We start from the raw sequence: 60,948 nt of genomic DNA on the forward strand, positions 1-60,948 counted from the left end.
ATTGGAGTATAAAACAAATATGCTATTTGTGTCAAATTTAGAATTTTCTATATTCCTTGTGGTATATGTTATCTCATTTTTTTTTGCGTGATAATTTTTAAATAGCGAGCTAATTCAGTGAGAATTAAACTATCGGTAGAGTAAAATGAAAGAGTATGATGTCATAATCAAATGTTTTTGTCTAACATATTTCGACATAACCAAAGATATTTGCCAAGGCCAAACGAAAAGAGATTCTTCAGTTACAGATTTTGTCTAGACTGGTTTTTTTTATTAGATAACTATTGATTGAAGTAACTCATGTTTAACATTGGTACAGTTACATGTTTTATCTAATTTACTACAGGGACATGCTTTTGTATTGAAATAGAAAGAGTGAACTCCAGAATTGAAAAACGTAATCCAAATTTGGGTAGTGTTTGTACTAGAAGAAATATATGTTTTTTTTTATTGGATAACTTTTGGTTGAAGTAACTCATGTTTTACTTTGGTCCAGTTACATGTTTTATTTATTTTACTACAGGGACATTTGTTGGACTTGAAATAGAAAGAGTGAACTCCAGAATTGTGAAACTCAATCCAAATTTTGGTGGCGTCTGTACCAGCAGAAATATAACTAATGTTGGAATAAGTCAATCTCGAATAGACAGAAGGTGCTGGAAAATCGATGATTTGAAACCTACACCTGCGAATTCTAAGGTTCCAACATTTTGCGAATACAAAAGTATGTAGTGAAACGAAACGAAACTTTTGATTCTATTTTGAAATGTAGCAGTATGTACTTTAGTGATTGTAAAAAAATGAAAATATTGAAAGCAAAACATGATAAATAGAATTTTAGAAATTAAAAAAATGTAGGTAAGCTTGATTTAGAGAAGCAAATTTTAAAAGCAGGTTGTCAGCATTCCCAATGGCACTTTGGTGCACCTCTCCTGGTGCATATTTTCTTGTTTTTATATGAATCTGAGTTCTGGCAGAGGTTGTAAAAGACAGGTAGGTGAAGGAAGCTAGATAATTAAATTTCACATGCGGGTACATGTATATTAGTGATGTTTTTACATTAACACTCAAATTTTTCTGATTCGGTCCCATTACTATATATATATAAAACATATAATAAATACATAGATATTTAAGACAGCAATGATATAGCTTGCTCTATATCATGCCTAAACATTTATCTTGAATTTGACCACAACGTTGAGAATGAAAACGAAACGATTTCAATTTTGAAATTAAATATATGTTTGCTCAACTTAGAAATTATACACCAACTTTAACCGCGTATGACGTATGCATTTTCAGCTAAAACGATATTCGAGAGATAGCAGCTGCTTCTCAGATTTGTTAAACGACATCGGTGTCTCGAAAAACAAAACAAAAAAGGACAGCGTTTGATTTGGTATTTATGCATCTCGTGTTTGCTGTTGGTGGGTCATGATGTGCGATTTAGACATAAGGGTTTTACCAGGTGTTTTATTTTGATTACCTTTGTATTTATATTTACTTGATTTTTACTCTACTGCGGAAATATATACTACACTATGTGCTATTAATGACTAACACATTACATTTTTTTTTGTTTATATCATGGTCATATTTACACTCTATTTGATGGCGTTTTTGTAAGATAAGTGTGTGTTTGCTTTTGGTTTGTTGTCAGTTGTGTTTTATGTCTGTAATAAAAGATTGAGAATTGTAATGGGGAAGAGACAACAACCTGACCATACAGCAGAAAAGAACCGAAGGACACCAATGGGTCTTCAGCACAACTAGGATATGTTTGTTTTCAAAACTTCCTAGTAAAAGGGGTACAGTTTTAGCGGTAAAAAGGAAATAGCATTGTCTATATTCACAGAAATCGTCATATAGGACCGTATACCAGTGTTTTATAGATGGTTTGTTTGAATTCATTTATCAGTCAGTCATATTAACCCGTCTCTGCATAATCTAAATTTAAATTTAAATAAGAAGAATGGCATATGTACAAGAGTCACAATCAATGTTTCAATTGTTATTGAATTTGATTATAAGTATACTAATGTAGATTGTGTAGAAGCTGGTACATGTGTGATTGATTCTATTCGTTGTTACATTTACTCACAACTGTGCGTGCATCCTTGTACTTAACTTAGTATTGACGAAACGGATAAATGACCAAATTGTCAAAAAAAAATTCAGACGCTTTGTAAATAATAGACCCTTTACATATATAATTAGCGGCTTAATGTTTTGGTTCGTTATATATACATGTAGAATTGGATGCTTTATGTCATATAATCGTAGAACTAATATAAATATTGTGCAACGTACACCTTTTTTTCACTGGTTTGCTTTTTCATTTGAGTTTCGGTCTCAGACAATTTTTCATTTTCTACTCGTGGTACTTATGGAATGAATACTGGTTTTGCAGATATGATTGCACTGGTAATAAACATAGTTGCTGACATGTCTTGTGAATGTTGCATACATTTAACTTCAAGATGGGTCTGGAAATTGTATTTTTTGAGAAGAGTCCCATTGTTTAGAAATGTGTTGTTAAATACAAGAACTTGTATATAGAGGATTGGAATCTCGCGGTATATCGACACTTCTCGCGTATTTTGTGATGTAATGGAATCGCCACTATAAATTAAATGACTCCAGTAAGTAAATATCCGGTTTAACTGGGATTGTATCAAAAAGACACCCACCCGAAAAAAGTGCAGACAAAAGCCAAAGGATAACAATCAATACAGCAGAAATCCCGTACCGGATGGGGGCTTCAACTGGCCCCTGAAACAAACATGTGTCTTAGATCAGTAAAAATTGACATCATACTAAACATAGATGAACTATAAATAACAAAAAGAACATAAAAACTAACAAAAGTCTTCAACAAATGAGAAAGTTTCAAGGATTATCGTCTAGTTAAACTGCAAAAGCATGAGTGAAATTTGGATTCATTGAACTCAAGGACTGACGGGAAATTAAACTGAGTTCATGATTTCAAAATTCTTGAGGTTTCTGTTTCTTTTTGTTATTCTTATGTCAGTCTTAGCTCACCGATATGAACTTATGCCATCACTTGGCATACATCGTCGTCCGTCTTCCGTCGTCTGTCGTCGTCTGTTGTCTTCTGTCGTCTGGCGTCGTCATCTGACGTCGTCGTCATCGTTGTCGTCGTAAACTATTTTCATTTCTAAAAGTACTGGACCCAATGCCTTCAAACTTTAACTGACTGTTCCTTAGGGTAACTAGTTTATAAGTTGTATCCGATGTTTTGATCCATCAACACATATAGCCGGCATGGCTAAGAATAGAAAATAGGGCTCAAATGCCATTTTGGCTTATATCTCAAAAACGAAAGCATTAAGAGCAAATCTGTCAAGAAGTAAACATATTCAAAAGATCAAAATCTTTTAGCCCTGGAAGTTCAGGACGAACCGAACAACCCCTTGTTGGGTTGCTGATGCTAAATTGGAAATTTTGAGGACATTTTGTAGTTTTTGGCTATTACAGCAACACTGTTCAGCAATGTCAGATCTAAAAATAAGTTTTATTTGACAAAAATTGTCAATCGTCCCCCTAAGGAGTTAATGGCCTTTAAAGACAATTTTAGAAAGTGTGTTCACAATGCTTATAAACATTTAAAAATCGTCATCTATAAAACTTCTCGGTATAATACTTCTAAATTTTAACTGAATATTCCTTTATTTGTTATTTGATTTTTATTTGTATTCGAAGGTTTGATACATAAACAAACATGGCAGTCATGGAAAAAAATAGAACACAGGTAGCAAATGCAGTTTTGGGCTTATATCTCAAAAACTAAAGCACTTAGGGCAAATCTGATATGGGCAAAATGTGCAATAGGTCAAGATCTATTAGCTCTGAAATTTCAGATGCACCAAACAAGTCATTGTTGGGTTGATAAAAATGGGCACTAGGATTAGAATAATACCCCTTTTGTACAGGTTTATCTGAATGAACTGAAAATCTGAAGAAACTGAATAGTTCCTATATTTCTGAAATATCAGTTGTCGATCGTCTAAGTCTTTAAAGGATTTAAGTTTAAAATTGCTACACTGGTAATGCATGCATCGCTGTAAATGTTTTCGTTGTCCAAACACTTGATCTCCTTCCGTATGCTATTTGTAATTCCCCTGTTGCATCCAATACCTGTATTTGAAAAGTGAATTCGGTATCTTTCTTTTGCATACATTTAACAGATCTGTACCGAAATTGTCATTGAAATGGTCTAATAAAACATCATAAAAATTATGAGATTTATCACACGATTTGGTATACATTCCATATGCTTTTGATTTTTCATCAAGTCTATTTGTTTTAAAGTACTACATTAGTACTATAATAATTCATTACTTTAAATTTGAAGTACTACAAGAACGCTGGAGAAGCTATGTCAATTACATTTGAACTCAAGCTGTCGTGTTATTTGTAGAAAATAGTTTATTTCATTTTATTAAATTACTGTTACAAAAAAAAAAAAAGAAAAAAAAAAGAAAAACAGCAACGATGGAAATATATGCCTATGACGATATGATGTAGTAATTGTGATTTTTTTTTAAAAAGGTTAACAAATAAATGATCACAAGATGATATATAGCATCCGCATATAAACCACAAGATTGCTTACTTTGCTGATGTTCGTTTGCGTATATATAAAATTTAGTCCTGGTATCTATGATGAGTTTATTTGCTCTTCGCCAGTTTTTAAATATCTTTTTACATCCCTGTACTTAGAAATAAACTGTCTTTGTTGAACTTTGAGGTTTTAAGAAATTATATACACCAATATAAAGTGGATTAAGGAAAATAAAGTAACAGTTTTTGGAATTGACAGTTGGAAAGAAGAAGAACAATCAATCACAGTAACAGAAACAATTAGATAATAACGCTTTCGTTCATTTTGTTTATAAAACATATCTATTAACATGTATTGTTACCGTATTATCAACGAGGCAGTACTAGTCAGATCAGAGTTGTGAAAAATATTTCCTAGTATTCGATATTTTTCAACGTATTGCTCGCTAAAATAAAATAAAGAAACCATGTGAGCCAAAAAAAATGTGCACTATGTTGAAACAAATAAAATAGCCAAATGAAAAAAGGATTACCGTACGAAACAATCCACATTATAATACTATTTATTAGATATAAGACAAAGCAACACGAACACAACCAACACCTGGGAGGACATTCAGCTGATCCCGTAACAGTTCCTGGAAATCAGTGATAATTAAGTGGTATGATAATAGAAAAATAGAGGACGGGATTTGCAAAACATATCTGTGGTATTCTGTGAAAACATGTACCATAACAGTATCTTAACTAGATCTAAATTAACAAGCCTTAATTAAAAATTACATGTATAAATACAAATCTGGTGTTCTCAATATTTACGAAAAAATGAGCATTTAGCTTACTTATTAAAGCAAAATAATTACAATACCTGTATTCTGGATCATATTCGCAATTATATTTACTATAAAGTCTATTGGATTGAATTTTCAGACATTCATATTTTCCGGAAATAATCTGGACTTATCCGTATTTTCACTACCGTTTACTTTCTCTTCCTCGCCTGTCTATTGCAAATGGATGCCACGACAAAACTGCTCCTGTGGATATTGTGACAAATCACCGTCAAGTATGTTTCAAATCGATTATAAACTGTTAAATATATATTCCGTTAATTCCGTTAACTTGACAAACACGTTTATTCAACAAATAATTGAACTGAGAATTCTACTTTCGTTTTTGACTTAATATTTTTATTGCATTGAACATTCATATATTTCTTTCGTACATATTGTAAATATTGTATTTTTATTTCTTTCAGTTTACCAAACAATACACACCCTGTAAAAACTCCTGTACCAATTCTGGTGGAATTATAATCTACAATCTTCACACACAAGTTGTTATTCTTTATAATTTGCCGAGATTGCGATACAATCACATGGTTATACTAGCTGAGTCAGGCTCAGCACAGTAAATTGACGACAACCTGTCTTTACATATCCAGATAAGGAACGACAACATAGCAACGTACATACCTTTACACTGACAGTGGACTACATATCTTGTGTGTACTCGACAGCAACCCAACAACGTTGAGTCAACATGGATCCCAGTCATGTGGAACAACAAGAAGAGATTCAGCCCCCAGATGGAGATGTCCCTGAACTATTAGAAAATCCGTCTTATACAATACAGTCAGATGAAAATCCCGAGGCTAGGCGAGTACGTAACCTCACGGAAAAAGGAAAAGGAGCTTTCACTGAAAAACGTGACAAGTTCTGTCAGGAACAAGAGGCTCTCTGGACAGACATTGAATCCCAGTTATTGGAAGTCACAACGCCTCCTAACGAGCTCCAGCAACTCCTGACAGCCCAGGACAAACTTGTTAAAGCCTGTAATAATTATCGTAGGCTCACAGATGAATACCTAGACTTTCTGAAAAGGACCAGAACATTGGAGAGTCAAAAAGAAATTGATGCATGTAAACTCTCTTTGGATTTTCGCCTGTCCAAAGTGGAACTGGTTATGGAAAAACTACACGAGCATCGCCTCGCCCTAACAAAGGCCAAATCCACTAAAACAAAGACCTCAAAAGGTAAGAAAACCTCACGCAGCGGTAGCGCTAACGTGTCGGACATGTCAAGCCTAGCACGGAGAAAGCGTGCCAAGGCAGAGGCTGCCAAGTCTAAAATAGCCTTTGTAGAAAAACATGCCCTTATCCTACAACAAGAAGCAATGTTAGAGGAACAAGCCCTGTTCAGACAAATTGAAATGGGACAGGAAGCAGCACGCAAAAAGGCTGAAATGGAACAGGAAGCCACACTTAAAAAGGCTGAAATGGAACAGGAAGCCACACTTAAAAAGGCTGAAATGGAACAGGAAGCCACACGTAAAAAGGCAGAAATGGAACAGGAAGCTATACGTAAAAAGGCAGAAATGGAGCAAGAAGTCGCTCAACGTAAAGTTCAACTAGAACAAGAGGCCGCACAGAGAACAGTTCAGCTAGAACAGGAGGCTGCTCACAGAAAAGTGCAATTAGAACAAGAGGCTATGCGCAGGAAGGCCAGCAACAAATCAACCCAACATAGGAGATTACTAGATTTCTCTTGCGTAAGGACCTGCTTTTCTCCCGATTAACAAGCTTTAACGATCGGGCAGAATCCTTCCATGCATGGAAAGCAAGCTTTAAAAACGTGATAGACGAGTTACAAGTATCTGACTCGGAACATATTGATTTATTGATCAAGTGGCTCGGTCCTGAGTCTTCTAAACATGGCATAACCATAAGCATAAGAGCGTCGAACGCCAATAATCCTACAATAGGTATACAAAGATTATGGAAGAGGCTTGACGAACGGTATGGTGCTCCAGAAATGTTGGAAGCCTCTCTCAGGAGTAAACTTGACAAATTTCCAACCTTGACGAATAAGGACAACGCACGTCTTTATGAACTGTCTGACATTCTATCAGAAATAGAATACCACAAGGAAAATCCCAAGCTGGGATGTCTGCTAGCTTATTTTGATTCGCCGACCGGAATAAACCCTGTCATTGAAAAACTACCATATGGACTTCAGGAAAAGTGGATTACAAGGGCGTCTAGATACAAATCTCACCACGGCGCTGCCTTTCCTCCATTTACAGAGCTTTCTGCATTCATCAGTGAAATCAGTAGAATTAAAAACGATCCCGGATTCATCTTTGGGTCAAAAGTCTCACCAAATACAAAAGGTGCTGCGCCAAGGTTCACGTCTTACCCCAAGACTAAAGTTGGTACTCATAAAACAGCGGTTGAGCAGCAATCTGGAGACTGTCAGCAAACAAGGTCTTTGTATTCTGCACAATACAAAGCATTCTTTAAATGAATGTCGAGCGTTCCGAGCCAAATCAATAGAGGAACGCAAAGGTCTTTTGAAAGAGAACAATGTCTGTTACAAGTGTTGTGATTCTACCAAACACAGAAGCCGGGAATGCAATGCACGCATAAGTTGTAAAGAATGTGGAAGTAAACAACACACTACCGCTCTTCACATCACTAGACCACAGCAACCTGCAAGTCCTCAGTCTAGGCCGCCCAAGGAAGCCTACGGCGGGGAGCCAACAGAAACCGCTGAAACTAAATCAACCTCAGTGAACTCTACCTGTACTGAGATCTGCAAAGATACATATAGCGGGAAATCTTGTGCTAAAATACTTCCTGTGAATGTTTACCACAAAGATAACCAGGACAAAGTTATTCGCATGTACGCCATCATTGATGACCAAAGAAACCGGTCACTAGCATCGCCCGAATTCTTTAATCTTTTCGACGTCAAAGATAAACCGGAGAACTATACTTTATCAACATGCTCCGGCAAAGTAGTCACTTCCGGTAAAAGAGGAAGAAGTTTTGTCATGGAATCAATCAATGGTAATGACATGTTTGACCTTCCTGTACTGATTGAATAATAATAGGGACGAAATACCTACTCCTGAAGTAACAATGCATCACCCTCATTTGAAAGAACTTAGGGGTAGCATTCCACCAATAGAGGAAAATTGCCAAATTCTTCTCTTAATTGGCAGAGACCTTATAGAGGCACACCATGTCCTCGACCAGCGCATAGGACCACCTAGAACTCCATATGCACAACAATTGAAACTAGGTTGGGTAGTGATAGGAGAAACCTGCATTAACAAGCAGCATGTGCCTCTTGAGTTAAATGTTAAAATAACCAACATTTTACCTACAGGACAACCTTCAACCTTTCAACCATGCACAAGCAAGTTTGACATCCGGGAAAACTATACAGACCCTGTAACGAAAGATTTACAATCGCCACTCTTTGAAAAAACAAGGGACGATGACAAGCCTGGACAGTCATATGAGGACAAAATGTTCATGAAGCAGATGGACAGCGAATTTGTGAGAGACTCGGAAGGAAGTTGGGTAACACCGTTGCCGTTCCGAGTGCCGAGACAGCCATTGCCAAGCAACAGACAATAAGCTCTTCATCGTGCTAATATGTTAGACACCAGTCTGAATAGAAACCCAGTTAAGCGGGAACGCTTTCTTACATTTATGAGTAAGATCCTAGACAATAATCATGCAGAGCTCGCTCCACCATTGCATGAACATGAGAAGTGCTGGTATTTGCCATTGTTTGGTATTTATCATCCGAAGAAACCCGATCAGATAAGAGGTGTGTTTGATTCTTCCGCCAAATGTAACGGAGTTTCACTTAACAGCGTCCTGCTTACAGGTCCAGACTTGACCAATGATCTCTTGGGAGTACTGCTGCGTTTCAGGAAAGAAATGGTCGCAGTAACTACAGACGTTCAACATATGTCTCACTGCTTTGTTGTCAGAAAAGACCACCGAAATTACCTGAGATTTTTATGGCATAAAGACAATGACCTACAGGAGAATCTTGTCGAATACCGCATGAGAGTTGATGTTTTCGGAAATAGTCCGTCACCTGCCTTTGCTTCCTCTTAGACTCCGAAAAGCAGCTCAAGCATCGGAACTAGAGTTTGGCAGTCACGTGACTAGCTTTGTTACAAGAAACTTCTATGTCGACGACGGTCTAACGTCATGTCCTACTAAAGAGGAAGCTGTTAAGCTCATGAAGGACACACAGCAAGCATTAGCAAAATATGGAAACTTACGTCTTCACAAGTTTGCCTCTAATTGTGCGGAAGTTATGTGTGCATTTCATGCCAGTGATTTGGCTTCAAATCTTAAAGATCTAGACTTAAAATGCGACAGCAAACCCCTACAACGTAGTCTTGGTCTCAGCTGGAACGTAAACACTGATAACTTCTTATTTCAATTATCATCAGAAAACAAACCGATCACTCGGAGAGGAATTTTATCAACGATAAACAGTCTCTACGATCCTCTGGGAATTTTGGCTCCGGTGATTATACAAGGGAAACTCTTATTAAGGAAAATAGTATCAGAAACAGTCGACTGGGACCAACCTCTCATTGATGAGACAGCAGATGAGTGGAAATCTTGGAGAGATACGCTAATTGCTATCGAAACATTGCGCATTCCACGTACCTACGTGCCGTATCTCAGCAAAACCGTCACAAAAAATAAAGGAGTTACATGTATTCTCTGATGCATCAGAAAAAGCCATAGCAGCTGTTGCATATCTACGCACGACTGACAGTAGTGGTGAACCAAACATAGGTTTCATTCTTGGGAATGCTAAAGTTGCATCAACAAGTGGTCATATTATTCCCCGCCTTGAACTATCTGCTGCAGTATTAGCAGTCGAGATAACACAGACCATCATGGATAATTTAGATTTACATATAGACACCGTAAAATTCTACACAGACAGTAAAGTAGTCCTAGGCTACATCAGTAACGAGACAAGAAGGTTCTTTATCTATGTCGCCAATAGAGTAGAGAAAATAAGAAAATTTAGCTCTCCAAGTCAATGGAATTATGTACCAACTAACCGTAATCCCGCAGACTCGGGAACAAGTTCCGTACCAGCCCATGAAATTCACAGCAGTGAATGGTTATTGAGACCAAAACAACTTCTTTCCTCAGAACAGAATTCTGAGGACATATACCATCTAATAGACCCAGAAGAAGATGGAGAAATCCGTGCTACTGTTAATGTTGCAAAAACATTTTCCACACCAGAGCATAAAGGTATTGGAACTGATAGATTCAATCGATTCTCCAACTGGACATTACTTGTGCGAGCGATAGCCTTTTTAGGACGTTTCTCCCGTTTACACGGGTCAAAACAGGAATCATCAGTGACTTCTCTGGATAGTTTTTCGAACGCCGAAAATTTCATCTTAATATCTGCACAACATGAAATTTATGGAGATGAAATAGATTGTGTAAAACGTCAGACACAGATTAATAAGCGGAGCCCGATAGCTAACCTCAATCCGTTTTTGGACGAACAAGGACTATTACGAGTAGGAGGCCGTATTGCCAAATCTGACTTAGACCTCCGTGAAAAGAAACCATTGATCGTCCCTGGACGCCATCATATAGCGACATTATTAGTTCGACACTACCACAACAAGATAAAACATCAAGGTCGCCATTTCACAGATTGAGCGATTCGATCCGCAGGATTTTGGATCGTAGGAGCAAAACGCTTGATCTCATCTATTATTCACAAATGTGTGACATGCCGCAAACTCAGAGGAAAAAACGAGTATCAAATCATGTCTGATTTGCCAGAGGACCGTCTTGAACCTTCACCTCCGTTTACTAACGTTGGAATAGACACCTTTGGACCCTGGACAATTGTTTCACGTAAAACACGTGGTGGATACGCCAACTCAAAACGTTGGGCAATTTTATTCACATGCTTAGTGACAAGAGCTATTCACATTGAAATAATCGAGGAAATGAGTTCTTCAGCCTTCATAAACGCTGTCTATAAGAGGCCAAGTTAAGATTTTTCGATCTGACCGTGGAACGAACTTTATCGGCGCAATCGACGATTTAAAGATTGACTCAATCAACGTTGAAGATGGACCCTTCAAGAACTTTCTGTACAATTCTGGTACAACTTGGATCTTCAATCCGCCGCATTCGTCCCAAATGGGTGGAGCCTGGGAAAGAATGATTGGTATCACCAGGAGAATTCTTGATTCTATGCTTCGTAACGCAGCCGGAAGAAGCCTAACACATGATGTGCTCAACACACTAATGGCAGAAGTTTCAGCAATAGTGAACTCTAGACCTCTGGTACCGGTATCAACAGACCCAGAGAATCCGTTAATATTAACTCCGGCTATGTTATTGACACAGAAAACCGACTACATTTTCACTTCAGACCATCTTGGAGAATTCGACAAACGTGATCTCTATCTTGCCGAATGGAGACGAGTACAGGCTCTGGCCAGTGTTTTCTGGTCCCGTTGGAGGACGGAGTACCTGCCGTTACTACAACAACGACGAAAATGGACCGAAGATCGCCGTGATCTCATCGAAGGAGACGTCATTCTTCTAAAGGACAAAAACCTTTGCCGTACCCAATGGCCCGTTGGAATTATAGTGAACTCATTTAAAAGTTCAGACGAACATGTCCGAACAGCAGAAGTGCGAGTAATCGTTAATGGGAAAGCCACAACCTACACACGCCTTATCGTGGACCTGATTCTTCTCATAGAGAACAACTCTGTGTAATTATATGTATGTATTTTGGATTAATATAGTGACATTCATATGTGGAATTATACTTTCTGGAATAGTGATATCAGATAGATTTCAGACGGGGAGTATTCTAGATCATATTCGCAATTATATTTACTATAAAGTCTATTGGATTGAATTTTCATATTTTCCGGAAATAATCTGGACTTATCCGTATTTTAACTACCGTTTACTTTCTCTTCCTCGCCTGTCTATTGCAAATGGATGCCACGACAAAACTGCTCCTGTGGATATTGTGACAAATCACCGTCAAGTATGTTTCAAATCGATTATAAACTGTTAAATATATATTCCGTTAATTCCGTTAACTTGACAAACACGTTTATTCAACAAATATGAACGGTAATTGTTTATTACTTTGAATTGAACTGAGAATTCTACTTTCGTTTTTGACTTAATATTTTTATTGCATTGAACATTCATATATTTCTTTCGTACATATTGTAAATATTGTATTTTTATTTCTTTCAGTTTACCAAACAATACACACTCTGTAAAAACTCCTGTACCAATTCTGGTGGAATTATAATCTACAATCTTCACACACAAGTTGTTATTCTTTATAATTTGCCGAGATTGCGATACAATCACATGGTTATACTAGCTGAGTCAGGCTCAGCATAACCTGTAATATTTAATACGGATTATGATAAAGATCGTGTTGGTTCCTGTAAAAAGTTATTGTCGGGAAGTATTTTTCTTCACTTTACTCCGAACTTTATTTGGCAGTGTAATCTTGAATATTCCACTCTTTTGAAGTCATGATAAGTATTTTTGAAAACTTGTTGATTGAGTTCCACTTCAGATTTATTAAAATATTGACATCCCAGTACATCACTTAATGTTATGAATATATTATACTGCAAAGGGATCCCTTTTCTTCTATTCCTAAACTTTGAAAATCGTATACTTGGATATGCACTCTTTTCGAATCTTAGACATTTTCACATATGGGGTTAAATTTTTTAGTGCAACGTGAAATTAAGTTTTCCCTAATTTCACGTACCACGAAAATCCCTTTGTGATGCGGCTGCTTGGGGTTTAATATCCTTATTTGCACCCAGAAATTCGCAGTAATTCAGTTTTTTTATCTACATTTTATAACTCTATAGTATTAACACCTTTATTATGTGGTCCTCAGATCTTCGAGTCAATCCAAATGATTAAGCTTAGTTACTTGTTTAAAATTTCAAGTGTCCAATATCTCTGCACAGAGATTGTTTGTTTACATTTGATATTTGAGTTTTTCTTCATTTTGAGACGGATCAGGACAATTAGTCCATATTGAAATCCATAGTTTTGATTTTTCAAATATTTTAATGTGGTTATGGTGGAGGTTTTCGTCTCGAAGGTATCACTACATATAGCCCAGTAGTCAGCAATTGACTTGAGTTATCAATTATATGGTCATAATTAAAAACTAAACGTTTACAAAACTCTGATTTTTTCGAAATACTAAAGATTTTATACCCCTGGAATAGATTTACCTATCTGAATTTTGGGTTCGCAATTCTGTTCAAATTCCCTCTTTTTTGTTTTTTAACTTTATATTGGAGCGTTACTGATTAGTCTTTTGTAGACGAAACATTTGTCTTACATTAACAACTGTATGCCTGATTCAATGAATTATGTTGAGTATCTCTGGAATAAAAATGTCTGAACAAATCTCTGTAATTGAGACCATTTCAAGAACGAACTGACTATTTGAGAAAAAAAAAATCTAAAAAAAACACATTTATTTTGACATTTTGGTGAAGAGCAATCAGTAGATATACTAAAATAGTTATAACACTGTGTTTAATGTTGACACCGCCTTTTTCACCGAGAAAGGACCGTATCTTATGATTTGAAGCATTATAATACACAAAAAACATGCATTTCTTGAATCTCTTTTTGTCCGGTTATTCTAATGTTTAAGTGACCAGCTACTTATTAATGATCAGCTTATCGGGTTACACACATACATGTATGTATCAAATTCTTGTACGTCATGGGTTATTCAACATGTATAATCAACTGTTCCTGTATTGAATGATAATGACATGCAATATTTCTTCTATGTGTCATATTCACCAACATTATTTAACAATACAATGCTTTTTAGAAGTCGGGCTAGTTAGTCACTTACTTGAAGTCAATAATATGTGCTTTTCCATGTTAACACCAATTTGGTTGTGCCTTAAATAATTCTTCAAGTCCTGTGTTGTTTATACATTCCAAAAGCAAAACGTTTTGAAGATCTTTATAAATGAAGACATAATCTATTAATCAGTTTAATTGAGGTATGGAGATGGCATGTCAGTAACTGCTAGTACCTCTTTGTTCATTAATGTATCATTGTCATGTTGCTTAGTTTGTTATCTTTTCTGACACCGAAGACGGACGCCTTTTAAACTGACCGTATTGCTTTGCGTTTTTTTTTAAATTCTACGTTGGCTAGTGGTATCGAGTGAGGATTGAAAGCTCACAAAACATGTTTAACCCCGCCGCATGCTTGCGCCTGTCCCAAGTCTGTAGACTCTAGCCATTGTTATTCTGGAATGTTTTTTTTTTATATTTTAGTTCATTTTTATGTTTTGGTGTTTCGTGTGACGTCCATTTTCACTGAACTAATACAGAATTTCTTTTAGGGGCCAGCTGAGCACCACATCTGTGTACAGAATGTTCTCGTAGCGTTGAAGACCCATTGGTGGCCTTGGGGTGTTTTCTGCTATTTGGTCCGGTTGTTGTTTCTTTGACATATCCTCCGTGTCCATTCTCAATTCTATGTATACATAAGGCTGTCAATTTTCCCAAAAGGGTTTATATGCGCAAATCATTCAGGTAGGTGATTATGGTAGACTTGTTGTCAATTCTCGGTTCATATTGTAAACTTGAATATGTATGTTGGCTCATTTCGAAGGTGAGATATTTGAACTTTGGTGATACGAATATATATTCGGGATACAAAGTGAGATTCGTTTTCCTATAATTTGTTTATTACCCTAAATGATTTTGTGATGCGACTTTTACAAGTAAAACAATTTATATGTTCACACAAAATAAAGTTTAACGTCTCTTTTCTATAGATATAGGAAGATGTGGTGTGATTGCCAATGAGACAACTCACCATCAAAATAATAATTAATAAAAGTAAACCATTATAGGTCAATGTACGGCCTTCAACTCGGAGTCTTGGCTCACACCGAACAATTAAGCTATACATGGCCTCAAAATTACTAGTGTAAAACCATTCAAACGGAAAAACCAACGGTCTAATATGGTTATCTGCTCTCCAAATCATCCCAAATGTTTAGACCTAGTTACTTGTTTAAAATAGCAAGTATCCAATATCACAGATATTGTTTGTTTACATAAATATCATATTTCAGGACCTTTATGTGTGACGTATAAGGAATATTGACCATATAAGATTAGAATTTGACGGCTTATGTTAAAACATATTTCGAAAAAAGATAGAATTTCATTAGGGATTCTTATTTTTTTTCTAAACTTTTGTGACGTATCTGAATTTTATGTCAGATGCTCGTACTATGAACAACATGTCTTATATACCATCTACACATGTATGTCAAATAAGAAAGAAGAAGACAGCATATACATATGTCAGATAGTGAGGAATAAACAGACAATATTGGCTTTTAACAAACAATTACATGACACCAAACAGACTGGAAACAAGTGTGTCGAACATGTACGCAGCTCCCTCATGTCACCAAAAAATAAATCAGAAAATCAAAAATTTAACTGGTTAAAAAGAGATATTTAAGCGAAAGAATGAATGATTTTAAACGTATATGATAACTTTAAATTAAACTAAACATAAAGTTTATTCCGGGATTTTTAGACAGCGCCTCATTAATTAAGACACCGGTTTACATCCGAATTAGTTTATGACACATTAATTAACAAAATAAAGTACAATTTTCTCATTTTAATAGTTTTTGGGAATTGTTAACACATTTAATTCATTACATGTAACAAAATATTAAATCCGGGATCGTTTTCGTTTAAAAAAAAATCATGTAATAAAACTAGAATTATATTTATAAAAGTAACATTGTTAAAATATAAGTTGCTGATTATAAGATAATGCATGGAAGTATCAATATGCTTGTGACTAAAGGTTTCAGAGTATATTTTAACATATTGTACATGCTGCTTATGCTCGTTGATGAACATGGATTTTCACAGGTTAGTTTCTTTCGTTTGTTGTGTTGAAATTAAGCGTATTTGAATACATATATCTAATATGTATTAAACAAAAGAACAAAAGCTGTAATGTTGTACTTGTATTCCTTATATTTTGACTTTGTATTTCTCAAATTTTGAGTTGCAACTTTAGAACTTTACATTAATTTAATTCCGTGACCAAATGGCTGATAAAAATATGACTAAGTTTCTTTTGGGGTATATTCTTGGACAAAAGAAACGTTACCTTTATAAATACAAAAACAAATTTGTTGTTTTCATGCATTTTTTCATTACTTTCATGTAATCCCAATGTGCAGGTTACAATGAAGATTGTCTTTATCGGAATGCTTCAAAGATAGCGCTTTTATTATTAAACGGGAAACTCAGTTTCTTTTCTATGTAACGTTTTTTTTTGTCCAGTGCCTAAGCATATTTGAGTTGTTTTGTGTCGGAATTTTAGAGAATAAAAAACAACAGATACAGAATTATCTATATCTATTATCTATAATTTATTTCTTAATTAGAAAAAAAAGCTTTTCACTCGCAAAAAAAAGTGTAAATGAAAAGGATCGTGCACAACCAAGACTTGCAAATGCAAAAAAGCAATGATACCGTGTGGAAGTATATGTCACTCCAAGCCTACATGCAAGAATGTAATTAGCGAAGAAAACTAACTATGGCATCAATATTTATTTTTTACGTTGTAATTGACTTATAAAAATAACACATTGTCAGGTAACCATCATTGTTTTTTCGATAAAGTTTTTGTATTATTGAAACTTTTATAATGTAATTTAAAAAAAAACCTATATGGTCCAAATACTCATATGGCCCGGACCGTTAATAACCAAACGAGTATTATACTCATATGGTCCGACCATACGCGTATGGTCCAAATACTCATATGGTCCGGAACATACATACAGTTATATATGTCTAGACTATTAGAACGGTGGTGTTTTCTCATAGTTATATATTTATAAAGTGCTATCCGTAAAATCTGTCTGATATCTATTCATTGCTCTGTTTTAACTTTGTAAAATGTCTTTTTGTTATCTGTCATTTAAAATTGATGCGTTCATTTTGTTGATGTAGTAATAATTATAAATTTTAAAATGTTATGTTCCAAAATACAAGTCATAAAGTCATAAACATGATGATGTAAGCATTTTGCTAAGCCTTTAACGTTACGAACAGCCGATATATATAATTAATTTACGTTACTAATTTTCTCTATCGACAATGCTTTCGATTAAAAGTATTTGGGAAATATAAAATCTTACCGATACTGCCATCTGCCATAGTGGGCGGTCCGTAACAGAGGTTACAGACAGCCGCTTTCCCCCAGTGAAAGACGTCATGGCTAAACGTGACGTCATACAAATGAAAACGTACAAACTGAAAGTTATTACGTTACCTCTACGATTCAAATTCGGATAAAATCACAAGAAAACGGCTAATTCGAGGTAAGTGTTGTTTTATTTTCGATAAAATTGAAGTTATCGAATATTTGTTGATAGAATCAATTAAAAAAGGCTGGTCCCTCCTTAGTTACGCCTGGTCAACTGTGGATTTGACGGTAACTTTTAGCCAATGAAAAATATTGTTACATAAACATTGCATTAGAATCAACCTTTCTTTTTCAATTTTCTCAATTGACCATGTATCACTTTTCTATATGTCAATGTTTAAAAACGTCTAAGTCATGTAGAGAAACACCATTGTTCAGCTCGTTGTAAATATAACGGAATTTAATGCGACTGTCATACACGTGAGAGGTTTAGCGCTATAAAACTAGGCCCAATCCACCCTTTTTTAAATTTGAAAATGCCTGTACCAAGCCATGCATATGACAGTTATTGTCCATTCGATTGATGTGTTTTGTCATTTGATTTTGCCATTTGATAAGAACTTTCCGATTGAATTTTCCTCGGAGTTCAGTATTTTTGTGATTTTACATTTTTCAGAAGATAAGATTCCCTGACGAAGGCTACAATTTACGGAATGTTTGATTTTTCTACCGACCACCCTAACCCAAAACCGAATATCGAAATTTAACTGTGTTTTGTAACAATGATATTGTTTAACTTCTGGAAATATTTTATTACACATCTAAATATTAAATTCCTGAATATTTTCTGTATAAAATTATATAAGTCGTCTAGGTAACAGACTGGTGTTCCCATTTTACAAAATGAGTCATCTTCCCAGGGGTAAAAGAAGGCTATTTAAATAAAACTTGAAGAAGTATACTATGGAGCTCATCAATTCTCATTTTCTATGAAAGCTGATGGTAAAGTAAATTTTTGCTAAAAAACTGTATTCATATATTTTTCTTTAACCAAACGTTTCATTTCTGCAAAGGTGTTGGTTAGTTTAAGTAAACAATGACATCAAAAACACCTTATTTTTACAGGAAAGGGGTCCTTTTATATATGTTTTAATTGGAGTGGGTTAATTGGTGGTCTGAAACCTAAATACTAGATTCATGGAGATACAAAACAAACAATGGAATGTTTGATTTCATACAAAGCCCAACCTTTCGTCCATCAGGAATATCGAAATTTTACTGTTATTGTATCAATGAAATTGTTTAAATGTGATATACTGTGAGATCCGCTTGAATACACTCGATTTGCAGACAATTAGTAGTAAGCGAACCGCCAGACAATCATTACCTGCACTCAAAGCAGTTGAAAACGAAAGTTATATCACACTGTTAAGTCAAATCTTCAAATTTGAAGAATAAAATATGTACAATTTTAGTTTTATCAATGGTTACAAACATATCATGAAGTTTAGGATAACTAAAGATATTTGTATTTCTGCAGTCGTTATGAATAAATGTTTGTATTCATTCAGATGTTCCGAATAGATATAACTGTATGCTTCCTTTTTTGATAAATAATGGATGCAAACTATTTTCTCTATTTCTGTTGCAGGTATTAAAACCAGAGATAAAGTCGATCCATATTTCATCAGATATCTACTTCAGATTTGCTACAACAGTAGTGGAGACTAAAATTCTCAACGTAAATCAAGAAGCATCAGAAATAATGTTTGATATGACTCTACCAGATTCAGCTTTTATAACAGGCTTTACAATGTAAGACTATAATGATTTACTGTAATTATTGATTACTTTTGATCGAAATGTCATTGTTCTATTGTTACTTCTTTAATATCAATTTAGCCCCTAGAAAAGGTGAACAGTATATATATGCACCTATGTTTGTTCTATATATTATATAAAAAGCAATCAACCTTTTGATTATAAAATACATACTGTTTTTACTGTCCATCTGAGATTATTAGTGTAGTATACAATTAAAAATAAAATGAAACCAACACTTAAAAAACGTCATGCGTACAAAGCGTTTGTCTTGATTTGCATTACTCAGGAATGTTCAAAACCAAGTTTTGAAAACCAAGAATGTATAAGAACCGATACCTTTTGAGAGCTATATTGGCAAAAATGAGGAAAAACATAGCCAAATCAATTAAGTTCAACTTTACTTGAGGGAGTTTAAACCTTTGTTTCTTAATAATTCATAAATTCATAAACATACAATTAAAAAAGGTTTGTTATAAATCATTTCAGTACCAAATACTGACTACTGAGCTGAAAATACCCGGGGGACTGTTAGTCCACCAGCAGAGGTACCGACTGAAAATTATTAATGAATTTGTATTGAGCAATACGTCTGGTTGATCCAAATGATCAGCATGGACAAGTTTAATTTAGTCATAGGACAAATCAAAAACCTTTAGCTCGATGTAAGTTGAAAGTTGTATTTTCTTACATTAATACGTTGAATGACAATAACAATCAAAACCAATGAGTAAACAAAGACTCACAAAACCAAATTTACATCAACAGTTATAAATAAGAAATAAGAAACAACACGAACTCCTCTAAAACTGGGAGTGAAATCAGGTGCTCCGGCAGGGTAAGCATTTCCTGCACTGTATACGGCACCCGTCGTGTTATTTCATTGTTGAAATATTGAAACAGCAGATTAGATTTTCATATTAATATCTTGAAAAGATAATTTATCTAACGATGAGGCTATGGTGAAAAACTTACGATCATTATGAATCGCCATCTTAATTTGGTTGATATGGATGGAATGACTGTGTCAAAGACGATCATAAATACATTTTTTGTACATCCCATTAAACTAATCAACACGTTTCTGGTTTCCTTGTTGATAAAATCCATGATTGTGACTCATCACAAGATTTCAACTTGACATAAAAAGAATGATTGGGTCAACAATGAACAAATAATGTTCACTCTTTCTACGTAACTGAGTTGAACCTTTGGTAGGCTAAGCTTTATTCAAACTTAAGTGTTTGAGCAGTCTTTGCTTCAGTTAGTGTATATACGTATATGAATTAATTTCCTTGCTCCTTGGAAAAAAATATAAAACAATTGGTATATACATTAAGATTTTGATAAATTGGAATTCAAACCGTTGTGCTAATCTTCATTGCATATTTTAAAACTGAAAACTGAAATATATGTATCGTAGGGAAATAGGAGGCAAACGATATGCTGGTAATGTGAAAGAGAAGGATAAAGCAAAGAGACAGTTTGAGGAAGCGAAAAGTCGTGGAGAAAGTGCTGGTCATATTGCTGCATCGTAAGTTAAAAGCAATAAAATGTCATGTAGTAATGTCTTTAACAAAACATTCATTTAAGGGGAACAACATATGAGATATTAAAAAAATTATTGTGTTTGTTTCAATCAATAGTAGTAAAAGTGAAATAATGAAATTAAAATTTGCTTTCAGCAGAACATTTGATTCAATTTTGTCAAAATAAGCAAAGAAACATCGGTGATGAATTATTTACTTGCAAATCAATAACTCGATCTCATTGAATTTGTATTCATGTGACCTTCAATTTAACCCATTAGCTAGAAATAGTTTGCGCATGCATAAGTCGTAACTTTTTTTTATCAAACAGAAAACCTTCAACTTGTTAAAAAGATAATTAACTTATTTGTTAATCTTTAACATGAAAGCAAACAAACCTAGATATACGTTTTGATAGTATGTTATAAATCAAATATGATAATTTGTGTCAAATCGGTGAACACAAATTTGACAGCCAATGGTCCTTTAATTAACCAGAATTATTAAACAAAACAAATAATGACACTAATTTGCATATATGTTCCTCTGTTAATACAAAAAATACAGTGTAACCTGCCTTATCCGACAACGGAATATTCCAACATCCTGCTTTAAGGAGGCTCGAGGGTATAAAAATTTCAGAAAAAAATCAAACATTTGTTTTTCATTACAAATTTTATTTATTTCCTTTTGTAGTTGTTACTTTATCATATGGTACAAAAATCATTCAAAACAATCAATTCGTGTTGGCCCTAGATGACTTTCAAAATGTATACATCATTGAAAAAGTTCCAAATTATCTCCCTTTGGTGGAAAATGTCATTTTTTGGCTCTAAAATTGAAATATCTTTTTCAACTCATCGGTGACCTATCTTTTTTAATATAATTTCCATATAAGCTGTACTTAAACTAAATCATTGTAAAATTTTAGCGATTTCTGTAATAAATTTCTTTTTTTTTATTTCGATATTACCTTTATTTCTCCTATTACTTCAACAGAAAAAAAAAAACACCTTTACAAAAATGTATGCTTCTTTCGAAGGCAGATTGTGAGCGCAAATGAAGGGTGACCCCACTTTTTTATTTTATTTTTCTATTAACTATAAGATAAAGGTCATTTATAGAAAAATATAGAGAAATCCTATATAAATGATTTAGACCCGCGAACCCCCTTAACTGACATATTTTCATGATCCCAAAATATGCCTATCCTTGCAGAAAAAATCTGAGTATTCCGACACCCTGCTTAATCCGCTTAAAGTTTTTTCTGGTCCCCCAGTGTTTCGGAATACACAGGTGTACACTGTACTATCATGAACAGAAGTACTAGGATGTTAATTTAATAATGCGTTCTGTTTAATTAATTCAATGATATACAATCTTTTAACAGTCCAAGAACTTCGAACAAGTTTAACATACTGGTTAATGTTGAAAAGAATGCATTAGTGATATTCAAGCTGAAATATCAGGAAATGCTGAGACGAAGCCTTGGATCATATCAACACGTGATATATGTAGATCCTGGTCAAATAGTGGAAGACTTTGAAGTAAAGGTTCACATTAGTGAATCCAGAGAAATCATAGATTTAACGATGCCACCACTGGAAGGAAAAACAAAAATTGGTAAAACTGTTTGTATAAATGAAACAGAAAATCGAAAAAAAAGATCAGTCTATTGAATTGGCATTTACATCTTATATTAAGCCACCTCCTTCAAACTGCGGAGAACCAGAAATGAAAAGCTACATATTCTGTGCAGCGCTTTTCAGTATATACAATAGTCAGATGCTTTAATAAGGGTTAAACGTTTTGTCAACATAACTATAAGGGTCACTTATATGCCAGTCACACGTTTCAACGAGATTCTACAACCTTCTTTCTCAAGACATGGTTTACTATAGTATTCTACGAAGCATCAATACTTAAAAAGTCATAGTGGTAGTAATAAAAAAGGAGAATTACTTGTCTTCTTTTAAATTAATTTAAGGTGGTACCCAACACCTTGACTAAAATTAATTTGGCTCGTTTAATTTTCCTAAAAGTTTGACAAAAAATTTACTTTGATCCTTTGAAAATATATTATAATTTCAAAAAACTTGAACCAATCACTTTCCTCGAAAAAAAATTGGTTGGCTACATAGCAGTTTGACAAACACTAATTTAGATCATTGAGACGCTTAATGTCATCTTAACAATACAAAGTAATTAAAAAGTTTAGCTGATTTTACAGAGTTATATCCCTATAGTGTTAGGTATATAAACTCATCATAGATACCAGGACTAAATTTAGTATATACGCCAGACGCGCGTTTCGTCTACAAAAGACTCATCAGTGACGCTCGAATCCAAAAAAGTCAAAAAGGCCAAATAAAGCTAACACCTTAATCAATTATATCAATACTTTCGATAGCAAAAATAAATTTAAAACATTGATTGCATAAATGTTAGAAAAAATATAGAAAATGTGTGTAAATAATTTTAAGAGTTCATGATAATAAATGCATCGTTGTCACGTGTGTTGTTTTAAAACCAGTATCAAAGAATTATGACAATACGTATTGCAGTTGATTACTATTTGTTTATATCATAAATTCCTAAAATAGATCGACGTTGAAGGCTCTTAAGATATGAACTTTCTTCTGTTATAGATGTTGGTAAATCTGCCAATATTAAACACATTTCTCCATCGAGAATAGACATAACTTACGCTCCGAGTGTTCAAGACCAGAAAGTAATGTCAAAACAAGGTATCTCTGGACAGTTTACAGTGAAGTATGATGTAACTAGGGACAAAGATGCTGGAGATTTATTGGTATTGACTTTTTTTATTGAATTATAATTTATTTTCTACACATTTACTTCGAAATATACTTTTAAAATATAAGTGGTCAAGCAGTGTCACTTTTTGCTTTTATGTATTAACAAACTCTGGTCCTAACATGCATATTATAGCTTTGCAATGTCGATTTTAACAGTATTGATTTAGAGTTTGGGTGTTTAGCGCTAAAATTATACCATGAAAGACATTAGGAAATCAAAATATAGATAACAGAAAGAAAAGAAATATGTCAGTAAAATAGCATAAAAAACGAAAACTAGGTCTTTTTCGAGTAAAGTATATTGTTGAAATCGTTTTTCGTTTACATTTACGTCTCTTCCTTTTTTAATTTACTATTTATTATTATCAAGGTATAGCTTATTAAAACTAGAGGCTCTCAAGAGCCTGTATCGCTCACCTGATGGCTGATTCTACTTGGGTTTTTGAAATCATATAAAAAAATATAAAATTTGGCTAAAAGTAACAGCACTTGGCCAGCACCTCATAAGGAAAGGAACATTCATGCTATGTTTAATTTCATTCAATTCAGTGGTTCTTTAGAAGAAGACTTTTGTATGCATTTCCAATAGGGTCCTATGTTAAACTAAGTCCCCCCACTGGCGGCCATCTTGGATGTTGCAATGACAACAAAGTAACAACACTTGGTCAGCATCTCATTAGGAACATTCATGCTATGTTTGGTTTCATTCCATTCAGTGGTTCACTAAAAGAAGACATTTGTATGTATTTCCCATACGGTCCTATGTTAAACTAAGTCCCCCACTGGCGGCCATCTTGGACTTTGGAATGGCGACAAAGTAACAGCACTTGGTCAGTATCTCATTAGGAACATTCATGCTATTTTTAGTTTCATTCCATTCAGTGGTTTACTAAAAGAAGACATTTGTATGTAGTTTCCGTAGGGTCCTATGTTAAACTTAGTCCCCTTGCTGGCGGCCATCTTAGATGATGGATCGGCTACAAAGTAACAACACTTGGTCAACACCTCATAAGGAACATTCATGCCATGTTTGGTTTCATTCCATTCAGTGGTTCTCTAAAAGAAGACATTTGTTTATATTTCCCATAGGGTCCTATGTTAAACTAAGTCCCCCGCTGGCGGCCATCTTGGATGATGGATCGGCTACAAAGTAACAAGACTTGGTCAGCATCTCATAAGGAACATTCATGCCACGTTTGGTTTCATTCCATTCAGTGGTTCTCTAGAAGAAGTTCAAAATGTAAAACGTTAACGACGACGACGGATGACGGACGCCAAGTGATGAGAAAAGCTCACTTGGCCCTTCGGGCCAGGTGAGCTAAAAATGAAACGAAAAACTGATATTTAGTGTTCATTGCAAACCTATAGAACAGATGACTGGTGTTAAATGTAGGCCTAGGAAAAGAAATCAGAAATCAGTCACAGTGAAAATAATCATTAATTAATTAAACATTCTATCAGTTTGTATACTTCGATCATCGTTATCCTTGTCTAAAAAAATTTCCATTGATGTTAAATTGTTGTCTAGAGTGATTGTATCTAATGAATAGGAAAAAAATCCAAATAAATGCTTATATTTCAAGGCTGTATTACAAGATTTTAAACGTAAATTAATGTTTAGTTTAGTGTGTCTTTTTATAGGTAGTGAATGGATATTTTGTTCATATGTTTGCTCCAAAAGACTTGAAACCTCTACCTAAAGATGTGATGTTTGTATTGGACAAAAGTCAGAGTATGTCAGGAAGAAAAATTAAACAATTGAAAGAAGCGATTAAACTAATCATGCAGGATATGAAACCAAACGACAGATTCAATATTATGTTTTTCAACCACAGATTTGATTGGTTAAACGAAACCGAAATGATGGAAGGAACAAAAGTTAATTTCGGTAAAGCAGAGAGATTTGTGGAAAACACTTCGGAAATGGGATGTAAGTAATGTAGTTTTTAATTCTGAAGACGTGGAAAAGAAAACATAGGTTTTAATAAGTCTTAAATTTTGTTTTATTCTTACTCCTTGATCAATGTTAAATAAATTAAATAACAGCTTCCAATATTGCAATTTGAGTGCGTTCAAAAAGTAATTCATCTAATCCGATTAATAATTTCTAGCAAAACCTTCATTATTGGTTATTTTTTTTTAATTGACAGTTTTACTGTTTTTAACTTCTACAATGAGTTACGTCCTCAATTAATCTATTAAGTAAGAAATATTATGGAATAATACCTCTTTTTTCAGGTATCTCCTATGCGCCAATATTTAATGAAAAACACACCTTTTGGCAGTGCTAAATGTGTTAATTACGTACATTTAAGTATATTTCAACTAATCAACTTAAAAGACATGTTAATTTGAGATATTCTAATAGATTGCATTTAGGCATTTATTTTTATTTAAATGCAGTAGGCTACGTTTTCGGTTTAATATACAAAATGACCAGAAAGTAAAAAAAAAGTTTAAAATCACATGAATTAAAAATCTTCTTGAAAGCTAGTTTTTTATTTCATGTAAAACTGAAAAAAAGGTATTACGCATTTTTTTTTATATATACTACATCAAACTCATTTTGTGAGCATAAACAAATAGAATATGATAACATCGGCTTTAGGGACTTAACCGGGCAACATTTATTATTCTTAGTACGAAATAATGATTGTTTTCTTATTTTTCAACAATGCTATTTTCTACAAATTGTCGGCATTCCTATGGGAACGTGCGCTTATCTATGCCGACCTCTTTTTATTTCCATATGAATCGGAATTCCTTCAGACACTTGGTCAAAAACAAAATGATCAAATAAGCCAAATCATTTAATTTCGCATTCACATATATTGATGATGCTCTTCCCATTAACAATAAAAAATTTCCGCTTGGATCCTACTAATATATCCCCCAGAACTAGAAATTAAAGAAACGACAGACACGGCTTCATCTGCCTTATTTTTAGACTTATACCTCGATTTGACATCAGCGATCAACTCAGTATCAGAATATATGACAAACAAGACAATTTTAATAAAATCATTAATTTCCTCCGCCTTAGCACTAATGGTAATATACCAACTAAACTTGCATATGGGATATACATTTTCCAACTCATTCAGTTTTCAAGAGTTTGCATCTGCTACTCAGACTTTATAAAACGTCACCAGTGTCTGAGTAGAAGGTGGATGAACCAGGGTTAATATGACAAAGAACGTCTCGTCCTTTTTTCTAAAAAAAAATCATTAAAAGATACACATTTAAAGCGGTTAACTACAATGTAACATTTCGTTGCATATGAGAACAGAAACTTTCTTAGACATTTTGAACGAAAATAATTCTTTTCTTTACCCTGAATATCTCCCTTTCACATGAACATAGAACAATTTGTGTTGCAATAAACATAGGATTCTATACAAAATGACATATAGAAAACTAAGGCATTATTAATTATATGCTATCCAAAATGTACATAAGCAAAACAATCTACAATATCTTCTATGGCGTTAGTAATAACTTCCGATTGAAGGTATAAAAAAAATTTAAATTTCGGGGAATTAACAAATTCTAAAACCTGTGATTGTTTCATACTCTCTGGTGTCTCAGACAATTTTCTGGTGTAGATCAACTTGAGATAATTAAGCGTGTAAGTATACTTTAATTCCAATCACATAATTTGAATTTTCTATTTTTTGTCGGCATTTTTTTTTTATAACAATAACTTGGACAATGGAGGTGGCATATTTACATGTAGGTCTACGTAAGGGCCTGTCCTTTTGTCTATGCCTACTAACAGTTCTATAAAGAATGCACGTTAACGAGATACAACTGCCCGCAAACAATTTTGAACTAAGATAGATTGCGGTTATACTCACATTTCGGAAACTTAACATTCCCACTAATTCATCGTATGTGTTGTGTCATTTATTGCATAAAACACACAATTTATTAACCTTTCCCTTATTATAAGATAGTCTCTACATTACCAAGTGCTACTCATAAATGAAATACATTATTTATAAACAATGTACTGACATTGAAACGAAATACTGAACAAAGTCCTTCAAAAGATTGTTTGAGCCTTGAGCACTTTACAATATTTAAAGCTTGTAAGAAAATAATAATTCTATCTTCATGATATGCACTCGCTTATAATCACATGATAGTGTCTTTTGTGACCATGGACACAGTAACATATATTTGTATAGATATTCGATGATTTGCGTTGTAAAAAAAGTGATTGAGTTGTGTTGGATAGAAATCGATCTGATGCAAGTGCACGTATACAAGTACACGTACAAGACTTTGATTAATTAAGGAACATTCACATACGATATAAAAGCTGAATTTTGATATGTTTATAGGGTTCTTATAACTGAAAATTTCAAGACTTTCCTTAGGGATTTTTCAAACCGAAATAAGTAAATAGGTGTATTGATATGCATTTTGATAAGGTCGATTTCCAAAACAAGACCAGCGTGAAAAATATTTTCATTCTTAGATTGTTGTCTATTATGCTTTATATATTAGATATAATTGTATTTTCTGGAATCTAATTTTGTTTTGTAGGGACAAACATTAACTCTGCAGTCATAGACGGAATAAAATTACTAACGAAATACCTGGATACGCAAAAGTCTACTATCTTAATATTTCTGACAGATGGAGTTCCAACGAAAGGAGAAAGATTAACTGATCAAATTTTGAATAATGTAAGAAAAGCCAACGAGGCTAAACTTCCAATCTTTAGCTTAGGCTTCGGAAACGATGTGAATTTCAATCTTCTGAAACAGATGTCTTTACAAAATAATGGGTTCGCACGACGAATATATGAAGATTCGGATGCTGCATTGCAGATTAAGGGATTATATTCCGAGATTTCATCGGTTCTTTTAAAAAATGTCACATTTGATTATATAGGTGACATTGACATGAATACATTAACACAGAACCACTATCCATCTTATTTTTCCGGTTCCGAATTGATAGTTGCAGGTCAAATTAGATCTAACGGTTCTTCCATTGTACCCCGTGTCAAAGGTTGGAACCATGCATACATAGATTTACCATGGAAACCGAGACCAGTAATTGACCTCAAGGCAATAACAACTGAATCTGATTTAGCAAGGATAACGGAAAAAATGTGGGCCTATCTAACAATAAAGCAATTGCTTAAAGATATCGAGGGTGACATTACAAATACAAAGAAGGACGAAATTAAAGCTACAATCACATCCTTGGCCTTAAAGGTATATGACTTTATTTCTTATTTTGTTTATTTTCTCACAAGTTGACATAAAAAGACGACACATATATTGCATTAGGCATATATTTGTTCTAAATCAAAAGTTGAAATAAACAATAATGTGTCCATACATGTAGTGATGCTCCATTCGCACTTTAATTTTTCCTGTTCAGTGGACCGTGGTATTGGGGTCAAACTCTTTCGTTGCATTAAAGATAGAAAGATCGTAGCATAGGGAACATGTTTACCAAGTATGAAGTTGATTGAACTTCAACTTCATCAAAAACTACATTAACCAAAACTTTAACCTGAAGGGGGACAGACAGACAAACGGACGGACGGATGGATGAACAGAAGGACGCACATACTGAAAAACAGAATGCTCCTTCAATTTCATAAGAGGGATATAGCAATGACGCATGTATTACATCAGGCATATATTTATATGTAATTCCAAAAAGCAATTAGCAAGTAAAATCAAGCATAAACCAAACATTGTATGATTTTCGAAATAATTGACATCACACTGTGGTTTGTATAATCTTTACTCTTTTTTCTATCTATTTGGAAAGTGATGCTTTTCTTTAAATTATCAAAAAACCACCACCCAATGAAACCTAAATGATTGCTTATACTTAGTTTAAAGTACGAAAGAATTATACTGAATTCTTGTACGGCCTTTCCTAATATTTGAAATATACCATCTTATATTGTACCGTTCCTGATCAATATATATATAATAGTTCAGAGCATACATCAACTCAAGACTGCTGAACACAAATGATACACATTATGTATTTTCAGTACCAGTTTGTCACACCCTTTACAGCTATGGTAGTTACTGCACCTCAGCTTAGACGAGCGAGACAGTTCAGCACACACAGTAAGTAAATAATGAATTGAATAGCAAATAACATTCCGAAAAAAAGGAATAAACCCCCTACACTCTCTACCCCCTCCCTAAAAAATAGACAAAATCAAATTGAGAATGGATATGGGGAATGTGACAAAGAGACAACAACCCGACCACAGAGCAGACAACAGCAGAAGGTAACCAACAGGTCTTCAATGCAACGAGAAATTCCCGCACCCGGAGGTGTCCTTCAGCTGGCCCCTAAACAAATATATACTAGTTCAGTGATAATAAACGCAATACTAAAAGACAAAACAAAAGTGTTAAAACAAGTATCCGTAAACCATCTAAATATTAGACTAAATATAATCTCGTTGTCAGAACAAAATTCTTCAAATTCTACAAGTAGCCTTTATATAAAGCATTTTTTTAAATGTAGGTATTTATCAGTGTTTAAAGTTTCATTTGAGCAAAATAAAGTGAAATTGATGTTTACGAACTATCAATACTGTGGTATCAATACGGCTTTTGAGACTTACTCATCGCTCATAGGCTAAACTGTAATAAGTCAGGTGTACTGTCAAGAAAAAAAACCAACTTAAGAATTATGGCAGGTAGACATTCTTTAGATATTTACTGATTTATATATTTTACAGTCAGTAATCATGGTGTTTTAGGTTTGAGACTTACAGGAAGTGTATTAGGTAATGGACTAATTGGAAATAAGTATGCAGGTATGATAGGTGGACATAATGGAGGTTTTAGATCTGGACTTAGTGGAGGTGCTGGAGGTGGAATTAGTGGAGGTCTTATAGGTGGACTTAGTGGAGGTCTTGGAGGTGGACTTATAGGTGGACTTAGTGGAGGTCTTGGAGGTGGACTTAGTAGAAGTCTTGGAGGAGGACTTAGTGGAGGTATCGGAGGTGGACTTAGTGGAGGTATGGGAAGTGGACTTAGTGGAGATTCTAGATCGAGACTTAGTGGAGGTGGAGGTGGACAAATGATACGTAATATCTTTTATCTTTACTAAGTGTTTACAACTTTAAAATTATCATTGAAGATTGCTTTTGAAAACCGAGTTTATTAGAGGTCTTTAGCATTTAAACATAAGAGTTTCATGTTTTAAATTGTATTCATATATTTCACTGCGTATAACCGATTTCTCTGCAAATCTTACTAGATGTGTTACATGGCGGAATCGAAAGCAACATTTTTCTAATTACTTTTTCCTCATACTAGAGACATTTATTCAAATCGTTTGAAAATCCAAGCTGTTTATGTGATCAATTGTTATAAATTGTTTAATTGTGTTAACTCGTAAAGTCAATACCGAAAATTTATGAACCCTGGTGGAATTTTGTTTACAAGTGCTTTGTTGTTAAATTGTGCATTATGGACATTATGACACATACATAGATAAATGATGTAAAAAGACATTTCGATCCAGAATAAAATTGTTGGTGAAGACGTGTATAATTAAGTAATTTGCCTAAAAAAGTCTAGCTCGTACATGTTTAAAGAACAAAGACAGAAACCCAGATCAAGAATTTGAATGTATTGCCAGTTGGCGTTCTTTATAAACATTTTCGATTTAACAGAAACCTTTTCCAAAAATATAGATATGAGTCGCGAATTTCCTGCAGACATTATCATAATTATTCAATTCAGTCTGAAAGATCAACACTTTTAAAGTAAAATAAATCGGTATCATCACAATTCATGTTCGCCATTTAAAAAAAACAACATGTGACTATTTTTGAAATGTTTTTATGGAAGTACAATTATTAAAACACGTCAGACAATACAAAGTGACAGTTAAAATGCATTAATCGAAGAAAAACCTGCAACGCCATGTAAAAAAAAAACAACAACAGCGAAAAACGAATATAAAAATAGATAAATCATAATATACAATACATGGAACGCTATGACTGAGTAAAACGAACCAGACTAGAAATAGGGATGAACTAAAGTGATCAGCCCTACGTCTTATAATTAACATATACATGTAAACAAAAACAACACATTTTCATGACGTACATGTATACTGTTATTTTGTAAGTACCTGTAATGGTGAATATTTAGATGTTACCCTAAAATGTGGTTCAAAAGCATGCAATTATATAAAATGAACAGTGGCTATCAGAAAATAGACCAGACCAGCCTAAACAGTTTCACGTATATCTATTGTGTTCATCTTATAAATTTTCATTATAAAACTCTGAGGGGGCGGGGGGGGGGGGAATGCTTTATATGATGAGAATTTATAAACCTATTTAAAATGTTAAATTGAAAAAAAATGAAAAAACACCAACTTCATTTTCATACTTTAACTGTAAATAAGAACAACATATAGGAATCTCGGTCAAAATACCCCTCTATAAGAACTATATGATACTTGATTTCATTTTGAAAATCATATTGTGTTTTATGTTTTAAGTTCGGATCATATTTTATTTCAAAGTTCTATCACATAGCTTTTTTCTCTCACAACAAAAATGTGATATTTCATGAACAGTCTATTTTGGAGCCCTTTATAGCTTGTTGTTTGGTGTGAGCTAAGGCTCCGTGTTGAAGACCGTACATTAACCTATAATTGTTAACTTTTATAAATTGTTATTTGATGGAGAGTTGTCTCATTGTCACTCACAGCACATCTTCCTATATCTATGTAAAATTGCACAACTTTATACGACATATGGCTTGAAAGAAATCATGGTGGCCCATACTTTTGCTTATACCTTTAAAAAAGCATGGTAAAATTTCATTTCGGTCAAGTTTAAGACATTTATATTTGAGGTAAAAAAAATCTAGTGATGATTCAACTTAAATAAAAGACAAAGCTATTGTCTAACTTAAAAAACCCAATTAGAATGACTTGCAATACTAAGGAGATTATACTCTAGGACTATATATTACCTTAGCTGTATTTGTCAAAACTTTCGGAATTCTGGACCCCCAAGTCTCTTGAAATTCGTACTATCTTTGAGGTTATTAATTTTTTAATACGATTGTCACAGATGAGTCCTTTATAGACGAAACGCTTGTTTGCCGTAAAATATTTAAATCCTTATATCTAACATCTAGTATTCGAACATAAGAATGTCGACATAATGATTCATTGTTTAACCTAGACTAATTCAAAACTTTTACAGAATAGACGATTAAAGTCGCTGCATATTGCGAAAACATTTGTTTAATATTGAAGACTGTATTATCCTTTTATGTTTTTTTGTTGAATTTTGTCGTTGAGTTTCTCATTACGGTACGTTTAGTGCCATATGGTTTCGGTTATTTTATCGATAAATCTGCATGTTGACTGTTAGTCACAAAAGGTATCTGCAGAACCAAGAATCCGTACGGCCTTCAAAAATGATACCCTGATATAATGCATATAAAACAATTAAAACGAGAAAACTAATCGCATGTTTTATGAACAAAATAAATAAACAATAAATCTAAATAAGAGAAGATAATCTGAATATTCGAATTCTGTCAAATTTCTTAAAATAACCCAACACAACACTATTATTGCAAACTGCTCAATTCTACTATTGACAGTTAAACCTTTGGGCATGAGTAAGTGTTTCTATATTTTCAGCTCAGTCAGTAAAGTCGTTACCAACTGTATTAGATCAATTTTTTGAAGGTATGGGAAGAACAATATTGATTAAAAGTACTTGTTTTTTTGTGACATGTTACAAACCTTTTGTTAATTTATGTCTATACAGCATATCAGTAAAGAAATTAATCAGTCAGATTCAGCAAGATTAAAATTCATGTATGAAACAGTCAAATTAAAATGTCTTTGAATCATTTAAAAGATTATCAATAACATGAGTAATAGCACTACGTTTATAATAACACCGCATCCATGTATATCAAATTATGAAGGAACTTATGTCAGAGAGACTACAAACTATAAAGACTGGAACAACAGTTGTATCTATATTCAAATTTGATTTGAAATACTAGTACCAATAACCAACGGAACAATACTTGTGTCACAGGGGAAAAGTCATATATCTTAAACATAGGTACAACGCACGCATCTGTTTCGAAATAGTTTGATTTGAATGACTATTACCAATAACCAACGGAACGATATCTGTGTCACATGGAATACTATCAACAAAGACCAGACCAACAGTTGTATTACCATTACCAATAACCAACGGAAAAATATTTGTGTAGCAGGGAATACTATCTACAAACATAGATACAACACACGTATGTGTATTGAAATTTGATTTAGTTAACTATTTCCAATAACCAACGGAACAACACTTGTGTCACAGGAAATGCTATCTACCAACATAGATACAACACACGTATCTGTAATAAAATACGATTTCGATTTCTATTTATCACAGAAAACAACAGAAAAACGTATTGCGTTCAAGACTAAATACAACTAATATGACGTTCGTATGATTACATTAATATAAAAGGGTGTAAGAAGTTATAGGTCAGCAATCGGCCTTCAACAATGAACAATAACATACCGTATATATAGATGTAAAACGGCACGAAATCACATGGAAACCAGTTCAAACGAAAACCAACGGGCTGATTAAAACAAAGTTAAACAAATATGACATGCATCAAGAAACGACAAGCTCTACAGGTCAGACTTTTGACGAAAGCCTCTTTGTTGTGATATTCTATTTTATCTACGTTATAAGCCTTTAATATATCTTTGATGTTTTATTCTGTAGTTTTAAATGAAGGATTTCCAAATTTGTTCCTACACATGAGAGGATCAACAGTACCTCTCTGTATGCATTTGAAACCAAACCACACAGGGAGATATCAGTTCTTATACAGTGGAGGAAGTAAGATATTTTTATTTAATAAAAACCTAAATTTTTTAATAGTAAACATTTGTTGATGGGAAACCCCTACAGACTGAGTCACATTATAAAAATACTTATAAAGCTGTAGACTAACCACAAAAAATAACATGCCTTTACATAACATAGAGAAACATTACAATAGATAAAAGATGATTTTGATTAATTGATTAGTACGTAAACGTCACAAATTTGTACAATGGCACCTCGGTAACGTCCCAAATCGGCTGATGGTAACAGTAGGTTTTATAGTTTGACATATTTACTTAACCAAATACAATAAGTTCTAATTCCAATAAAATGCCTAATTTTGCAAGATTCGTCTAATTTCTTGCATAGAAAGTATATAAATAAAAGTACACGTTTGACGAATGAATCTGGTTTGATACAGCAAACATCCTCTCAAAAGTTAAATGTCAAATGTTTATTTGTTTAATTTTAACATGCTATTATCTCCATCAACAGTATCTCCAACCGAATGGAGGTATAGAATGTAAAGGTCTATAGTAGATTAAGAAACGAATTTTTAGTTTTGTTAATCCTTTCCGTGTCTATTCATGTTATCTTATATTTATCAAACTGATATTGATTAATCTACAAGCTTTCAGCGGTAACACTGGTATCACGACTATATTTTGGTTATAAGTAGTCATCCTTTTCAAAGTTGATAAACGTTCATAAGCAATGTACACAATTACACAAATGACGAAAGAAGACAAATGAACAAATCAATTAGACACCACAACAAAATCAAAAAGGGGAACCGGAACAAAGTATTGAGCATCAACAACTTCAAGTACAAATATAAGAATTTAAAGGACAATTATATTTACGTATACACATTTACCATTTAATTTAGCATCTAAACATGTTTAGATTTTAACAAGTGTTTAGATTTCAACAAGTGTTTAGATGTTATATGTTTAGAAATATATGGTGTTTAGACCTTCCAACGGTTAGCCTACTAGTACTATGATTTCACAGGAACTACTTGTGGTACAGCACTACAGGTTGAATAGTCCACACTGTATTGTAGAATATACAATAAACGTGTACATTTCTGCTTTAATTTAAGGTAGCACAATACAAAGATTTTTTTACTTCCAATCACTAACTCTTGAAATGCTGTAACTTTCTTATGAATGTATAGAAAATAATAAAAGAGGCATATATAGATAGATAAAAGATTAATCTTTTAAATGAATGCACTATTTTTATTATGTGCAGTCATTATGTAATCAATTATTATGTAATTAGTGGCAAAATCTGGGTAAGTTCACTTGACTAAATTTAGCTCTATCATCTCTTTAACTATACAGAAAATTTTAACAAAATCTTAATCAACACATCATGGGCTTCCAAAGGGTGTCTCAGATTGTCTCTATGGTATTCCATTCTCTCATAAATCTCTAATAAGTGTAAACATCCTAACCACAATAAAAGAAGATAATGTTTAATTAGGTGTACAATTTGTTCTATACATTCTATCTGAAATCTGAGACATCCTTTTGTAGATAATGACCATGGGAACAACATATAATAAAATGAACCCTCTAGGGATACCTATGCAGAAGCTAATTTCATTTGAAAGTGGAAATTTGGTGAAAAATATTTTAGACACATTTAACATTATAATTGGTTACCTAATTGTTTCATAATACTAACATTGCATTAATTTGAAAGAGTAATTCGTTAGCTATCCAAAACTACCTCTTTTATAAATTTTCAAGCATTATTAAGAAAGTTTCAGCATTTTAAAACTTGGGAGTTGGAGTTATAAAATCTTTGTATTGTGCTACCTTATGTAAAGTTTAACACGTAATACAATGTAAAATAATCAACCCGATGGAAGACTTCCAATTTAAATTTAAATTTGAAAATAATTCAAACTTTCTATTTAAGAGCCACAACAGTCTATTCATGTAGTTCTTGGTAAACATACGATTCGGAGAATGGAAAGAGATTCTATAAAAGCTGTTGAGCTGAGGGAAGAAACAGAAAATCAGTATATGAATTCAAGTTTATTGAAAATATCGAATACCACTTGGAATGCCACAAAAGTATGGAGGGACATCAATTACAGAAGGACAATTAAATTTCCGTCATTAAATCTAACTGTAACAGTCGCACCATCCGAAGTTCGATTATCTGGATTAGAACTTCATCTTCATATACAACAAAGCAACAGCACTAATGCTACTGGACCACTACGTAAGAATTGTTTTAATTTGAAAAAGATACCAACATTATTTATCATTAACGGTTTGGTTCAATTCTAAATACAAAATCATATGGTAAATGATTGATAGCATTTAAAATGACGGCATTATTGCATTTTTTTTTATACAAATTAGGCCGTTAGTTTTCTCGTTTGAATTGTTTTACATGGTCATAACGGGGCCTTTTATAGCTGACAATGCGTTACGGGTTTTGCTCATTGTTGAAGGCCGTGCGGTGACCTATAGTTGTTAATTTGTTTGTCATTGTTGTCTCTTGTGGAGAGTTGTCTCGTTTACAATCATACCACTTCTCCTTTTTGATATTTGGATTTATCCGTTCGGAGTTTGATACATTCGTATGTTGAACTTTTATTGCCACACAAATAAAACATTTTACCATATTGATCTCCTAGCATATATATATAATAAAGTTTTGTCAGTTCTGTTGATCCATCCAATAAATACCATATCTGTTGTTCTCTGAGAAATCCATCACTCATTGATTAATTTACTTCTAAATCAGTAAAATCATCTTCATAACTGAAGAAATTATATGTTGAAACTCACAAAATGCATGTGTTGTTGATTCTATTCAATATCAATAATATATTTTCTATCTATTCTATGTAAACACTGATTTAATCGTAAAGAGTTTTATTTCTGACAACATTTTCAACACTATTCTTATTGATTTTTTTTATGTTTGACAAATTCAAACTGGAAAAAAAACAATGTTTGAATTAAGGCCTTCTTACATGTATTCCTGTGACTAAACAAAAACAAAACAAACTGCAAATTTCAATAGTAGCAATCTAATTTTTTTGGTCAGGAATCAACTTGTAGAGTTCGAACCTCGCTCGTGCGGGTGCACTCGACTCAAATCTTAACTAGGATAGTCAGTTTTCCATTCAAAGGTCGGTGGTTTTCTCCATGCACTCCGGCTTCCTCCACCAATAAAAACTGGCCGCCGCAAAAAAGCCTAACAGCGTTGCTTAAAAGTGGCTTTAAACCCCCGAAATAAAAATAATATCAAAAATAGCTATCGTATTAATTGACTGACAAAACTTTGAATAGATTGAACATTAGAACACAATTCTGTGGAAAGTTTCATTTGGTTTGCAATACAGTTTGCCGTACACCATAGACGCATTGGAATTTATAAATGGAGATATATATATACATGTACTTGTATATATATTAATAATTACTCATATATTAGCACACAAATGTTAAATCTGCAAATTTGAGGAAGCACATTTTGTTTTTCCCTCGCCGGAATTCGAACTCATGCTATTGGGATATAATGACAACACGGCATATAGTGTCTCCAACTAAAAATTCAGCTTTCGGTGGCCTAGTGTTACATGTACATTTCCTCGTCGGTAGATTTCAGAGTTGTAACACATTACATGATATACTATTCTTGAAGATGAAATTGATTTCAGATTAGCTTAATTAATAATTATATTTATCATATATTCAGTAGTAAATACTGCAGTTTCTAATATTTGATAAATAGCCTGCTGTTTAATCTGTATAGATGAACTTTAATGCAGACCCTTTGCCACACCTCTTTATCGCATGTCTACCCTTTATCGCACTATCCTCTAAACCACCCCTTCACATGTCCTACTTGGAAATATGAAAATAGTACAACAATTAGAGAAATGTAGTTCTTTAATGGGTTCAAAATGGAACTGTTATTACGGCATATTTGAATGACGTCGTTGAATGGCATTTTTTTGTCTTAATTTTATAGAACATATTGTGTGTGTGTGTCCTCTGTATTCAACCTCGAGTACTATTGCATTGAGTGTTAAGAATGATATGTGAGGTTTTGGATGACTACACAAATGATACTGACAATGTGGTCGTTGTCTCAATATGTTCAATGAACCTCTCTTAATGTTTTATAAAGTTTGAATTATTTTACTTAAGGATGTACTTAGGTGAGGTTTTGGAATTTGTGTCAAATGTTCGGACTCGTTGGTGTTTTTCCATACAAACAATGTAAAATATTTTGCCCATAACACCCATTTATTTTTTCATATAAGACTTAATAGCTAATGAAAGGTCATTTACCAAAATTTAAGAAGATTCTTGATTTTTTTTCTGTTGTTTTGAGACCCAAATAATACCAATGCAAATATAAGGTAAAAGTCCGAGTTAGCCTTTTCCCGCCATATGTTTAATCTCAACTATCTCAAAAAGGAGGTCCATGACCTATCAATATTTTTAGCTTATTTCCATCCTTAACGACTGCTCTACCGGCTTAAAGTATCAATTTTATATTCTTAATTTATTAAATTTTCACCTAACCTCACATAAGTACATCCTTAATGCTTGTGGTCAAACGTGTTGTATAATAAAGGTATCATAGTTTTGGCGGCAAATATCCATTATTGGCAAATATATTGTTTAATTTGTTAATTATTTTATATTCATAGGTTGGTTTGTTGGAATGGAAATTGAAACTTTTTCTAAAACTGAAATAGTTGTCCGTCCGAATGTTGGGAAACAGCTTATCATAAGAAAATTCAAACTGTTGAATTCAATGCCTGTGATGTCACATGTTACAGAATCATGTTGGTACATAAAGAATCCCCAAAAGGAAATTCCACTTTTAAAGCGGTTATTTCTGCAAAAGGATGTAGATACATGGGTTTAATTGTTTTAAGGATATATTCTTCTGACGTTTCAGTCGCGTTGAAATCTTGTTCTGGAACTATTTCCAATAGATGTGATACAAGTGGAAAATATTGATGAATAAAACATAACTCTGTGAAAAAATTGTGTATTTACAATGAACAGTTTTTGAGTATTCCAGTTTTCAAATTTTATGACGAATCAAGTCAGTCTTTTAGCCAAAATTTTTAGAAAATGGGTGAGGGTTACAAAAATTAATTTTACAAGAATCATGTACATCTTATATCCTTTTTTTCTTTTAAAATTTCTTAGATATGTATATGTTTAACCATTTATAACAAAAAAGTTGAAGTAAGATGCATTTTGTTCTTTAAATTGAGAAAAATCACAAATTTACAAAATTGACAGCATTGTAAATTTGACACCAAAAAGCATCAAAATATGACAAAACTTTCTTAAATTAACACCTACCTTTAGTTATTTTAGGTTAAATTTATTCAGATTGATCATCTTTATTGAGAGTATGAAAACAAGTTTAATTGTGGAATTGTGATTTTTTTCACGATAGTAGCCCAAAAATAGGTAAAAAATTATGAAAAATGAGAAAATCATCAGAATTGGGTATTTCAAAGGGCTGTTGCAAAAAAGTAGTGCACAACCATATGATTTTTTGTACAGTCTTATAAACCCAAAAATCAGGTTAAGAAAAAAAGTTTAATTCTAGAAATTGTTGGCTCCTCAGAGGTTTATATCCTTAAGATCAATAATATTTTTAAGTTACATAAGGTTTTGAGACAAGTAGGTAATTCATGCGTGAGAATTTTCAATTTAATATAGAAAATGACATGTGTTACCATATTTATGGTTGTATTTTACAAAAACTTAATACTTTTGTTTGATTCAATATTTTCTAATTTTGCCACAAAAAGGAGGCAACTCAAATGTTAGGACAGATAATAGAATGTGTTAGGAATTTACCTATTTTATTATGTAGCAAGAAAACGAGTTCCATGACCCTTTTTTATATGTACTTTCTTTTATTTTTTTTTATCTGAAAGCATTATATTAAAGCAATCTTCATTATCTCATAATTCTATGGCGTAGTTTTCATTTTATGGCAGAAAATTGGGTTTTCCATGCATAATCTGTACAAAATTTGACAATTTTCCACAACCTGTAGCGTAAAAATAAGTCATGTGACTAATTCTTTTTATTATTTGTTTTTAAAAGATTGATATGAAATACATTTTGGCAAATTGTCATTATACTGATTATAATTAAAGGTCAATCACATTTGATACAAGTTTGAAAAAATTGCAAACATTGCAAACATTACAAACATTTAGATACACATCGATGCAATAAAGCTCATTTTGAAATAAACAGTATTCATAAAGCACTTGTTTTTATTTACTCTTGGGACAGTTTCAAAGATGAGTAATTATTATAGTGTTACGCGTGAATACTATGTTCGCCGGTTCCGACAATTTCATGTTTACATCAAATAAAAACTCATAAAAAATATCAGACTCAAAATTAATTTGCCAGACGCGCGTTTCGTCCACACAAAACGCATCAGCGCCGCTCGAAACTTAGATCAATAGTTAACAGTCAAAATAAAACATATTAAATAAAAAGTGATGAGCAATGAAAACAATTTTTACAAACAGTTTATAATTTATAAAAACACTCCATTAATGTTTCCTTCAAGTGACAACATACCAACTCATGCGAAATTATTTAACTCCAGCATGTATATTTCGTCAAGTTGCATAGGACTTAAATTCTCAAGAACATGTGTGGAACCTGGAGTAACAAATCGCGTTATTGTTGACATGCGTTTGAACTAATGTAACGGGGTGTCATGTGGCTAACAAAACCAATCCAGTAAAAGTTGATAATTTTATTATTGGCACCAGATGTATTCAATATATTGAAATAAACGCCCTACAAAACATAATAAATACAATTATAATTATCTGCCAATATCTGTATTAAAATTATAAATATAACATTCAACATATATAAACGCATTTACATAACACAATGCACAATAAAACAAAGTATTTATATTTCTCATTTTTTTTAATCTGTATGAATTATCAAAAGAAAATAACTTTAACTTTACGAAAATGTTCTCGGAACTTTATCATTAAAAATACACCAAGTCGAATACTCCCGTGAATATGACCAATAAGTACATACGATCGATATTACTGTTATCACGTAATACACATGAAAACTATTATATATGGTCCGAGAACACAATTAATTCGTAGTGCATTTCTTTTAGAACATAAATGAAAATAAAAAAAATCCCACCTGCGCTTTCTCAATGAAATTTTTACAGTGTGTTGAACTACTTTTGGGACAAATTATATCAAAAATATAGAAAACTTCATCGCCTCTAACTCAAAATATGGACAATTTTGTGTTTAGGGTGTCTTGAAATCTTTTGACAGCTTCCGAAGTGCTAATTTTTAACCTTTTTCAGCTGGACCAAATCACTACTTTCCTGTAAAATTCTGGACCCAAATTTTTTTACAGTGTAGTTTCACCCCCCTACTTACAATTTGAGGCATTAAACATGGAGAAATAAAGGACAAGGTACGATAAGCATCAGAGAACGGCCCCCTAATTTCGTTCAAATTAAAAGTGACCTGCCATTAATTATAATACATTATTTTTAAAGTTTAAAACCTATATTTTTGTAAACATCAATAGATTTTTCAACTTCCGCTGATATTATTCATGCTCTGTTGCTGTAAAGACCTCAAGATTCGCGAAAAGGCCAGAAAAATGGCAGTTTCTAAACCTTTTTCTGCATTTTAAACTATGAGCGTACCTACGACCCACGATCATATTTATACCAGACATTCCTTGAACATAAATGTTGATGCAGTTCAAATATTTTAGTGGGTCGTAAGTACGCTCATAGTTAAAAATTCAAAAAAGTGACAAAAATCGTCGGTAGTTTTCATTGAATCATCGAAATTTTTAACCGAATTGCGGACCGGAGATGATTTCCGGTATTTACTGGATCCGACGGAAATGTATTCATGGTACGCTATAATAATGGCTAGTTTCTTCAGGACGAAAAATAAACATATTTGAGACAGGAAAACAGGATATTCCTGTATAATTCATTATTCTTGAATTTAAAGTGACATTTTAGCAGACCGTCGAAATTTGACCCAAATTAGACGGAACTGTGACAAACTTCAGAGAAATTCTTGGAACGTCATTGTGAATGAATATAATAACTGGTTCATACTCAAACAGTGCATATACTTATTTTGTTTCATAATTGACGAAATCGTCGCCCTGGAATGTTTTAATCTCCGATGACACTTTTGTGAAAAGTGCTTTCTTTCACGTCCGCATTTCTACCAAGTATGGCATGCCAAGTTAACATTTTAGACAATCTTTTAATATAAATACAGATGGCGATGGCGAAATAAACTACAGAACTGTGAATAATAACATACATTGTAATTTATATGACTTAAGAAGACACCATGTGACAATTTTAATTAGTTAACTGTGTAAGTATAACAATAATCAAGATTAAACAAAACTATCCAACACTTTTATGATCTAAATTATGTATCTTGAATTATGTTTTGGTCATGGTGTTGAATTTATTGGACTTATTATTTGTAATAGTCACCCGCCTTCCCGTTGTTCTATCTTGACGACAACACGTGCTACTTCGTATTTCTTGTTTGCAAATCATTCTCTACATATCTTCATTAAAATTTGCATGCATAAAGTATTTGTCGCTGGACGGTCAGGAAACAACATTCAATCAATCATAAGTCTTCTTAAATAACAGCACTACATGTAGAATGAATTTAAACATATTCAAAAGAATAAAAATAAGTGTTGAATATGAAAGGAATAAAACGCATCATAATTAAAGACATCTTGATTGTAAGACGTGTGTTTCGCATACAAAAGACTCATCAGTGACGGTCGAATAAAAAAATGTCAAAAGACCATAAAAGGCTCAATATTCCGATTTTTTTTTTTGCGATATACAGCTAATAAAGGTTATTTATTCCTGAATATATTATCCGTAGTTTTTGCAAACAATATAAAGTTTTGTAAACAGTTAATTCATATAATTGACTATTTTAATAATAATTCATGTTTACACAAAGTGCTAACTTTTGGACATCGTGTTGCTGCATGGGTTGTTTGTTTCATTAATTTTTATTGTGCTATAGCTAAAAAGTTTACAGTCCACAGGAAGACATATTACCCCAACTTGACACTCCGATCCAACTAGTCTTTGTTCTTACTCCTTAATGCCAATTGATTAACGGAAATCAGCAAATACCAATTTTTGAGTCTTAGGTTTGACCAGGCCGGTGTCAGAACCCACGATATCAGGCGTTTTAATTCATTTATTATATTTATTTAATTGTACAATGAATTAATAAAAGGGTGCATACTGTAAGAATCCATCTTATATGAATCCACGCTTAAACATACACATCTACCCAAAAGAAATAACTTTTGCAACATATATAGAAATAAGAAGATGTGGTATGAGTGCCAATGATACTACTCTCCTTCCAGGACACAACATGTAAAAAGTAAACAAAGTACGACTTTTAACACAGAGCTTTGGCTTACACCGACCAGCAAGCTATCAAGGACACACAAGTGACTAATGTAGCAATTCAAACAGGAAAACCAACGGTTTAATCTTTATATAAAAAAAAAAACTAGAAACGAGGAACACGTATGAACCACAACAACCACCGAACAGGTTCCTTACTTGTTGTAAACAAACACAGCATGTGAAAACGTTTAAACAGGCGACAACCTTCACCCCAACCCGAACTTATATACTTTTATTAGTAACTTGCATGTCCAATTATAACTGTATTTCATTTTGATAAACAAATTACAAAAACACAAAAACAAAACGAAACAGTACAAAATGCAACTTTATCACATACATGCATTTTACATGATATTTCACAAATCATTTGACACTGACAGGAAAGTGAAAACATTTTTCGTCATTGCCAGTATCCACATCATAATTACAGATATTTGTTCTATGTTCTGGCAGCAGACTCAAATCAGTGATATTTGGATGATTATCTAACATATAAGTTTAAATAAAGTTGTTAAAAATTTGGTGTTAGTAAAAGTCTTAAAATATGAAAAATTTATATAAAAAGTGTCCAAATTCAAAACATTATCAAACTCTCTAAAAATGCCTAGAATGCAGGATTTTGCACCATTCATTTCATACCCTCCAAATTATTTAGCCTCACTAAATTAAGATGCCTAGCTACGGCCTTGAATGTCTGTATGTGGTACAAGTCACGTCTCTTTGATTCCATTAACTGTTAAGTATCTTTGAAAGCTGTTCAAACTCATCTCAAATTATTAAATCCTATATATTCTTGTTTTCATGAAAAAACTTTCACATTGAAAGTGAAACAAAGGTGTTGTAGTGGTCTACAATTTAAAAAAAAATGTTTGCTGTTGCTAAGCAAGATGTGGGATTCTATACTCGATATAGAATTCGTCCAAAAAATAATGATAATCTAGATGTTTATATTATAGTGTAACACCGTATTAGGAAGTATATTCCTAAAAAATAACTGAGTTCATACTTCAAAAAATATAAAGAACCTATTATTGCATGGTTGATATGCACTTGTTATGTATCTTAGTTGTTGATGAGCGTGTAGTGACCTACAATTGAACTAAGTGTTCATTTCTAACTAAACATGTTCACAAACAGACAATCTGCATTGCATTCAATTTAATTTGTTCAATATAATGACTAATTGATTTGTAGTTGGCTTTAATTCAAACATGTTTTGCTGTTGCTAAGCAACACTTGTGTTGCTATGCTCAATACGAAATTTGTAAAGAATAAAAAAAGATGTATATGAAAAAATATTGGAATGAAACTCCAAATGGAAAGAAAAATCTTCAAACAACTGCTCAATTCATACTTAAGAGTGGCAAGCACCAATTTTTTAACCGTTGCTAGGCAACATTTCTGTTGCCAAGGTTGTTTTAAACATATAATAAACAAATTCAAAGGGTATTTTCATTTGTGACTTCAAGTTCTTCTTGGACAAACAATATTATTTGCAACTATTTAAATTTTTACTGATAAAGCAATTATTAAGTGATAATTTTCATTCTTAATAAAAACCGTTGCTAGGCAACCTTCCTTTCACCGGAACACAATAAAATCATTATTTTTTCAAGTGTCTACACTAAGACCATCATTGATATCAATATAAACTTATTTGGAGAGGGGGCCAAAAATAGCCCTTATCATACCTTGTCCTTTGGAAGGGGTATAAAAATTATTGGCAAGTAACCCACTGTTAACACTAGGGACTATATTCGTGAACAACGAAAATCAAGGGACGACAATTGTGGTCTCGGACCTAATAGGATAGAAAGAGTTGACAAATCTTAAAAAAACTTGGTATGACCAAAGCTTAATAAATTATAACACTGCTTGCAAAGTTTCATAACAATAGGATATATATTATAGACAATATGCTAAATTCTATACTCATCTTTGCGTGTTTAATTTTGACGTTAAAATTGAATAATTTCAACTATCAACATTTTGGGCTTTGAAAATTAAAATATTGCAAAAAAATACTTTTTAAATGCCCTAATATATCATTTATTATGTACTAAAAGCAATAGAGTACTCATTTGATATATCAGACTTAGCATAATTATTCAAAAGTCAAATTTATATCAGCCTGGGCCTAAAAATTGAGGTTTTTCAATGAAAGGGGGCCTTACATGAAGATGTAATATTTTCCAGCAATTTTAAATTTGTGAAGCTTTTAGGTTATAAATAATCCTTACATATGTATTGAATGTACTTTAAATGGAAAGAAAAGTCACAAATAACATATCATATTACTTTAAAAGGGTCTTAAGCCAAGTAAGACTGGAAAGAAATAAGGGTCAATTTAGGCCGTGCCACATATTTACATTAAAAAATGCATATTGAGGCTATAAGAAATAAAAAATTGTGTCTTTTTTATCATTTCTATACTCATGTGACATGATACAACAAATCTGAGCACAAAAAGGCTCTTGCAATTAACTTTTCTTACAGACAGTATGGTATGATACAAAGATTTTTGCCTTTTTAATGAAAAACTTGAATGCAATTTTAGTCTCAACAGGCTTATATCTAAACCACTTGCTATCCTACAGAAGAAAAGAAAGATATTATGTGAGATGGAACAGGTACAATAGACATTGCAAAGTGCTTTTGATACAAATTTAGTGAGGTCTTTATTGTGGACTTCAAATTTTATGTACCAAGAACCCCACTTTTGACTTCATCCAAACAGGGCGTTAAGACAAGGGTCATTTATACAACACATTTTGTACATATTGTCTGCGATAATGTTCTTTTCTGTAGATTCTGAGTTCATAAACAAGCAAAAGAACTAGATAAAGGCATAGAAACACAAGTATTGACACATGAAAACCTGTCAGATAAAAAGTCAGGATGCCATGTATGCATCATTATTGAAAAAGCCTTAAAATGCCTATTTTGACCATAAAATGCCAAAATTGGTCATTTTTGCAGAAATTCTATAAAATAAAAGTGTAAATCCTTTAGTTTCATGCTATTTGACAAATTGAAACCACCAAATTATTTAGGGAAGTTGCCAAAGTACAGATTCTATATTTACAGACTTCACCTCTTAGGTCCGAGAACACAATTAATTCGTAGTGCATTTCTTTTAGAACATAAATGAAAATAAAAAAAATCCCACCTGCGCTTTCTCAATGAAATTTTTACAGTGTGTTGAACTACTTTTGGGACAAATTATATCAAAAATATAGAAAACTTCATCGCCTCTAACTCAAAATATGGACAATTTTGTGTTTAGGGTGTCTTGAAATCTTTTGACAGCTTCCGAAGTGCTAATTTTTAACCTTTTTCAGCTGGACCAAATCACTACTTTCCTGTAAAATTCTGGACCCAAATTTTTTTACAGTGTAGTTTCACCCCCCTACTTACAATTTGAGGCATTAAACATGGAGAAATAAATTTGGAAGGGGTATAAAAATTATTGGCAAGTAACCCACTGTTAACACTAGGGACTATATTCGTGAACAACGAAAATCAAGGGACGACAATTGTGGTCTCGGACCTAATAGGATAGAAAGAGTTGACAAATCTTAAAAAAACTTGGTATGACCAAAGCTTAATAAATTATAACACTGCTTGCAAAGTTTCATAACAATAGGATATATATTATAGACAATATGCTAAATTCTATACTCATCTTTGCGTGTTTAATTTTGACGTTAAAATTGAATAATTTCAACTATCAACATTTTGGGCTTTGAAAATTAAAATATTGCAAAAAAATACTTTTTAAATGCCCTAATATATCATTTATTATGTACTAAAAGCAATAGAGTACTCATTTGATATATCAGACTTAGCATAATTATTCAAAAGTCAAATTTATATCAGCCTGGGCCTAAAAATTGAGGTTTTTCAATGAAAGGGGGCCTTACATGAAGATGTAATATTTTCCAGCAATTTTAAATTTGTGAAGCTTTTAGGTTATAAATAATCCTTACATATGTATTGAATGTACTTTAAATGGAAAGAAAAGTCACAAATAACATATCATATTACTTTAAAAGGGTCTTAAGCCAAGTAAGACTGGAAAGAAATAAGGGTCAATTTAGGCCGTGCCACATATTTACATTAAAAAATGCATATTGAGGCTATAAGAAATAAAAAATTGTGTCTTTTTTATCATTTCTATACTCATGTGACATGATACAACAAATCTGAGCACAAAAAGGCTCTTGCAATTAACTTTTCTTACAGACAGTATGGTATGATACAAAGATTTTTGCCTTTTTAATGAAAAACTTGAATGCAATTTTAGTCTCAACAGGCTTATATCTAAACCACTTGCTATCCTACAGAAGAAAAGAAAGATATTATGTGAGATGGAACAGGTACAATAGACATTGCAAAGTGCTTTTGATACAAATTTAGTGAGGTCTTTATTGTGGACTTCAAATTTTATGTACCAAGAACCCCACTTTTGACTTCATCCAAACAGGGCGTTAAGACAAGGGTCATTTATACAACACATTTTGTACATATTGTCTGCGATAATGTTCTTTTCTGTAGATTCTGAGTTCATAAACAAGCAAAAGAACTAGATAAAGGCATAGAAACACAAGTATTGACACATGAAAACCTGTCAGATAAAAAGTCAGGATGCCATGTATGCATCATTATTGAAAAAGCCTTAAAATGCCTATTTTGACCATAAAATGCCAAAATTGGTCATTTTTGCAGAAATTCTATAAAATAAAAGTGTAAATCCTTTAGTTTCATGCTATTTGACAAATTGAAACCACCAAATCATTTAGGGAAGTTGCCAAAGTACAGATTCTATATTTACAGACTTCACCTCTTAGGTCCGAGAACACAATTAATTCGTAGTGCATTTCTTTTAGAACATAAATGAAAATAAAAAAAATCCCACCTGCGCTTTCTCAATGAAATTTTTACAGTGTGTTGAACTACTTTTGGGACAAATTATATCAAAAATATAGAAAACTTCATCGCCTCTAACTCAAAATATGGACAATTTTGTGTTTAGGGTGTCTTGAAATCTTTTGACAGCTTCCGAAGTGCTAATTTTTAACCTTTTTCAGCTGGACCAAATCACTACTTTCCTGTAAAATTCTGGACCCAAATTTTTTTACAGTGTAGTTTCACCCCCCTACTTACAATTTGAGGCATTAAACATGGAGAAATAAATTTGGAAGGGGTATAAAAATTATTGGCAAGTAACCCACTGTTAACACTAGGGACTATATTCGTGAACAACGAAAATCAAGGGACGACAATTGTGGTCTCGGACCTAATAGGATAGAAAGAGTTGACAAATCTTAAAAAAACTTGGTATGACCAAAGCTTAATAAATTATAACACTGCTTGCAAAGTTTCATAACAATAGGATATATATTATAGACAATATGCTAAATTCTATACTCATCTTTGCGTGTTTAATTTTGACGTTAAAATTGAATAATTTCAACTATCAACATTTTGGGCTTTGAAAATTAAAATATTGCAAAAAAATACTTTTTAAATGCCCTAATATATCATTTATTATGTACTAAAAGCAATAGAGTACTCATTTGATATATCAGACTTAGCATAATTATTCAAAAGTCAAATTTATATCAGCCTGGGCCTAAAAATTGAGGTTTTTCAATGAAAGGGGGCCTTACATGAAGATGTAATATTTTCCAGCAATTTTAAATTTGTGAAGCTTTTAGGTTATAAATAATCCTTACATATGTATTGAATGTACTTTAAATGGAAAGAAAAGTCACAAATAACATATCATATTACTTTAAAAGGGTCTTAAGCCAAGTAAGACTGGAAAGAAATAAGGGTCAATTTAGGCCGTGCCACATATTTACATTAAAAAATGCATATTGAGGCTATAAGAAATAAAAAATTGTGTCTTTTTTATCATTTCTATACTCATGTGACATGATACAACAAATCTGAGCACAAAAAGGCTCTTGCAATTAACTTTTCTTACAGACAGTATGGTATGATACAAAGATTTTTGCCTTTTTAATGAAAAACTTGAATGCAATTTTAGTCTCAACAGGCTTATATCTAAACCACTTGCTATCCTACAGAAGAAAAGAAAGATATTATGTGAGATGGAACAGGTACAATAGACATTGCAAAGTGCTTTTGATACAAATTTAGTGAGGTCTTTATTGTGGACTTCAAATTTTATGTACCAAGAACCCCACTTTTGACTTCATCCAAACAGGGCGTTAAGACAAGGGTCATTTATACAACACATTTTGTACATATTGTCTGCGATAATGTTCTTTTCTGTAGATTCTGAGTTCATAAACAAGCAAAAGAACTAGATAAAGGCATAGAAACACAAGTATTGACACATGAAAACCTGTCAGATAAAAAGTCAGGATGCCATGTATGCATCATTATTGAAAAAGCCTTAAAATGCCTATTTTGACCATAAAATGCCAAAATTGGTCATTTTTGCAGAAATTCTATAAAATAAAAGTGTAAATCCTTTAGTTTCATGCTATTTGACAAATTGAAACCACCAAATCATTTAGGGAAGTTGCCAAAGTACAGATTCTATATTTACAGACTTCACCTCTTAGGTCCGAGAACACAATTAATTCGTAGTGCATTTCTTTTAGAACATAAATGAAAATAAAAAAAATCCCACCTGCGCTTTCTCAATGAAATTTTTACAGTGTGTTGAACTACTTTTGGGACAAATTATATCAAAAATATAGAAAACTTCATCGCCTCTAACTCAAAATATGGACAATTTTGTGTTTAGGGTGTCTTGAAATCTTTTGACAGCTTCCGAAGTGCTAATTTTTAACCTTTTTCAGCTGGACCAAATCACTACTTTCCTGTAAAATTCTGGACCCAAATTTTTTTACAGTGTAGTTTCACCCCCCGACTTACAATTTGAGGCATTAAACATGGAGAAATAAATTTGGAAGGGGTATAAAAATTATTGGCAAGTAACCCACTGTTAACACTAGGGACTATATTCGTGAACAACGAAAATCAAGGGACGACAATTGTGGTCTCGGACCTAATAGGATAGAAAGAGTTGACAAATCTTAAAAAAACTTGGTATGACCAAAGCTTAATAAATTATAACACTGCTTGCAAAGTTTCATAACAATAGGATATATATTATAGACAATATGCTAAATTCTATACTCATCTTTGCGTGTTTAATTTTGACGTTAAAATTGAATAATTTCAACTATCAACATTTTGGGCTTTGAAAATTAAAATATTGCAAAAAAATACTTTTTAAATGCCCTAATATATCATTTATTATGTACTAAAAGCAATAGAGTACTCATTTGATATATCAGACTTAGCATAATTATTCAAAAGTCAAATTTATATCAGCCTGGGCCTAAAAATTGAGGTTTTTCAATGAAAGGGGGCCTTACATGAAGATGTAATATTTTCCAGCAATTTTAAATTTGTGAAGCTTTTAGGTTATAAATAATCCTTACATATGTATTGAATGTACTTTAAATGGAAAGAAAAGTCACAAATAACATATCATATTACTTTAAAAGGGTCTTAAGCCAAGTAAGACTGGAAAGAAATAAGGGTCAATTTAGGCCGTGCCACATATTTACATTAAAAAATGCATATTGAGGCTATAAGAAATAAAAAATTGTGTCTTTTTTATCATTTCTATACTCATGTGACATGATACAACAAATCTGAGCACAAAAAGGCTCTTGCAATTAACTTTTCTTACAGACAGTATGGTATGATACAAAGATTTTTGCCTTTTTAATGAAAAACTTGAATGCAATTTTAGTCTCAACAGGCTTATATCTAAACCACTTGCTATCCTACAGAAGAAAAGAAAGATATTATGTGAGATGGAACAGGTACAATAGACATTGCAAAGTGCTTTTGATACAAATTTAGTGAGGTCTTTATTGTGGACTTCAAATTTTATGTACCAAGAACCCCACTTTTGACTTCATCCAAACAGGGCGTTAAGACAAGGGTCATTTATACAACACATTTTGTACATATTGTCTGCGATAATGTTCTTTTCTGTAGATTCTGAGTTCATAAACAAGCAAAAGAACTAGATAAAGGCATAGAAACACAAGTATTGACACATGAAAACCTGTCAGATAAAAAGTCAGGATGCCATGTATGCATCATTATTGAAAAAGCCTTAAAATGCCTATTTTGACCATAAAATGCCAAAATTGGTCATTTTTGCAGAAATTCTATAAAATAAAAGTGTAAATCCTTTAGTTTCATGCTATTTGACAAATTGAAACCACCAAATCATTTAGGGAAGTTGCCAAAGTACAGATTCTATATTTACAGACTTCACCTCTTAGGATAGAAAGAGTTGACAAATCTTAAAAAAACTTGGTATGACCAAAGCTTAATAAATTATAACACTGCTTGCAAAGTTTCATAACAATAGGATATATATTATAGACAATATGCTAAATTCTATACTCATCTTTGCGTGTTTAATTTTGACGTTAAAATTGAATAATTTCAACTATCAACATTTTGGGCTTTGAAAATTAAAATATTGCAAAAAAAACTTTTTAAATGCCCTAATATATCATTTATTATGTACTAAAAGCAATAGAGTACTCATTTGATATATCAGACTTAGCATAATTATTCAAAAGTCAAATTTATATCAGCCTGGGCCTAAAAATTGAGGTTTTTCAATGAAAGGGGGCCTTACATGAAGATGTAATATTTTCCAGCAATTTTAAATTTGTGAAGCTTTTAGGTTATAAATAATCCTTACATATGTATTGAATGTACTTTAAATGGAAAGAAAAGTCACAAATAACATATCATATTACTTTAAAAGGGTCTTAAGCCAAGTAAGACTGGAAAGAAATAAGGGTCAATTTAGGCCGTGCCACATATTTACATTAAAAAATGCATATTGAGGCTATAAGAAATAAAAAATTGTGTCTTTTTTATCATTTCTATACTCATGTGACATGATACAACAAATCTGAGCACAAAAAGGCTCTTGCAATTAACTTTTCTTACAGACAGTATGGTATGATACAAAGATTTTTGCCTTTTTAATGAAAAACTTGAATGCAATTTTAGTCTCAACAGGCTTATATCTAAACCACTTGCTATCCTACAGAAGAAAAGAAAGATATTATGTGAGATGGAACAGGTACAATAGACATTGCAAAGTGCTTTTGATACAAATTTAGTGAGGTCTTTATTGTGGACTTCAAATTTTATGTACCAAGAACCCCACTTTTGACTTCATCCAAACAGGGCGTTAAGACAAGGGTCATTTATACAACACATTTTGTACATATTGTCTGCGATAATGTTCTTTTCTGTAGATTCTGAGTTCATAAACAAGCAAAAGAACTAGATAAAGGCATAGAAACACAAGTATTGACACATGAAAACCTGTCAGATAAAAAGTCAGGATGCCATGTATGCATCATTATTGAAAAAGCCTTAAAATGCCTATTTTGACCATAAAATGCCAAAATTGGTCATTTTTGCAGAAATTCTATAAAATAAAAGTGTAAATCCTTTAGTTTCATGCTATTTGACAAATTGAAACCACCAAATCATTTAGGGAAGTTGCCAAAGTACAGATTCTATATTTACAGACTTCACCTCTTAGGTCCGAGAACACAATTAATTCGTAGTGCATTTCTTTTAGAACATAAATGAAAATAAAAAAAATCCCACCTGCGCTTTCTCAATGAAATTTTTACAGTGTGTTGAACTACTTTTGGGACAAATTATATCAAAAATATAGAAAACTTCATCGCCTCTAACTCAAAATATGGACAATTTTGTGTTTAGGGTGTCTTGAAATCTTTTGACAGCTTCCGAAGTGCTAATTTTTAACCTTTTTCAGCTGGACCAAATCACTACTTTCCTGTAAAATTCTGGACCCAAATTTTTTTACAGTGTAGTTTCACCCCCCTACTTACAATTTGAGGCATTAAACATGGAGAAATAAATTTGGAAGGGGTATAAAAATTATTGGCAAGTAACCCACTGTTAACACTAGGGACTATATTCGTGAACAACGAAAATCAAGGGACGACAATTGTGGTCTCGGACCTAATAGGATAGAAAGAGTTGACAAATCTTAAAAAAACTTGGTATGACCAAAGCTTAATAAATTATAACACTGCTTGCAAAGTTTCATAACAATAGGATATATATTATAGACAATATGCTAAATTCTATACTCATCTTTGCGTGTTTAATTTTGACGTTAAAATTGAATAATTTCAACTATCAACATTTTGGGCTTTGAAAATTAAAATATTGCAAAAAAATACTTTTTAAATGCCCTAATATATCATTTATTATGTACTAAAAGCAATAGAGTACTCATTTGATATATCAGACTTAGCATAATTATTCAAAAGTCAAATTTATATCAGCCTGGGCCTAAAAATTGAGGTTTTTCAATGAAAGGGGGCCTTACATGAAGATGTAATATTTTCCAGCAATTTTAAATTTGTGAAGCTTTTAGGTTATAAATAATCCTTACATATGTATTGAATGTACTTTAAATGGAAAGAAAAGTCACAAATAACATATCATATTACTTTAAAAGGGTCTTAAGCCAAGTAAGACTGGAAAGAAATAAGGGTCAATTTAGGCCGTGCCACATATTTACATTAAAAAATGCATATTGAGGCTATAAGAAATAAAAAATTGTGTCTTTTTTATCATTTCTATACTCATGTGACATGATACAACAAATCTGAGCACAAAAAGGCTCTTGCAATTAACTTTTCTTACAGACAGTATGGTATGATACAAAGATTTTTGCCTTTTTAATGAAAAACTTGAATGCAATTTTAGTCTCAACAGGCTTATATCTAAACCACTTGCTATCCTACAGAAGAAAAGAAAGATATTATGTGAGATGGAACAGGTACAATAGACATTGCAAAGTGCTTTTGATACAAATTTAGTGAGGTCTTTATTGTGGACTTCAAATTTTATGTACCAAGAACCCCACTTTTGACTTCATCCAAACAGGGCGTTAAGACAAGGGTCATTTATACAACACATTTTGTACATATTGTCTGCGATAATGTTCTTTTCTGTAGATTCTGAGTTCATAAACAAGCAAAAGAACTAGATAAAGGCATAGAAACACAAGTATTGACACATGAAAACCTGTCAGATAAAAAGTCAGGATGCCATGTATGCATCATTATTGAAAAAGCCTTAAAATGCCTATTTTGACCATAAAATGCCAAAATTGGTCATTTTTGCAGAAATTCTATAAAATAAAAGTGTAAATCCTTTAGTTTCATGCTATTTGACAAATTGAAACCACCAAATCATTTAGGGAAGTTGCCAAAGTACAGATTCTATATTTACAGACTTCACCTCTTAGGTCCGAGAACACAATTAATTCGTAGTGCATTTCTTTTAGAACATAAATGAAAATAAAAAAAATCCCACCTGCGCTTTCTCAATGAAATTTTTACAGTGTGTTGAACTACTTTTGGGACAAATTATATCAAAAATATAGAAAACTTCATCGCCTCTAACTCAAAATATGGACAATTTTGTGTTTAGGGTGTCTTGAAATCTTTTGACAGCTTCCGAAGTGCTAATTTTTAACCTTTTTCAGCTGGACCAAATCACTACTTTCCTGTAAAATTCTGGACCCAAATTTTTTTACAGTGTAGTTTCACCCCCCTACTTACAATTTGAGGCATTAAACATGGAGAAATAAATTTGGAAGGGGTATAAAAATTATTGGCAAGTAACCCACTGTTAACACTAGGGACTATATTCGTGAACAACGAAAATCAAGGGACGACAATTGTGGTCTCGGACCTAATAGGATAGAAAGAGTTGACAAATCTTAAAAAAACTTGGTATGACCAAAGCTTAATAAATTATAACACTGCTTGCAAAGTTTCATAACAATAGGATATATATTATAGACAATATGCTAAATTCTATACTCATCTTTGCGTGTTTAATTTTGACGTTAAAATTGAATAATTTCAACTATCAACATTTTGGGCTTTGAAAATTAAAATATTGCAAAAAAATACTTTTTAAATGCCCTAATATATCATTTATTATGTACTAAAAGCAATAGAGTACTCATTTGATATATCAGACTTAGCATAATTATTCAAAAGTCAAATTTATATCAGCCTGGGCCTAAAAATTGAGGTTTTTCAATGAAAGGGGGCCTTACATGAAGATGTAATATTTTCCAGCAATTTTAAATTTGTGAAGCTTTTAGGTTATAAATAATCCTTACATATGTATTGAATGTACTTTAAATGGAAAGAAAAGTCACAAATAACATATCATATTACTTTAAAAGGGTCTTAAGCCAAGTAAGACTGGAAAGAAATAAGGGTCAATTTAGGCCGTGCCACATATTTACATTAAAAAATGCATATTGAGGCTATAAGAAATAAAAAATTGTGTCTTTTTTATCATTTCTATACTCATGTGACATGATACAACAAATCTGAGCACAAAAAGGCTCTTGCAATTAACTTTTCTTACAGACAGTATGGTATGATACAAAGATTTTTGCCTTTTTAATGAAAAACTTGAATGCAATTTTAGTCTCAACAGGCTTATATCTAAACCACTTGCTATCCTACAGAAGAAAAGAAAGATATTATGTGAGATGGAACAGGTACAATAGACATTGCAAAGTGCTTTTGATACAAATTTAGTGAGGTCTTTATTGTGGACTTCAAATTTTATGTACCAAGAACCCCACTTTTGACTTCATCCAAACAGGGCGTTAAGACAAGGGTCATTTATACAACACATTTTGTACATATTGTCTGCGATAATGTTCTTTTCTGTAGATTCTGAGTTCATAAACAAGCAAAAGAACTAGATAAAGGCATAGAAACACAAGTATTGACACATGAAAACCTGTCAGATAAAAAGTCAGGATGCCATGTATGCATCATTATTGAAAAAGCCTTAAAATGCCTATTTTGACCATAAAATGCCAAAATTGGTCATTTTTGCAGAAATTCTATAAAATAAAAGTGTAAATCCTTTAGTTTCATGCTATTTGACAAATTGAAACCACCAAATCATTTAGGGAAGTTGCCAAAGTACAGATTCTATATTTACAGACTTCACCTAATAGGATAGAAAGAGTTGACAAATCTTAAAAAAACTTGGTATGACCAAAGCTTAATAAATTATAACACTGCTTGCAAAGTTTCATAACAATAGGATATATATTATAGACAATATGCTAAATTCTATACTCATCTTTGCGTGTTTAATTTTGACGTTAAAATTGAATAATTTCAACTATCAACATTTTGGGCTTTGAAAATTAAAATATTGCAAAAAAAACTTTTTAAATGCCCTAATATATCATTTATTATGTACTAAAAGCAATAGAGTACTCATTTGATATATCAGACTTAGCATAATTATTCAAAAGTCAAATTTATATCAGCCTGGGCCTAAAAATTGAGGTTTTTCAATGAAAGGGGGCCTTACATGAAGATGTAATATTTTCCAGCAATTTTAAATTTGTGAAGCTTTTAGGTTATAAATAATCCTTACATATGTATTGAATGTACTTTAAATGGAAAGAAAAGTCACAAATAACATATCATATTACTTTAAAAGGGTCTTAAGCCAAGTAAGACTGGAAAGAAATAAGGGTCAATTTAGGCCGTGCCACATATTTACATTAAAAAATGCATATTGAGGCTATAAGAAATAAAAAATTGTGTCTTTTTTATCATTTCTATACTCATGTGACATGATACAACAAATCTGAGCACAAAAAGGCTCTTGCAATTAACTTTTCTTACAGACAGTATGGTATGATACAAAGATTTTTGCCTTTTTAATGAAAAACTTGAATGCAATTTTAGTCTCAACAGGCTTATATCTAAACCACTTGCTATCCTACAGAAGAAAAGAAAGATATTATGTGAGATGGAACAGGTACAATAGACATTGCAAAGTGCTTTTGATACAAATTTAGTGAGGTCTTTATTGTGGACTTCAAATTTTATGTACCAAGAACCCCACTTTTGACTTCATCCAAACAGGGCGTTAAGACAAGGGTCATTTATACAACACATTTTGTACATATTGTCTGCGATAATGTTCTTTTCTGTAGATTCTGAGTTCATAAACAAGCAAAAGAACTAGATAAAGGCATAGAAACACAAGTATTGACACATGAAAACCTGTCAGATAAAAAGTCAGGATGCCATGTATGCATCATTATTGAAAAAGCCTTAAAATGCCTATTTTGACCATAAAATGCCAAAATTGGTCATTTTTGCAGAAATTCTATAAAATAAAAGTGTAAATCCTTTAGTTTCATGCTATTTGACAAATTGAAACCACCAAATCATTTAGGGAAGTTGCCAAAGTACAGATTCTATATTTACAGACTTCACCTCTTAGGTCCGAGAACACAATTAATTCGTAGTGCATTTCTTTTAGAACATAAATGAAAATAAAAAAAATCCCACCTGCGCTTTCTCAATGAAATTTTTACAGTGTGTTGAACTACTTTTGGGACAAATTATATCAAAAATATAGAAAACTTCATCGCCTCTAACTCAAAATATGGACAATTTTGTGTTTAGGGTGTCTTGAAATCTTTTGACAGCTTCCGAAGTGCTAATTTTTAACCTTTTTCAGCTGGACCAAATCACTACTTTCCTGTAAAATTCTGGACCCAAATTTTTTTACAGTGTAGTTTCACCCCCCTACTTACAATTTGAGGCATTAAACATGGAGAAATAAATTTGGAAGGGGTATAAAAATTATTGGCAAGTAACCCACTGTTAACACTAGGGACTATATTCGTGAACAACGAAAATCAAGGGACGACAATTGTGGTCTCGGACCTAATAGGATAGAAAGAGTTGACAAATCTTAAAAAAACTTGGTATGACCAAAGCTTAATAAATTATAACACTGCTTGCAAAGTTTCATAACAATAGGATATATATTATAGACAATATGCTAAATTCTATACTCATCTTTGCGTGTTTAATTTTGACGTTAAAATTGAATAATTTCAACTATCAACATTTTGGGCTTTGAAAATTAAAATATTGCAAAAAAATACTTTTTAAATGCCCTAATATATCATTTATTATGTACTAAAAGCAATAGAGTACTCATTTGATATATCAGACTTAGCATAATTATTCAAAAGTCAAATTTATATCAGCCTGGGCCTAAAAATTGAGGTTTTTCAATGAAAGGGGGCCTTACATGAAGATGTAATATTTTCCAGCAATTTTAAATTTGTGAAGCTTTTAGGTTATAAATAATCCTTACATATGTATTGAATGTACTTTAAATGGAAAGAAAAGTCACAAATAACATATCATATTACTTTAAAAGGGTCTTAAGCCAAGTAAGACTGGAAAGAAATAAGGGTCAATTTAGGCCGTGCCACATATTTACATTAAAAAATGCATATTGAGGCTATAAGAAATAAAAAATTGTGTCTTTTTTATCATTTCTATACTCATGTGACATGATACAACAAATCTGAGCACAAAAAGGCTCTTGCAATTAACTTTTCTTACAGACAGTATGGTATGATACAAAGATTTTTGCCTTTTTAATGAAAAACTTGAATGCAATTTTAGTCTCAACAGGCTTATATCTAAACCACTTGCTATCCTACAGAAGAAAAGAAAGATATTATGTGAGATGGAACAGGTACAATAGACATTGCAAAGTGCTTTTGATACAAATTTAGTGAGGTCTTTATTGTGGACTTCAAATTTTATGTACCAAGAACCCCACTTTTGACTTCATCCAAACAGGGCGTTAAGACAAGGGTCATTTATACAACACATTTTGTACATATTGTCTGCGATAATGTTCTTTTCTGTAGATTCTGAGTTCATAAACAAGCAAAAGAACTAGATAAAGGCATAGAAACACAAGTATTGACACATGAAAACCTGTCAGATAAAAAGTCAGGATGCCATGTATGCATCATTATTGAAAAAGCCTTAAAATGCCTATTTTGACCATAAAATGCCAAAATTGGTCATTTTTGCAGAAATTCTATAAAATAAAAGTGTAAATCCTTTAGTTTCATGCTATTTGACAAATTGAAACCACCAAATCATTTAGGGAAGTTGCCAAAGTACAGATTCTATATTTACAGACTTCACCTCTTAGGTCCGAGAACACAATTAATTCGTAGTGCATTTCTTTTAGAACATAAATGAAAATAAAAAAAATCCCACCTGCGCTTTCTCAATGAAATTTTTACAGTGTGTTGAACTACTTTTGGGACAAATTATATCAAAAATATAGAAAACTTCATCGCCTCTAACTCAAAATATGGACAATTTTGTGTTTAGGGTGTCTTGAAATCTTTTGACAGCTTCCGAAGTGCTAATTTTTAACCTTTTTCAGCTGGACCAAATCACTACTTTCCTGTAAAATTCTGGACCCAAATTTTTTTACAGTGTAGTTTCACCCCCCTACTTACAATTTGAGGCATTAAACATGGAGAAATAAATTTGGAAGGGGTATAAAAATTATTGGCAAGTAACCCACTGTTAACACTAGGGACTATATTCGTGAACAACGAAAATCAAGGGACGACAATTGTGGTCTCGGACCTAATAGGATAGAAAGAGTTGACAAAT

The 60,948-nt window shown here is 32.6% G+C and overlaps 1 protein-coding gene and 1 long non-coding RNA gene across 2 annotated transcripts; both read left to right on the forward strand.

The window, feature by feature from the left end:
• Nucleotides 1-12,343: 12,343 nt before the first annotated feature.
• Nucleotides 12,344-12,757, forward strand: LOC143079451 (uncharacterized). The gene is made up of 2 exons (XR_012979412.1): nucleotides 12,344-12,461; nucleotides 12,680-12,757. It is a non-coding gene; the product is annotated as an uncharacterized LOC143079451 (long non-coding RNA).
• A 6,591-nt stretch (nucleotides 12,758-19,348) lies between these two features.
• LOC143076021 (inter-alpha-trypsin inhibitor heavy chain H3-like) lies at nucleotides 19,349-41,152 on the forward strand. The gene is made up of 12 exons (XM_076251636.1): nucleotides 19,349-19,508; nucleotides 20,938-21,048; nucleotides 22,434-22,666; nucleotides 23,692-23,855; nucleotides 25,504-25,792; nucleotides 28,414-29,093; nucleotides 29,894-29,972; nucleotides 30,620-30,949; nucleotides 33,544-33,591; nucleotides 34,661-34,777; nucleotides 36,698-37,006; nucleotides 39,462-41,152. The coding sequence occupies exons 1-12, from the start codon at nucleotides 19,459-19,461 to the stop codon at nucleotides 39,680-39,682; spliced, it is 2,631 nt and encodes an 876-aa protein (XP_076107751.1). The 5' UTR covers nucleotides 19,349-19,458; the 3' UTR covers nucleotides 39,683-41,152.
• The last annotated feature ends 19,796 nt before the right edge of the window (nucleotides 41,153-60,948 follow it).

This window comes from Mytilus galloprovincialis, chromosome 1, assembly GCF_965363235.1.
Source record: "Mytilus galloprovincialis chromosome 1, xbMytGall1.hap1.1, whole genome shotgun sequence".
Lineage (NCBI taxonomy): Eukaryota > Metazoa > Mollusca > Bivalvia > Mytilida > Mytilidae > Mytilus > Mytilus galloprovincialis.

What these genes read in the sequence shown, in the direction of transcription:
- LOC143076021 (XM_076251636.1), top strand. Translation starts at nt 19,459, where the DNA reads ATGTTTGATATGACTCTACCAGATTCAGCTTTTATAACAGGCTTTACA. An exon ending in AAGATGCTGGAGATTTATTG is followed by an intron (nt 23,856 to 25,503) that starts GTATTGACTTTT and finishes GTCTTTTTATAG; the next exon opens with GTAGTGAATGGATATTTTGT. An exon ending in AAACACTTCGGAAATGGGAT is followed by an intron (nt 25,793 to 28,413) that starts GTAAGTAATGTA and finishes TTTGTTTTGTAG; the next exon opens with GGACAAACATTAACTCTGCA.